The sequence below is a fragment of the Trichosurus vulpecula genome, chromosome 2, assembly GCF_011100635.1.
Source record: "Trichosurus vulpecula isolate mTriVul1 chromosome 2, mTriVul1.pri, whole genome shotgun sequence".
In the NCBI taxonomy this organism is placed as follows: domain Eukaryota; kingdom Metazoa; phylum Chordata; class Mammalia; order Diprotodontia; family Phalangeridae; genus Trichosurus; species Trichosurus vulpecula.
Genome location: NC_050574.1, coordinates 439,312,234 through 439,384,322, shown reverse-complemented (window position 1 = coordinate 439,384,322; position 72,089 = coordinate 439,312,234). Strand labels below are relative to the sequence as shown.

Genomic DNA, 72,089 nt, shown 5'->3' with positions numbered 1-72,089 from the left:
AAAATGAGGTGGAGAAGGAAACAGCAAATCACTCCAGTATCTTTGCCAAGAAAACCCCAAATAGGGTCACAAAGAGGCAGACATGACTGATAAATGACTGAACAAAAGAACTGCTAGAATAAGACATCACTTACTCAGATTGCACCTCTTCTTTCTTCTTCTGTTGGATATGCTAACAAGGTGTGGGCATGGGGAAGAAAAATAAGGAGGAGAAGTCCTGGGTACATTGGAAAGAGCTCTGACTTTGGACTCAAAAGACCTACATTCAAGGCCCAATTCTGATGCATATCACCTGTGTCACCTTAGGCAAGGGCACCAAACCTCCTGGGTCTAGGTTTCTTTACCAGCCAGATGAAGGGTTTTATCTCTGCAGACTGATGGATGCCTTCAAATCCAGATCTGTGCTCGTGATGGGAGAGACAGGGCAGACGCCATGCACCAAAATGCTTCAGTCAGCTCAGGAGAGATGGGACATACTCAAGAATGAGATTTGGAAGCCACAAAGGAAAACAATTCCATCGAGAAGGAAATACGGGGTTTGTTTGAAGGGACCTGTGTGTATGCACAGGGAACTCATCGATGAATTCAGATTTTTATAAGTAATGTATGAGTTTTTAAAGAAGGCAAGACAACCTTGAAAACAAGATTATAACAGAGGACGAATACAAGAGTGTGTTGCAGTTCTATAAAATAGTGTCAGGAATTCAAAACTTTGGATTGCGATGGGGCTGATGAAGTCATTACAAAGCATTTCTCTGCTGTTGCTATTGTTTTGCTCTTAGCTATACTGGGAGAAAAAGGCGTAGATCAAAGATGGAAATAGGACCTTTTCTTGGAGTGGGTGGGATAATGCTTTTTGTTGTTGTTGCTGTTGTTTGGTCATGCCTAACTCTCCGTGACCCCGTGTGGGGTTTTCTTGGCAAAGATACTGGATTGTTTGCCATTTCCTTCTCCAGCTCAGTTTGCAGATGAGGAAACCGAGGCACGCAGGGTTAAGTGACTTGCCCAGGGTCACAGAGCTAGGAAGTGTCCAAGGCCGGATTTGAACTCAGGAAGATGAGTCTTCTTTACTCCAAGCACGTACTCTATCCACTGTTCCACCTACCTGCCCCCGGAACAACGATACCTGACAACAAAGAGAAGGTAGAGCTATTTATCTTGTTTCTCTCTTCTCTGCCAAGGAGAATGACTCATACTGGACATGGGAACAAAAATGACAAGTAGGGAGTTGATATCCAAGGCATGTAAGAGAGCACTTAACAGCTCCTGATGAATTCGAATCACCTGGCCCAGATGAACTCCATAGATTCTTGCATTTTAGGTCATAAATGTTGGGGGGCTAAAGCGAGAATAACAGAGTGGAGAGGAACTGAGAGAGATTTCAAGCACTGTGGGGATCTTGCAGTGGAAATGACTTCATTGTGTGGAATGCTTTCTCCCTCCCAAGAGTAAAGTTTATCCCTAGGAAGGCTCTGAATCCCAGACCTGCTGTCCTCCCTCAACATGATGGCTAATTTGAGTAAAGAGAGAAGCCTCTGGGAAAAGCCCAAACTCAGAACTGGGATGGGGCATCTTTTTTATCGTGACTGCTAAACATTCAGTGCAAATGCTAGTTAAATCTCTTTTATTTTATGGAATTATTGAAATATAGAATTCATAGACTTCTCAGAGGGTTGCCATAAAATAATCAGATTCTGCAATAGCTCTGAACTGTGAGAGGGACTAAGGTTATCACTTTCCTTCAGGCTGCTGATATGGGAAATACTTAGGCTGTCTATCAGCGTATCAGCCTATCAAAAATTTATATTTGAAGGGTCATATCAAACCCCAGAGATTTTAAAGAAGGCAAGACAAGGCAAATTCTCACATACTTATGGTTCCAGAGGATAGACTTATACTAGGAATTTCATACAATGAGGAACATAACCCAACATCCTCATGGTGGATGACTTGGAGGAGTATGTAGTGGGGTATAGAGAGGGGAGAGGGAAGCATTAAGTCAGGTCATTGGAGGTTTCCAGAGACTTTAAAGGAAAAAACTGGCTGTTGGGAAGAGTCAGTGTTATCCTGTGAATTAGGACAATCTAGTCCAGGGGCGGGGAACCTGAGGCCTTGAGGCCACACATGGCCCTCTAGGTCCTCAAGTGCAGCCCTTTGACTGAATCCAAACTTCACAGATCACATATCCTTAATAAAAGGATTTGTTCTGTAAAACTTGAACTCAGTCAAAAGGCTGCACCCAAGGACCTAGAAGGTCACATGTGGCCTCAAGGCTGCTGGTTCCTCACCCATGGTCCAGACTAAACCGTCTTGGAGTCCACTTTATTGATGTTCATTTTGTCATTGCTCTCAAAAGTAATAGTTCAGAAATATTCACAATCTGATAGTGAACTAGGAGCTACGTTTATGTAGAGGGTGTCCCAAAAGTCTTAGTGCAGTTAGCACTAGCGAGCTATTAGCTTCAAACTGCACTAAGACTTTTGGGACACCCTCTCTCAGATTATATGGTCAACATCAAGCTGAATTACTTGGAAGTAAGTTTAAAAAATGAATACCCGGAGGGGTGTTATTTATGCACTTGCTAATGGACTGCCCACTTCAACAGCAGAGACAAACAGTCTAATTCACTAAATACAATATTATTCACTCTGGCCTGACTGATGAGGAAAACCAATAAGTGACTTCAAGGACAGAGAAATAAGTGACTGGACCAGGGCAGATTTTACCTTAAATCTCCCCCACCTCTATGCCCTGACAATCAAGACTGATTTAATGCATTTGTATTTTATGATCCAGTGTTTCTCACATTTGCTAATGCATAACTCACCTTAGTTGTATAGACAGCAGGGTCAAGCAAATGACTGAAAGAGGCCTGAAGTGACTTATGACAGTGTAGACCTGGCTTAATTCAAAAGGGATGCCTTGCTCTCTTGGGGTAATTTATAACCTTGCAAATGCAATTTTCCATCTTTCCCACCCACTCCCTAGGCTTAGTAAATTATATTGCCTACTAATTGGGCATGCCTCTCAGTCAACCCAGTAATGAGTCAGAGGCATTGGCCAGATCTGCCTTGCTGGCTTGCACCTCTCATAAACATTCAGAGTGACAAACTTTTCCTTTGGCTTGAGGTAAGAAAATAATAATAAAAAATAAAATAAAAAATAGCTCTTAATTTTTTTCCGACTTAAGAATTTAGTGAAATATTTTCCACCATCCTTGGCAAGACATAATACTTCATGAGTAAGTTAATTAGAAAAATATGGATACCTTCAGTCTCCCTGAGACCTACCAGCCTGTTCACACTTCAAAATTTGGGTATCCTTTAAACCAGAAGTGCTTAACCTTGTTTTGTGTCACGGACCCCTTTCGAAGGTTGGTGAAGCCTATGAGACCTTTCTCAGATTATTATTTCAAATGCATAGTATTACAAAGGAAATGAAGTATCCTTGGTTCATATATATTTTAGTATACCGAAATTGAGATGCTATGGTTTCTCCTCCCCCTACCTTGCCCTTCCCTATCCTCCCTCACCCCCGCCCTGACTACCACCACCAATCCAAGTTCATAGAACCCTTGAATGCACAGGCTAAGAACGTCTGCTTTTGATATTTTGTAATATTTTTGGTGGGCTCTGTGGGGTGGCTCAAGGAGCTAGTTTTGGTCCCACTGTCCTATTTCTCGTGGTGACTTTCCTGTCCTTCTTGTCAATGATCTTTCTCTGTAGAATGCTATTACCAGAACCCTAAGACAGGGTGATTGAGGCTTTGCTCCCATAAAATAAATTTAGAGGGCACTGACTGAACCTGCATGGAAATAACAGACCTTAATAGCTACTTAGCAGAATAATTAGTTAAATAGTTAAGAGAGTCAGGGGAGGGTTTTTCCTCAATCCCACTATGCTTCCTCACTTCTTGACCCCGATGTGTGGATGCACATTGTACCACTTGCCTCAGATTCTTGGCTGTGCTGCCTTGGGAATAAAAATTCCTAATTTCGATTCTGGACCATCTCAGATTTGCATTTTTGTTTGTTTTTAACCCATTATCAAGGCTTTTAGATGTACCAACTTCCAATAATTCTCTAGCAGATGCTATCAAGGAGATAGTTGGCTTAAATCACTCACCAATTGACTAAATGCATTCCCCAGTCATCTTCTATTTCATGTCAGTATTAAGAATGTGTGGAGGGGGCTCAGTGAATAGAGCACTGATCTTTGAATCAGGAAGACTCATCTTTATGAGTTCAAATCTAGCCTGAAACACTTACTAGCTGTGTTATCCTGGGCAAATCACTTATCTCTATTTGGCTCAGTTTCCTCATCTGTAAAATGAGCTGGAGAAGGAAAATGGCAAACCACTCCAGTATCTTTGCCAAGAAAACCCAAAGTGGGGTCACAGAGTCAGACAGGACTGACAAATGACTTTACAACCACAACAACAACAAATTAAGAATGTATGGAATAAAGTCCAAACTCACCCTAGTGCAAAGCCCATCCAAAATTAGATCCAAACATACTTTCCCAACTTTATCATTGACTGCTCACTCACTCTTTTTCTAAGAACTCACCTTTCCCTTAATATGCCCTGTACATTTCTGATGCTGGGACATTGCCTCTTCTCCCTCATCTCCTCCGCTATGAAATGTTCTATGTACTCCCTCTCCATCCTTGTTCACCCTCCAAGGTCTAACTTGTCCCAGCTTCTCCTTGGGACCTTCTCTTCAACCCACAGTGATCCTCCAAATTCTTATATTGCTAATTGTCTACATCTTGGTCACTTATCATACACTAATGGTATGATTGCTTAACATTTCATGTTTATTATTCTTTCTTGCCTTCCAAATTATATTACAAAGTCATCAGGGACAGGGTTTCTGTTTGTTTATTTGTTTTAACCAATCTGTGGGAATAAAATCCTCCTCTCAGTGAGGAAACTTCCTCTACTTTTTTTTGTTAGCACCTGCTCTAAATTTTAGCATCTTAGAAAGTTGGGGCACAGAACAGTTAACGGTCCTGCCCAGGGTCACACAGTCATTATGTGTCAGAAGACAGAACATGATTCAGAGTCTGGCTCCTGATCCTTAAACTGTTTGTACCATTTTTAGACTTCATTTTAATACTGCATTATATTCCACATCAAACCTAATACAATGCTTTGCATATGAGCTAATCAGCATAACTTTAAAATGGCAACTGATGCAGAATCCTCAGGTTTGAGGAGACTCCCAAGTTCCATTTGTGATGTGGTATGTGTGTAGGAGTGGTATGGGGTTCAATCTGCCTCTAATCATCCTCAGGCTTCTGTTTCATCACAGCCAACCTCCCTTTCCTCCACCTTCCACCCCAACTCAGTGAGCATGGACTGAGTTCTATTTACTCAGACTTTTTTGTCCTGTTCAGAGGTGAAGAGAAAGGTCTGGCTGAGCCAGTAGGTACCTCAAGCCAAGTTGAAGATCAAGTGCCTTAGGTCATGGGTGGGGAAAGGGTCAGGTGAGAGTTCAAGACCCCTACTCTACAGAGTAGAAATCAATCCACCCATTCACAAACACTTACCAAGTGCCTACACTATGTTAGGCATGGTATTAGGCATTAGCAAGAAAAAAACAAATAAAACTGTCCCTACCTCCAGGAGTTTATATTCTATAAGAGAAAACACAATGTAAATATGTGGAAACATATAACATATATACAAAATAAATACAAGAAAATTTGGTGGAAATTGTAAGGGATGTACCGTAAGAAAGAGCATCCATCACCGTACCACCTCACAGGTACAGCATCACTTCCTTTGACCCTCGAACTTAAACTTCATCTTCTACATCACTGTTGTCAAACTCAAGTAGAAACAGGGGAGTGATCAATAGTGACCCCCATCACCACACATTGACTTAGAAAAACATATATTAACACTATTGATGTTTTATCATGTCTTTATTTTGTTAAATATTTCCTGTCACATTTTGACCTGGTTCTGCCCGTACTTGGTAATGCTGTGGTCTACATGTGGCCCGTGGGCCAGGTGTTCAATATCTCTGTTCTATATACATCTTCAAACCTCTCAAATGACAGCTCCACCCTCCCAGATTATCATCTGAATTTTAAGTATGGTTCAGGTTGTTGGGTGACTGTGAGTAGCTGCTGGCCTGGTTGTCATGATGATGCTTCTCTAACTATAGGTCCAACATTTGAACCAATCGCTGGAGTCTCTGGAGAAGGATATTGTTTTCATGCTACAAAAGGGGACCAGAGGTAGGATTCCTCTTCTCCTTTTGCTCTAAACCAATTAGAGGGGCCCTTTAGATGCTAGGGGCAGCTAGGTACTACAGTGGATAGAGTGCCAGACCTGGAGTTAAGAAGACGTCTTCCTGAGTTCAAATCTGGCCTCAGATACTTACTAGCTGTGTGACCCTGGGCCAGTCACTTAACCATATTTGTCTCAATTTTCCTCTAAAAAATGAGCTGGAGAAAGAAATGGCAAACCATTCTAGTATCTTTGCCAAGAAAACCCCAAATGGAGTAATGAAGAGTTGGACACAACTGAAACAACTGAACAACAAGAACTCAGTTGCTTAGCTTTGCCAGACCCCTTTCTATTCTTAATCTGACCCTTGTTTATAATAATTACTTTAAGCATCCATAGGTTCTCCTTTTGCCAAACCTTTTCATTCAATTCAATTAAAATCATTAAGCATTTATTAAACACTAACAATGTGTCAGGCATGCTGCTAGCTGCTGTGGATTCAAAGCCAAAAAAACCAGTCCATCGATGCCTTCAAGAAGCTTAAATTCAACTGGAGGAGAGCAACTTGAACACACATGAGTGTACATATGTATGTATATATACATATATGTATATGTGTTTGCACACACATATATAATGCCTTAGAACTGGCCTCCAAACTTTTGATCAAATACTGCTATCAGCAAAACATTTTTGAGCATTTACCATCAATATATGTATATATATAATATGTATACATGTATTATATATATACTATATATATATATATAAGTAATATAACTATATACACTATTGGTGAGTTTACCATCATCCTAATAATTACATATAATATAAAATATTAAAAGTAAAAATCAAAAAATATAAGACAAAGTAAATAGTCATTGGATCTATGATTTCCTTGGCATAGAAAATTCCGTGGTAAGGAAACTCCTTCTACCAATGTAGAGAATGGTTTCTTTTCTTCAATTTATAGTCTTGGAGAATTGCCTAGAATACTGAACAGTTAAATAATTTGTCCACAGTCACATAAGATGTATGAGATATAGGACTTGAACACAGAGCTTCTTGGTTCCCAGGTTGGTTCTATAGCAATTACATTATATTGCCTCTATCCTGAGAATAAAATTTTATTTATTAATGGTACCAAGAAAACCTCTTTTGCTCTCACCAAAAATTATTATGAATAATAATATTTTGCTGAGAGCAATGTAATTGAATAAATTTCTCTGTTTTTTTAAAACTTGGCTTAACATTTTTTGAAAGAGTGATTCAAAAATCTGGTTCAAAGTTCACTTTGTTTCAGTCCTTCATTTTAATGGTTGTCTTAGCTGAAAAAGATACTTCATAAACAGATGCTGGTCCAAAAGGCAGAAATGTGTTGTTTGCTGCACTTACTAAATCATGATACTTATTTTTCATTCCTGTCCATTAATTACACAAAAGTTTTTATTGATATTGAGCTAGCAGATTTTAATCTTTCCTGGTGTCAATCAGTAGTCTTACAAAGCAGTCAAAAGATGTGCATTTCTACATTTTTAACAAATGGGTTCAAAATACAGTGAATCTTTTTGTTTGAAAGACTCTTAAACAGATTAGAAAATTCTGTTCCCAAGATATTTTTTTAAGTGTGAAGGTATGAGAGTTTTTAATAGGTGACTCTCATGTTTTTAGTAACCCAGAGAAGAAAGAGTAAGTATCTAGGAGAGAGATTTGTAACCTTTATTGTGTCATGAGCAGTCTGGTTAAGCCTATGGACTCCTCCTCAGAAAAGTGCTTTGAAAGTTATAAAATAAAATATATCAGTTTACAAAGGAAACCAATTATATTGAAATGCAGCTGTCTATCTCTGTGTGTTTATGTATATATGTATATGTGTATATGTGTGTATGGGGTGTGTTTGTGTGTGTGCGTGTATATAAACAAGATCACAGACTCCCAGTTAAGATGCTCTAATCTAGAAGGAGAATATGGTCAACAGTGTCTGGTGCTATATAGGTCGGTTTATAGAAATCAGCACATTGCCCTATGAAAAATGAAAGGTTGAAAAGCTCAGCTCTTATGATCTTCATTGCCATAAGTGCATTCCAGAAACGTCTATTGTGAGTTGGTCCTCTGGACTAGTTACTGGATGCCTTTTGATTCATTCAAATTCTCATGTAAGTCTCTACCTCCTCTTGTCAGAAGGAAATAACATGTGGGATTTAGGTGGACTACCTTAAGGTCTAGTTCGAGTCTCAACTATTCCATAAAATCTCCCCAATTACTTCAGCCAACATTTATATTTCCTTGCCATGGTACTTCATTTGAAGTTACAGAATTTAGTGCTAATATACATTTTAGGAGATTTTCTCTAATTGCTTCACATGTGTGAGTGTTCTCTGTTTATTAAGCAAACACTTGCTTTATGTAGAACACTGCAGTAGGTGCTGGGAGATGTGTAAATTTAGATTATGTATAAGAAAATTCTATTAGACTGTAAGTTTCTGGAGATCAGGGGCAATTTATATACATACATATGTATAGATATACATGCATATGTACGCATATACCCACATATATGTATGTAATACGTATATATGTGTGTGTGTGTGTGTGTGTGTGTGTTTATTACCTCTGACCTCCTGAAACCTACAGTCTAATATAATTTTCAGTCTCATATCTGGACCCTAAATTTCTTGAAGGCAGAAATTTTATTCTGTGTAACATGCATGAGACATACTTGTATTTGCCTTCTCTGATGAGTTATACATAATATGTGCAGATATTCTTTGCCTGGTCCCAGTCCAGCATATGGAATTGAGGGAGCCATGCGTGATTCTAGAGCTTGTACTGTGAGATGATGAAGTGACGTCTAGTTTGCCACTGAGCTATAAGAACTAATGACTCAGGGGTTTGCAATGGGAAATGAAGAGTTCAGAACAGTTAGATGAAATTTCATGGTCATGCAAAAGGTATGACCCATCTCTCCTCCTCTTTTCCTCTCTCTCCCTTTCTCCCTCTCTCTCTCTCCCTCTCCCTCCCTCTCCTCTCCTCTCCTCCTCTCTCTCTCTCTCTCTCTCTCTCTCTCTCTCTCTCCTCTTTCTCTCCCTCCTCCTTCTTTCCCCCATCTTCCTCTCTTTCCCCTCCATTTCCCTCTCCCTTCACTCCCCCCCTCTGTCTCTCTCCCTCCTGTCCCCTTTCTCTCTTCCTCTCTTCTTCTTTTTCTTCCTCTCCCTTCTCCCTTCTCTTTTCTTCTTCCTTTTAGCTTTGAACAGTGTGGGTTTCTTAGATGAATCTATAGATCCACCTGGGGGGAAAGGTCACTTTAATAGTAAGACATATGTAGTGAACACATGTGACAAAGAGTTATCTTCTTTCACAGAGTCCTCATGAAGCTCTCTCTAATTTTAGGTCACTGATGGGTTTCAGGGATTGGTGATTTTTTTCAAATCCACAGCCTGCATTTCTCTCTATCACAAGGGATCATGAACCCTGAAGCTACCAGAGTCTCTGGATGACTCTTCACATCTCTGTGCAAAAGCTTCCTCAATCATGAGTACCTACCACTCCAACAGACACAATTACCCCCTCTGGTTGCTGATGGGACCACTGGTTGCTCTTATAGATCTCCTAAACTCACATGGTTACCTGGAAACTTCCCTTTCAGAATATTCATTCACCTTCAATCAAGAAAGAATAAAGAGAAACAACAGAAACCAAGGAGCCATGTACTTGTAGACACAGTAGCTCGGGGGGAGACAGCCCACCTAATCCCCCAACCCAACAGCCTGTAGCAGCTCTTGCCTCAATCAGAAAGGATGAGAGTAGATTGAAAAATAGGCAATTCTTCCCTTTTGTATGAAAACTCAGTTGTGAGTCAGCACCTTCTGACTTCTTCTAGGTCCTCATCACATAGTACCAACTTCTCAGACAGTCATGGATTCACCGAAGTTTCTCTTTTTTTGATTGGCAAATTTTTGTGCGTGTCTTAAGGACTCCACCTTCTTTGACCAGTCACCTCATTGAAAAATAAATACTTATTGTTTGATTGTTGCCCTTAATTAGATTTAAGTGCAGAAGATTAAGGCACTTGTGAATAGTAAAAGCACATCTGAGCTGAGGTCTTTGGCCATGCCAAGGTCTTGCCTGATTCAGTTGGGTTGTTCATATTGGTCTGTTCACTCCTTTGAGAGTTATTGTCATGCCTCCTTCAAAGTCAGGAAACCACCACATATTTCTCCTTTAAAAAGTCATGCTATCTAGCTATATGTGAGAGGAGGAGCAATGTCTTTGGGTAAATTCACATTGGTCTTATCATTGCATGTTGAAGAAAATTTTATCTATGCCCCACAGGTGAAAAAACCTTTAATCTCAAGTGAAGTTGCTAAAGTAAATGTGGACTACAGCATTCTCAGAGGAAATGCAATCTTCAAAATAAGTTTTCAATTCCATTTTATTTTCATAGAAAACCATGAAGGAGCTTAATTTTGAAGCTTCTGTAAAAAAGATTTTGGGTATTGGAAATAGTAGCCTGGCAACCTTTTACAAAATTTTCAGCATTTGGATGCAGTTGGGGGCTCTTTTGGAACTCTCACAAGAGCATGGATCCCATTCATAGGATCAGGAATTAAGTTTGAGAAGTAAACTGTTGAATCCAGCTTCTTTCATCAGGAATAATTCAATATTATTTTTTAAAAGAGGAACAAGTCACTGGCATCCGTTCCTATTTCCCTCCATCCTCCTCTTCCTGACTCAGCTTTATCCTACTGAGGAGAAATTTGAACTTGATTAACTGGCAATGCCAAGTCTATGCTGTCTTTTCAAGCAGTAAATTGTACAACTGTAAAACTAAAAGAGGTCTGACTTCATCTCCAGCTTGCTTGAGCCAGGAGGCAGAGAAGAAAGAAAGTACAGCACACTCACTAGGTCATAATACCTCATAAATCAAATAGTTTGTTCCCCTAATCAAATGACCATGCCAGGTTTTCCTTTCCAGCTAAGTTTATGAGTGTGTTCTCTACATGAGATACATGCCATGATGGATTAATTGGCATGAAAAACAAAGAGGCCCAGAGCACTTAGGAAGCAAAATATAGGGAGACTTTTGACCCCATCAAGGTCTGCACTATGACAGGCTAGTTATTTTTATTCTCATTTGGGGAGAGCTCAGGTCACTAATAGCTCTTCAGTGTCCTAATGAAAATCAGAAGAGTGGGGCTCCTATGTTTTAAAAACATCCCAACTTCTTCTTCTGGGCATCAAAAGTCAGTATGCTGCTTACTAGTGACCAGAGTTCTCATCTAGATTGCCTATGATAGCTGCCATAGTAGAAACAATAGGGAAGCTTAAGCATTGATAACAAGAAGAAGCAGGAGATGCAGAGGCTTAATTTAGACTTAAACAAGGCTCAGAGATACCACCATCTTGTGGGACTTCCCTGGAATCAACCACGAGGGCCTAGTTTGGATTGGGATTGTCTTAGTCACCCCTTCTCTTCTCATACAATAACACAACAGTGTCCATTAGCCACAATGTGCCCACTGATGAGTCTCAAATAATCTATTACAGAAGGAGTTGATTTTCCACAGGTAACCCTTGCTTATTGGAAGGCTTGTTGTTGTTGTTCAGTCATGTCTGACTCTTTGTGAGTCCATTTGGGGTTTCCTTGGCAAAGATAGTGGTTTGCCATTTCCTTTTCCAGTTCATTTAACAGATGAGGAACTGAAGCAAACAGGGTTGAGCGACTTGACCAGGGTCGCATGGCTTGTAAGTGTCTGAAGCCCAATTTGAACTTAGAAAGATGAGGCTTCCTGACTCCAGGCCCAGCATTCTATCTACTGCACCACCTAGCTGCCCAGAAGCCATGTTAGAGTCCCTTGAAGACCCCTCAAGTCACACTCTAGAGGAATTCTCTTAGAGCAAGGGTTATGGACCACTTGTGTCATGGACCACTTCTTAGAATAATGTTTTTAAATGAAAAAAAAATCCATTGGATTACCAAAGAAACCAGTTATATTGAATACAGTTATCAAATTACTCTTTTTAAAATAAGTTCACAGACCCTGAGTTAAAAACTCCTGTCTTACTTACATCTATGGTCTATAAAGGTCAAACTCAGTTCTCAAGGAGCCAGTCTTGAAATATTCTTTACCTTCAAACACAAAAAGATCGTGATTGAACCCAACCTCTATGAAGCAGCAACATGTGTTTCATGGAGTAGTTCATTTAATTAGATCTGCATATTACTTATCATGACAAAAATACCCATTAAAATCCCCTTGTAAGCAATAAAGATTAGTCCTTTTCAGCTTCTAGGTTTTATTCTAAAATAAGTGATTTTTATCATGTTGAATCTTCATTTACAGAAAATAACTTTTTCAAAAGCTTCTGTTGGCATTTTATAAACTTGTTGGTACCATGGTTATAAAATGTATTGAAGATATATTACTATTCTTGATGATAAAATCTTGCTAGAATATTTAAGTTGCCTTACTTCTGAAGTACTGGGTTTGGTTTTTTTTTTTAATTTTTTGCTTTTTTGTTTTAGTGTTTGAAAGTATTAATTAAACCTATATTTTGTAATTATAAAAAACCTCCTGTCTTAGAGGAATAGAACATTAAGCTACATAACAGCAGAGTTGTTTACATGAGAAAGATGTGCGTGGTCTAGCGGAAAAGAGCAAAGGGTCAGCTTGAACTCAAGGAACTTGAGGACTAGTCCCCATTTAACTACCAATTTGGTGATCTTAGGCAAGTCACTTAACCCCCAGGGGATTCAGATTCTTCAGTTATAAAGCTGACAAAATGATTTTTGTTCTATAATGTTGTTGTTGAAATAGAAGAAAAAAAACCTCCAAACCTAAACCTAAAACCTAAAAAAACCTAAAAAAAACCTCTTCAAATTGTTAGATAAATGTCAGAATAAAAACGGTTGCTTTCTCTACATCATATTGTCGTGAATAAATCACAGCCAGCCCAGAAGTTAGGGAGCTACTGAAAACTATTTTTTTCAAAATATTTGAAGAATTATTTTTAATTTTCATTGCTTTTATGATGATAAAGATTTCACTCTGTGTAAGCGTTGTAATTCCATCTTGAAGTAAACTGGATATAATAATTGGTAAAGAAGAGTCTGATTTACCTTGATATAAGAAGTGTCATAAATTGTTATTAATTGTACACATATACATACACACATACATATATACTTATATACACACATATACACTTGTTGCTGTTGTGTTGTCTCAGTTGTGCTTGTCTCTTCATGACTACATTTGGGGTTTTCTTGGCAAAAATACTGGAGCGGTTCACCATTTCCTTCTCCAGCTCAATTTACAGGAAGGGAACTAAGAAACAGGGTGAAATAACTTGCCCAGGGTAACCAAGCTAGTAAGTATCTGAAGCTGAATTTTATTTGCCTCAGTTTCCTTATCTGTGAAATGAGCTGGAGAGGGCAATGGCAAACCACTGCAGGGTATTTGCTAAGAAAATTCCAAACAGGTCCTTGAAGACCAAGACACAACTGAAATAACTGAGTAACAATAACAAAAATATGTATCTATATATGTATATGGTTGCTTAGTTAGACATTGTTTTATATTCTGAACCACAGGAAGTAAGAACTTGGGCTTAATAGATTCTTGATTTCAAGATGATTATTTCATGATCAGTCAGATAATAATAATATTCAATTTTTCATTTTCAGTAACTCTTTAAGTAGGTCAATATGGAGTTGTTTTAGTTTCAGGCAATAGACATTTCTTATTTTTATTCTTTTTTTCTAGATTCATAATAATTTTTATCTTTGTTTTAACAAGCTGGTGATTATGTAACTATATATAGACAGTTGATACAGTAATAACTTCAACCTAAGTAGCAAAATGTTTCCTATATATTAAAAATATTATTAATTTGGGTTTTTTAATGCTTGTCATGTCCCTAACCTCCTCTTTCCCTTTTTTGAGTAATATTTCATTCTTTCCCAATTACATGTAGAAACAATTTTTAAAAAAATTAATTAGATCTTTTTGTTTTCAGTTTACAACACTCAGTTCTACATGGTCTTGAGTTTCAAATTTTCTTCCCTTCCCACCCTTCACCCCTCCCCCCCCAAGATGGCATGTAGTCTGATATAGATTCTATATACCTTTGCATTGAACTTGTTTACCCAATAGTCAAGTTGTAAAGAAGAATTATGACCAATGGAATGAATCATGAGAGAGAGGAAATAAAACCAAAAAAGAAGAGAAAAAAAGAGAGCAAATAGTTTGCTTCAATCTGCATTCAGACTCCATAGGTCTTTCTCTGGATGTAGATAGCTTTTTCCATCATGATTCCTTTGGAGCTGTCTTTGAGCCTTGTACTGCTGAGAAGAGTCAGTCATCACAGAATCAATATGTCTGTGGCTGCATACAATGTTTTCCTGGTTCTGCTCCTCTCCCTCGGCATCAGATCATGTAGGTCTTTCCAGGTTATTATGAAGTCCGTATCTTCCCCATTCCTTATAGCTCAATAGTATTCCATTACATTCATATACCACAACTTGTTCAGCCATTCCCCAATTGATGGGCATCCCCTTGATTTCCAGTTCTTTGCTACCACAAAAAGAGCTGCTATAAATATTTTTGTACATACAGGTCCCTTTCCCACTTTAGCATACAGCCTTAGAAATGGTATTGCTGGGTCAAAGGGCATGCACATTTTTATAGCCCTTTGGGCATGGTTCCAAATTGCTCTCCAGAATGGCTGGATCTGTTCGCAACTCCACTAGCAATGTAACAAAGTTCCAATTTTCCCACATCCTCTCCAGCATTTATCATTTTCCTGTTTTGTCATGTTAGCCAATCTGACAAGAGAGATGTGGTACCCAAGAGTTGTTTTGATTTGCATTTCTCTAATCAATAGTGATTTAGAGCATTTTTTCATATTCCTCTAGATAGCTTTAATTTCTTCCTCTGAAAACTTCCTGTTCATATCCTTTGATCATTTCTGCATTGGGGAATGCCTTTTATTCCTATAAATTTGGCTCAGTTCCCTGTATATTTTAGAGATGAGGCCTTTATCAGAGACCTTCACTGTAAAGATTTTTTTTCCCAATTTTCTGCTTCCCTCCTAATCTTTGTTGCTTTGGCTTTGTTTATCCATTTTGTGTTTTGTAATGCTCTCTATCTCTTGTTGGGTCATGAATTCTACCCTTTCCCATGAATCTGATAGGTAAACTATTCCATGCTTTCCCAAATTGCTTATAGTATCAGCCTTTATTTCTAAATCATAAACCCATTTTGACTTTATTTTGGTGTACAGTGTAAGATATTCGTCTATGTTCAGTTTCTGCAATAGCATTTCCCAATTTTCCCAGCAGTTTTCGTGGAATAGTGAATTCTTAGCCCAGAAGCTGGATTCTTTGGGTTTATCAGAGTAGATTGCTGTAGTCGTGAATAAATTGCTGTCGTGAATAAATCACAGCCAGCCCAGAAGTTAGGGAGCTACTGAAAACTATTTTTTTCAAAATATTTGAAGAATTATTTTTAATTTTCATTGCTTTTATGATGATAAAGATTTCACTCTGTGTAATGTCTTATGTACCTAACCTATTTCCACTAATCCCACCACTCTGTTTCTTATCCAGTACCAGGTAGTTTTGGTGGCCTCTGCTTTATAGTACAGTTTGATATCTGGTATGGCTAGGCCACCTTCCCTAGGGTTTCTTTTCATTAATTACCTTGATATTCTGAATGTTTTACTCTTCCAATTGAATTTTGTTATTACTTTATCCAGTTCTCTAAAATAATTTTTTAGTAGTTCTATTGGTATGGCACTGAATAGGTAAATTAATTTAGGTAAATTGTCATTTTTATTATATTAGTTCAGGCTAACCATGAGCAACTGATGTTATTCGATTTATTTAGATCTGACTTTATTTGTGTGAGAAGTGTTTCATAACTGTGTTGATATAGGCCCTGGGTTTGTCTTGGCAGGTAGACTCCCACATATTTTATACTACCTACAGTAACTTTAAATGGAATTTCTCTATCTACCTCTTGCTGTTGTGCTTTGATAGTATTGTATAGGATTTGTGTGGGTTATTTTATATCTGGCAACTTTACTAAAGTTTTTTTATTATTTGAAGTAGTTTTTTATTTGATTCTCTAGGATTCTCTAGATAAATCATCATATCATCTGCAAAAAGTGATAATTTAGTTTCTTCTTTTCCTATTCTAATTCCTTCAATTTCTTTTTCTTCTCTTATTGCTACAGCTAACATTTCTAGTACCAAATTGAATAATAGGGGTGATAATGGACATCCTTGTTTCATCCCTGATCTAGTTGGCAATGCATCTAGCTTATCCCCATTACATATAATGCTTGCTGATGGTTTTAGGTAGATGCTATTTATAATTTTAAGGAAGACTCAATTTGTTCCTATGATTTCTAGTGTTTTTAATAAGAATGGGTATTGGACTTTGTAAAAAGGTTTTTCTGCATCTATTGAGATAATCATATGGTTTCTGCTAGTTTTGTTATTGATATGATCAATTATGCTGATAGTTTTTGTAATATTGAACCAGCTTTGCATTCTTTGAATAAATTCTTCCTGGTGGTAGTGTATTGTTCTCCTGATAAGCTGCTGCAATCTTTTTGCTAATATTTTATTTAAAATTTTTGCATCAATATTCATTAGGGAAATTTGTCTATAATTTTCTCTCTGTGTTTTGACTGTTCCTGGTTTAAGTAGTAGTACCATATTTGTGTCATAAAAAGAATTTGGTAAGACTCCTTCTTCACCTATTTTCCCAGATAGTCTATAAAGTATTGGAATTAATTTTTCTTTAAATGTTTGATAGAATTCACGTGTAAAACCATCTGGCCCTGGAGATTTTTTCCTAGGGAGTTCATTGATGGCTTACTCAATTTTTTTCTGAGATGGGGTTATTTAGGTAATTTATTTCCTCTTCTGTTAACCTGGGCAATTTGTATTTTTGTAGTATTCATCCATTTCCCTAAGGTCATCAAATTTATGGGAATACAATTGGGCGAAACAATTCTTAATTATTGTTTTAATTTCCTCTTCATTGGAAGTGAATTCACCCTTTTCATTTTTGATATTGGTAATTTGTTTTTCTTCTTTCTTTTTTTAATCAAATTGACCAAGGGTTTATCAATTTTATTGGTTTTTTCATAAAACCAGCTCTGAGTTTTATTTATTAGTTCAACAGTTTCCTTGATTTCAATTTTATTAATCTCTCTTTTGATTTTCAGTATTTTTAATTTGGTATCTAATTGGGGATTCCTACTTTGTTCTTTATCTAGCTTTTTCAGTTGAATACCCATTTCATTGATTTCTTTTTTTTATCTATTTCATTCATGTATGCATTAAGAGATATAAAACTTTTACTTGTAAACAGCATATTGTAGGATTATGGTTTTCTAATCCATTCTGCTATCTGCCTCCGTTTTATAGGAGAGTTCATCCCACTCACATTCACAGTTATGATTACAAGCTGTGTATTTTTCTCCATCCTGTTTCCACCCCCCTCCCACCTTTTATGCTTTTATTTCTCCCTTCTCCCTTCCAATTCTCAAAAGAATTTTGCTTTTGACCACCACCTTCCTCAACTTGCTCTCCCTCTTGATTCCCCTTCCTTATCTTACCCTTTCCCCTTTGCTACTTCTTCCCTCCCTTCTGGCCCCCCCTTTCTTTCCATTTTCCCTTCCTACTGCCTGTAGGACAAGTTTGATTTCTATACTTATCAGAGTATGTTATTCTCTTCTTGAAACAAATCCAACGAGAGTAAAGCTCATATACTACTCTTCTCCCTCCCTTCTTTCCCTCTACTATAATATGTTTTTGTGCCTCTTCATGTGATGTAATTTACCCTTTTGTACCTCCTTAACTCTTCTCCCAGAAGCCTCCCTTTACATCTCTTAATTATGTTTCTTTATCATTATATCAATTATTTTATACTGACACCCACAGTCTATGTGTATTCCTTTCAATTGTCATAACTGTACTATTCTCAAGATTTGACATGTGTGTGTGTGTGTGTGTGTGTGTGTATATATATATATATATATATATATGTGTGTGTGTGTATGTATAAGATATATAAAACAATATAATCCTATATAAAGATGTAAACAATTTGCCCTTATTGATGAACAAGGTTTGTGGGGGGTTTCCCCCCATCTACCTTTTTATGTCTCACTTGAGTTTTGTATTTGAAGATCAAATTTTCCATTGAGCTCTTGCCTTTTCATCAGGAAGGTCTGGAATTCTCTTATTTCATTGAATGTTAATCTTCTTGCCTGAAAAATTATACTCAATTTTTCTGGGTATTTGATCCTCGGTTGTAGTCCAAGATCCTTTACACTTCAGAAAATCATATTCCAATTCCTCCTGTCATTTAATGTAGAAGCTGAAAGATCCTGCATGATCCTGACTGTAGTTCCATGACATTTGAATTGTTTCTTTTTGGCTGCTTGCAGTATTTTCTCCTTGACTTGATAATTCTGAAATTTGGCTGTAATATTTCTTGGAGTGTTTAATTTGGGATCTCTTTCAGGGGGGTGACCGGTGGATTCTTTCGATGGCTACTTTCCCCTCTAGTTCTAGGACCTCAGGAGAGTTATCTTTGATAATTTCTTGGAAGATATTGTCTAGGCTCTTTTTCATCGTGGCTTTCTAGTAGACCAATAATTCTTAAATTGTCTCTCCTCGATCTATTTTCCAGGTCAGTTGTTTTTCCAATCAGATATTTCATGTTTTCTTCTATTTTTTTTCATTCTTTACCTTTTGTTTGACTACTTCTTGATGCCTCATAGAGTCATTAGCTTCCATTTACTCAAATATAATTTTTAATGAATTACTGTCTTTATTTTGCTTTTGAGTCTACTTTTCCACTTGGTTGATTTTACTTTTTAGGGTGTCATTTTCTCTACTTAGATTTTGAATCTCCTGAGCCATTTCGCCAATTTTACTTTTTAAACTTTGATCTCATCAGGGATTTTTTTTTTCCATTTTTCCTTTTAGCTCCCTAATTTGTTTTTTTAAATCCTCCTTTGGCTCTTTCAAGAATGCGTTTTGGGCTTCAGATCAGTTTGCATTCCCTTCTGAGGTATGAGATGTGGGGTGTCAATGCTGTCCTCTTCCAAATAGGTATTTTGATCTTTCCTGTCTCCATAAAAAGAATCAATGGCCCTTGGTTTTTTTGTGTGCTTCTTCATGTTGGTTAGCTTTTTCCTGGCTTTACAGTGGATTTCTGCTTTTAGGGCTCAGGGAGCTCTGTCCCAGGTTTCTTGTTCTGGGAATTGTGAGCCTAATTACTGGTTTTGTGTGTTACGGCCTCAAGTTTCCTGAGGTGTGGGGGTGGGGTGGCTTGGCTGCCAGAAGTCTCCTCCCCTGGGGCTGCTCTCCAGCATCTGTGGTCTCAGCCATTGTCTGTGCTGGTGTCTGCCACTTCCCCTGGCTGTGCAAAGGCACATCCTGGTTCCTGGTGTTAGCCCTTGCTGGCTCCACCCTTCTGGGACTCAGGAGTTCCTGCTGCTTGGCTACTGAAGCCCCACATCTAGCTCCTCAATTCCAGGGTTTTTCACAAGGTATTCTCTGGGTCAGGGAGGGAGGAATGAGAGCCATTTACCTGGCCGTTACGTCTCCTGGAAGTTCAAGAAGGCAATTTTCGAAACTTTGGGCGGCAGGTCTTAGGAATAGATGTCTCATGGCCATAGATGTTGCACTGCTACCTCCCATCACTTTGACAGACTCCTGTCCTGTGCTGGGAAGCCTGCAGTTCTCCACTGGTTTCATGTACCCAGCTTTCTCCCGGCTTGGATTGCTGGCTAGTTTCCACAGCTGCTTCCTCTTTTGTGTGGTCTGGTGCAGCTCTGCAGGCCAGGTACTCTCCCAGCTTACAGATCCACCCTGTTGACCTTGCAGACTCTCCTGGTTTGGAAATTTGCCTTACTCAGTCTGCTAGTGACTTTTAACTCTCTCGTCTGCTCAGATTCATTTTTTTAGAGGTATCCGACAGAACTTGTGAGAGAGCTCTGGCAAAATGCCATCTTGACTCTGCCCCCGTAAAAACAATTTTCAACATTCCTTTTTTAAAATTTTGAGTTCCAGATTCTCTCCCTCCCTCCTCCTCCCTTCCCTGAGACAATAAGAAATTTGATATAGTTTATTACATGTGCAATCATGCTAAACATATTTACATATTACTAACTCTTTTTCTTGAAAATAAAGTATGTATAAGTATAGACATGAAGTTTCTAGGTTGTTGGAGGTGCAGCTCTAAGGCCAGCATCCTGGTTCAATATTAAGACAAAATGAGGCAACCTTTCCCTAACAACAAAAATATGCTACAAGGAAACACTGGCACTTAGCTTTTCTAAATCTGGCTTTGTCTCCATCTGGAAATGCTTCTGTAAGTCACCAGGGTTTCATGACTTGCGAGGTATCTATCAGACCACGAAGTTTGATAGGCCCAGACTACATGTGGCTATATCATCAGCCACCCAGTTCATGGGGATTACACCTGAGAAGCTGGGACTAAAAAAAAAGTACATCAGGAAAATGGTGATCTTATCATATATCTTTAGCCTATCTTATTCTTTCTTCTTAATTGTGTTTTCCTACATATTTCTCAGCATCCTCATCCTCCCAGCAACCTTTGCATTGATGCTACCAAGTATCAAATGATATCTTGACTTGATAAGCAATATGTTCTCGTGTTCCTTATAGAATTTCTCTTCATCCTTCTCTTTATTCTCTACCATAGACAATGAAGCATTAACTGCAATTACATTGATGATGGTGTTTTTTGTAAAGGCATTAGTGCTGCGACATGAGTACAAAATCATTAGTACTGCAACATGAGATGAACAAACATCCCACGAAATGACGTCTTCTTTAGTCTTTGGGCTCATGATAAAAGCATCTCCACCAACTTTATCTGACTCAGCAAGGAGAGTTTGTGAACCATCCTTCCATTTAGCTACAACTTGCTTCTTCTGGAAAGCAATGAAAGTGTAAAAATAACTTTTCCAGTAATATGTCTAATGGTTGATACTTGAACAAGAATCTTACACATAAAGGACCAACAGTTAAGTTAAAGTTTATAGATAGTCTAAAAACTGTGATTCCCCCTTTTCTGACACCCTACTACTGTCACTCAGAAGGGGAAGGTGGCTACATAGGACTGCAGGCCATTTTGTATTTTTCCTTGTTTCGTGTCTAGCATGGTGGCTAACCAGTCCATGCTAGACTGAAGATACAGCAGATGGCAATCTTTTCATTCCTCTCCCTTGATTGCCATTGAGTTTTGCCCTGAGTTCAGGGCTCAAGGGGTTGCCCATCTTCACATATAGGAAAATAGGCTCCCCAGGATTTTAGGTTGACTCCATCCCCCTCCACCTCAGATTCCTTAGCCACAATTCCCTTTTTGGCTATGGTTAAAAGTGTTCTCTTTGTGAGGTGAAGGGGGTGGGGAAGAGAAGTACAAACAGGTAACCAGAGTATAAACATTAATCATGTATGGAACAAGTAGTTTTATTCCCACATAGAAAAGAAAATCTAAGCAATAAAGAATTGTAGAATTATTATGACCAATTGAGAAGCTAATTTATAAGACCTGTTGGGTCATTTGCAAATAGTTTCTTTAATAGGGTTTCTCATTAGCCATTTAAAAATTTCTCTTCTACTGAGTTTAGCACAAGTAGGCTTTTTCCCTCGTGGTCTCTCTCTGCAGGAGATTCACTCTCAACTCTCAGCTCTAGTAACTGCTACTCTCCTACTTGGTTGCCTCGGGAAAGGAAAATGCCAGTTGTTTTTCAACATTGTAGAAGGCCCTGTATCAAGGGAAAGAAGACACAAATGAGAAGCAGACCTTTCTCTGACATAGGCATACTTAAGAGGCCATGTGCTCCTGGCTTGTGGGAAGCTCATTTCCCCATTCAACACTCTGGAGATCAGACGGTTTTCCTTACATTTCAAAACTAGCAGGAAGAGCAGCTTGAGGGTGCAGGGATTGCTCATTTAGTGTACCCACGAATTTCCAGCTCAGCCGCCAATTAAAAGACTTTAACTCATCATATTATATGGACCCCTCAGTCATCACCACAGACAGGAAGTAGCACAAGAATTTTTGCTACTAGTCTGAAATTGGAGGGTGGGGAGTGAAGCAGAGAAGACCTCTGAAGCATGTGTTTCCAGAAACAGGTCTACTCCAAGCTAACATGTACTTGATTGGAATATCAATCGAGCATGTTTCAAGGTGGGGCTGGATGAGAGGAAGAGGATGGTACACATGGTTGGCTGGTGGCAAAGATATTAATTCACCATCAGTCTACTTGGTGATGTGTCCTTGCATACTTAGCTAAGCTAATAGCAGAATCAGTCTGTTGCTAGACCATAAGTAAAGCCTTTCCATCATGATAGAACCTGTTATCTTTATACCAAACATGCACTTTATATATATTATTTCATTTGACCCTTAATTCAATTTAACCAATTTTTATTAGGCATCTACCACATGGAAGGTGCCAGGAATACAAAAATAGATACAAAATAGGATTTGTTCTCTAGGAGTTTAAAATCTAATGGAGAGAACACATGCACATACAATTAAGATACAACAGAGAAGTGTTATGAGAAATTTTCTAATCACTCAGGTCTGTAATCTAGGAGTCATAACAGAATCTTTGCCTCACTCTCCCAATCTCACATATCCACTTAGTTGCTATATCTAATCAATTCTACCCCTGCAACATCTCTCATATCTGTCCCCTTTTCTCCATTCATATGCTTCCCCACCCCCACCCCCATTTGGGTCCTGATTACCCATTACTTGGATTATTCCAAGAACTTCCTCAATGGTCTCCCTGTTTCAAGTTTCTCATTCTTCTGCTACATTTCATTCTTCACACAGACATCAAAGTAATATTCCTAAAGAGAAGTCTACCTTCCACTTCTCAAAAAATTCCAGTGGGTCTCTATTACCTCTAGAGTAAAATATACATACAGGAAGGGTGGAAAATATAAAATAGTCCCATTTGTCCGTAAAATAAAGAGAAGTAGAATTTTCTTTCTCTGCCTGCATGTTTCTGTGTGTGTCTGTCTGTCTCTTGGTGTACCTTATTCTCTGGCACTCACAACTCTTCACAGTGTATCTCCAACCTATATTTTCAGACTTATAACACTTTACTCCCCTTCATGCCTTCCTGCTGATCCTCAGAAACAACATTCTGTATCTCATCCCCTTACCTTTGTACCAGCAGGATACTTAAGGTTGGAATATACTCTATCCTCATTTCTGCCTGTAAGGATCTCTAACTTCTTCCAAGAGATCAGCTAAAGCACCACCTCCTATGTCAAGCCTTTCCTATCTCCCTAGTGCCCACCCTAAATAATCTTGTATTTGCTTTGTATATATTTTTATATCTACTTGTAGGTATACATCTTTTGGAACCTCTCAATAGAATATAAGTTCCTGGACAGCAGGAATTTTTGTCTTTGCATCCCCCAACATCTATCTATACTTGATAAATGCTGATTGATTAATTGATCAATGGAGGAAATAGTATTTGACATTGGCCTGAGTAAGTGGGTAAAGTTTATTCAAGGATGGAATAAACACAGACACAGAGATATGGGAGGATAAACAAGAGTGGGGGACCAAAAGTAGTTCAATTTGATTATAAAATGAAGATGAGTAGAATCCTCCCCCCCCCCCAATTCTCTCCCTCTCTCTGTCTCTATAAGACTCCATATTGAAATGCTTCTGGTTCTCAGGGTATGCTATGATAAAGGATATAGTGACTCGTGCTCTTCAGAAATCCATCAAGTCCTCTCTCTCTCTCTCTTTCTCTCTCTGTCTCTTTCCCTCTCTCTCTCTCTCTCTCTCTCTCTCTCTCTCTCTCTCTCTCTCTCTCTCTCTCTCTCTTTCTCTCTCTCCTTTAGTGATATAGGCAAAATTAGAGGTAGGACATATTAGATGCACATCTCACAGCAGTGCATGCATATCCATAAAAAAGAAGCAAATATGCAAAACAACAAAACAAAAACAAAGCAATGATAACATCAACAGGCTGTAGAATAATAAAATATTTAGAAACATTAAAATTTTTACTGATTGGTAGTAAATCTATGCATATTTACTAAACTAGTACAACTACAAATACATGTATTATACTAACACAGAAGTAAAATAAACATAAATAAAAATACCAAAAGATAAGCATACTCAAAACATGCAATAATTAACATGTATATTAATGAGCATATGTAACTACATTTGTTAAATATTAGCATTGCTATCTGGGATCATGTGTAACCACTTCTCTCATTTCTCTATAATGTCATAAGTTTATCTGTGTCAGGAGCAACTCTAAAGACAGGCTTCTGTTAGTTGAGGTACAATGTTGGGACAAAATGAGAGTCATGGAACAGTTAATGAAATGAAGTTTGATTTTCCCTAACATAGAAAGAATATGCAACAATAAAAAAATTGGCACTTGGCTTGTCCGTATACTTCCATCCCTACTAGACTCAATATTGAAATGTTTCTGGTGGGATAGGATGGGATAGGTTAGGGTAGGATGTGATGAAAGATATGGTAGCTCTCAAGCTCTTCAGAAATCCACCAGATCCAAATCTCCCCGTGGTTGGGATATTTTTATACCTTTAGATAACCAAGACACTGTCTTGCATCATCTGGGGTTAATCAGGTCCTGGGAACAGCTTTGTCTCCTTTTAGGGAAAATTCATCCCTAAAGATATGAAAAGGAGGGAGGGTCTGGGCATCTCCATGTTGTTGGTGGAAGAAAATAAGCTATGTCAAGGAAAAACTGGTCCTACCATAGGTCAGTCGCTAGTTGAGTAGGCCCAGTTGTCCTACACCCTCAGGACCTGTCTCTATCCCTAGAACCTGAATTAATTTAGGGTTAATTGTAGCCCTCCAAACAACTACAGTCCTACAGTCATAAACCTGAATTTGTAGAAGGCCCAGGCTTGTTAGCAGTGTGTATACTCTGCGTATATATTCAGTGTACTGCATATATACTCTATGGATTGTCTTCATATCTGAAAAATTTCTATTGCTGAAGTTTCAGGCAGAATAGATGTTGTTGGGTTTAATGCTCTCCTCCTATCTCAGTTGGTTGTTGGATCACATTCCACAGAAGCCTCTTCATTTGTAATGTCTGTTTCTAAGCTATTGTCCAATTAGGTTAGTCTTTGAACACCCGGCACAATCTTTGGCTTAGAGTACGTGGAGGTAAGTATCCATTAGTTTCTACATGCTCACCAAAGAATCCAACCAACTCATTCATTGGGTTGCAGTGTATTGTCTTTAAAGGGCTCCTACCGGTCTCTCTGGGTCAAGATGCTCCATTATCATACAACTAAATATGGGGCAGCATTCCAACCATCTAACCTGAAGGTTCCATGAATAGCAAGATTTCTCAGCAAATATTTTTCAACTTGTTGGGGGTTTTAACAATGAATTTGGACATCATACTAACATTCATTTCTGCAACTAAATGGTAAGCTTCTTTTAGCTTCTCTCCCAGTTGAGAGCTGTAGTAGTTGTGAGTACCTATAGTGAGTACCTCAGGAACTCCAAAGTCTAGGCTGATAGGTGGGTCTGCTTCTTGACCAGACATACTTAGCACAGTGACTGGCACATAGTAAATGCCTGTTGACTTGAATTGACGTTAGCAGGTAGAGTATAAAGCCCGTGCTATCCTTATATATGGGGCCTAGGAAAGTCACATATTATCTCCATTGAGATTTTTGTTTTGGTCTCAGTGCCCCTAAAGTGGTCATTAGGGTGTAGCTGAAAAGTTCAGGTGTGAGTCTCCTTAATCTTGGTAAGATATAGTTCTAGACTTCTTGATTCTAGATAAAGCTAACATCAACTACAGCAATATGCTTTCAATGACTCTGCCTTGGTCAGTGTAGATCTGGCAATAAACCCATACTGTATTTAGCAATGATGGACACTTTCTGGTTCCTTTTTTTCTTGATATGCCAGTGAATACTTTATATCTAATGGCTTATTGCCATCAAAATGTCACTTATATTCTGACTGTCTCCTTGCAGGGATAGAAAGTCATTGGAGTCAAGTTACAAAGGCTTGCTAATACTTATATTTTCCAAATATACAGGTCCAGTTGCTAACACTTTGCAGGCAATTAGCACAAGTTTTATACTTCATAGCGACATCTACAGCCATCTTAAGTCAGTAAAATCTCTTCCTTACTAGTTCTAGGGTCCTCTCTTTGCCTATATATCTAAAGTCAACATATAAAGGCCACAGAGCAGTATGTACTTGGTAGTATAAATTTCTTCCTGGTACCAAGATCAGTGATGGCTTGGCATCCATTGTACTCCATTGTACAGTTCCATTTTCTGCCAATTGCAATGATAGAGTAACTTCAAGGGACTGCAAGTTGGGTCCTTTAGTGTTTTTGTCATGCTACTCAGGTTGCATTATTTCTTGAAAACCTTCACCCTGTATCAGTTCTTCTCACTATTATTTATCCAGACAATTGAAGAAAAGAAAATTAGTGCAGTGAAATAAGGTTGACATATGCATCTGGCATGTTACCTGGGAGAGCTGCCAATTGTACTACCAAATAATTGTCTTGTCCTGTGCTTGTAGCCCAGATCCCTGGCTATGGAATGCAACCTTCACTTTTTCTTTAAGTATAACCCTTGCTTCAGTTTTATGTGGCCTTTGGGATGGGGTATCTGCATTCACATTAGTCTTCCCTGCTCAGTAATGAATTTTGAATTTGTAGTTGGCTTGTGCTACTATGCATTTCAGGTAAGCAGTGTCTGACTTGAGCCTGAGTCAAAATATGTCAGTGAATCATTGTCAATCTGCACTCAAAACTTTGCTACATATCCATAGTGTTTGAAATTCTCAGTGATAGCCAAAAACTTCAGTTTATGTAGAGGGTAATGAGTCTTACTGTCACTTAGACTTCTTCCCAAAAATACAACTGATGTATGATGATCATCACTTCTTGATTTTAAGATTGCTCCCAAGCCTTCAAGGCTGGCATCTATTTGTAGAACAAAAAGCTTATTTGCATCTGCATAAGCCAATACTTTTCATGTGCAAGGCATTTAACCAATTCCTTAAATGAACATTTGGCTATCTATCTATCTATCTATCTATCTATCTATCCATATCTATATCTATACCTATATATACACATTGACCTCTAAATAGTTTATTTGGCTGTAAGACAACTTTGCCTTCATATTCTAGGTCTCTTCAATCATAAAAGCATACGTGAGGTAATTTAGTGCTTTATTAATAGAATAGTTCTTAACAAATTTTCAATATGTAAACACCAAATTCTAGAAAACTGCTTAAATCTCAAAAGTTCTATGCTTCTGACCATATTCAAGTATATCTATTTTTCCTTATCTGTTTTTATTTTATTGATGCTAATAATTTGTTGAGATACTGAGACCCACATACCTGATAGAAAACCACAAAATTGGCCCTTGTCAGTTGACTTCAGACCATTTTCCTCTAGCCAATCTCACATTTTCGTTGTGTCTCCTCATGTTTTCCCAGATTCTTTCCAAACAAAACCAGCACTTGCCGGTTTTTCATGTCTCTGACTGTTTTCTTCTTCAGTCTTTGAGAAATTGTACGTACTTCCAAGATGACTTGGAGCATTTGCTCAAATTGGCAGAAAAAAAGAACCTAACTGGAAGATCTCCTTACCTCTTCTGTCAAACTTGTAACAAATCCACTCCTGCCCATTGGTCCTTCAGGCATCAGATCTACTTCTTTAGATCCCTTAGAGTTCCCTAAGTTCATAGCCAATGTTAAATGTTTAATGTTTTCCTTAAATATACTCCTGCCTTATTTAAAACTGTCACAATATCTCATTACAAATAAAATTTCTGTCATGATCAGTTGTTTCAGCCTTTTACTCCCTTAAGATATCCTCTATGTTTCTTTTCTGCCTGTCTTTCTGCAGTTTCCTTTCTGGCTGTGGTTTTAGGTAGCACCATCTATGGCCTATTGCTATACCTTTTCTTCCAGTCCTTCTTGTTGGTTGGAAATTTTTCTTTTTGAAAAGTCAAAACATATAAACAAGGGACAAGTGCAATAAAAAAACTGACTGGATTGATAAAGTCAGTCTTCTTGTTTTCCTCTGCCATGAGAATCTGGCACTACATAAATCCAATATTGAAACCATTGGCTGCTTGACAATTTAGTACATCTTGAATTCTTGGCACGGTGCACTGGTCCACTTTAGTTCTTTTGTTTAAATTCTGGTAATCTATCCATATCTTTTCTATTCTTCTTTGGTACCAGCACTATAAGTAATGTATATGGGCTATTCAACTCCATGATGATTCTATTGATGAACGTGATATTGAGATAGTTCCTAAGGTTGCTCTATCACAAAGGAATCTCTCTAAATCATTTCCACTCCTTCCATTCTTCTGGTCGTGGTGGTTCATCAAAGTGAAATTTATCAGGATTTCTCTGAGATTAGAGAGCCCGTTTTTTTGTGATATTCATTGTCATCATTTTCAGCTCTTCTCCTCTAGACCTCTGCACAGACTACATGGACCGTCAAAGTTATTTGCAATATCCCATCAGTATTTTGAATAGACTGGAAATGTTTCTAATCAGCACTGATACTCCGTTGATAGGTGGTAGATCTGGACATCCCATAGCTTAAGTGTATACTGTCTTGTTCACACTAATAAGTTTTTTGGGGAATTTTAAGTTCACTTTAATGTATTCCAGATAATAGTAGCTTTTGCTACTCAGTCCTCCAAGTCTACACTCTTTAAAAAGATATAAATGTATTGTCTTTAAATGTCTTTTTAAAAATGACTAGAATTTGATGGTCACTCATACTACACTGTATGAGGCAACATTTCAGTACACATTATCAACCTTTACTATCATCTCTGTGCAGGGTCCTTTCAGTCCAAGTGGAATAGACCCATGGATAGTTGGTCATGAGGTCCTTTTCACTACTTTGTAGGTACAGGGTGACCTCCTTCCCTGACCCTCATCTTCTTTGGCTGTTACCGGTCCTGAAATTTTAATTTCTGCACCACCAAAGCTACTTTCTCTTCATACATTCAACCTATCTATGGCTACCTTTTCCATAGCTAAAGCCAGCTATGTTGTTCTGATGGTCTTCTGATGTTGATATCAAGACGTCCTATTCTCCCTTCTCTTTTTCCATTCATTACTTGTCTGGGTAGAATGGTTTTGTACATGGTACTGTCCTTCCAAAGGTCTCTTATAGGTTTCTGTTTTAGGCTCTAGTTTGATTCCTTTGCTTTATTTCCTTAGTCCACACCCTGTTCCTGAGTCATTTGGATATGAGAATTCCCAGTGTGAATATTTCTGAAAAGATTTCTTCAAAACATGGTGGATTCTTCACAACGTCTCAACTCTCCTGTCATGTTCTTACTAGTTTGTTGTGTATCAAACCCCTGTGCATGAATCAAATATATTTAATCCAAGTTTTTTTTATGGTGACAAACTGACTTCATTCTCTTCTTCAGACCTTATTATACCTATTTCTATCATTCTCTGTAGCCTGAAGTCAACATGAATTACAAGGTTAGTCTGTCTTTCTCTTCTGTGCTGAAATTTAGATTCAATGAATGGTCATATGTTCAGCCTGGGGTTTTACTACCCCAAAAAATTTTTCTCAAGATTTTGTAGATAAGTCAGACTTTGAGTGACCAGGTTAACAGATGTCAGCCCTTTAATTCTCTCCCCTTTGCCCTATCTCCCTGCTAAGGTTTCCTTCCCTTGCTTAGCTTTTCTTCCTTTTTCTCTTCTCCTTCCACTCCTCCTCTTTGTCCTCCTCTTACTCAGATGGAGGGTTATAAGCCAACTCTCAAATACTGTTACCTATGTGGGTTTTTTCAGGAGAATTGGAGTGGACAAAATAATCACATCACATATCTTGAGGAAGTCTGACCTCATTCTACTCCATATGATTCCACATTTCCCCAATTCTTTTATTATATCATTTAATATTTTCATAATACTCTCAGATTCATACCCAGTGGATATAACCATGTCATTCATCTATTCAACAAACACCAATGTCTCCCTATTGCTTTTAAGATCAAATATAAGTTGTTGATTTTTTTAGCTTTTGAAGTTCTTCAAAACCTGGCCACAATCTATTTTTCCAGATACATTGACTATCACTTTATCCTTTGCATGCTGCACTCATGACAAACTGGCCTTCTCCTTATTCTTCACATGAAAAAAAATATATCCCCTATCTCCATACCTTTGAACTGGCCATCCCCCATACCTGGAATGAACTCCTTTATTACCTCTGCTTCAGAGAATCTCTTCCTTCAACACTCAGCACCATCTTCTAAATGAAGCCTTTCCTTATTTCTGCCTCAATTGCTAGTGTTCTCTCTCTTAAGCTACCATGTATTAATTATTTTTATATTTATTCAATATGTATTTATTGATATACTTGTTGTCTTCTCCATTAAAATTCCAAGATTCTTATGATTAGAGTTTATTTCCAATTAAATTTATATTCTCAGAACCTAGCACAATGTCTGGTACACAATAGGTGTTTAACAAATGCATGATTTATTGATATAATGCCCATATATTCATAATATTCATCGAGAATATCAATATTCTACTGACCACAAAGGTGAATTTGTCATATAATTTACACACTGAAACAACAAAGTAAATAATACATAACAAAAACATTTAAGTGATAAGTACATATATAAGATAGAACATTTATTAAATATTTACCATTTGCCAGGCATGGTGCTAAGTTCCAGGGACATAAATACAAGCAAACAAAACTTGTTCTCAAGGACCTTACAATCAAATACATTAAGGGAAACTGGGAAGCAGGAGGGGAGCTTCCTATGAAATAGCATGGAGGTCAGCAGCTTGGAGGCCTGGGCCCTGAGCAAGGTAAGGGTGAAAAATCACTTCTCTATTACAGCCCAAGAACCTAAATGTGGAGCCCAGGTTACAGACAGAAGTGATGGTTTGAGTAGGGATAACAGTAACAGCATTTGGATTCCTAGGATTTTTTTTAAAAAGTCCTTTTCATCTCTGATCTCCCTTCCAAATTGCGCAGTTTTCCCCAACTTGATACACACGTTTCACTCCTTTTCTTGAGAATTTGAGAACTCTAGCCTCTTTTGAGAAACCTTTTTTTGTTTGTTTTAAATTGACCCCTGACCCTTTCTCCATTTTCTGCTTGCCTTGAAGTAATTTTTCCAGATGCTTGTATGGCTGAAACTATGCTTATCAGGAGCTGGTATGGTCCAAGATTGGCACCTAGACTCCTTTGGAAGCTCTGTGCTGATTCCTCCATCTTCCAATATAAACCACTGCCTTCTCTCATGAGTGCAGAAGTCTTTCTAAGACTTCTTTCCAATTCAAAACCCTGATAGCATTTTCCTTGCTCCCAGAATTGGAAGGGTAGTGATAATAGATACCCCCTGTGCTAATACACAATGATAATATTTTCTCCTGCTTATTCCATCACTTTTCTAAACTTCAAGTGGATGTCATAGGTCAGACTCATCCAATGATTGAGTAGTTTCCTAGAGCTCAATTTTTATAATTAAAAAAAAATCACTTCACTTAAATTTAATTCAACCAATATTTATTATTACTGTGGGGTTCAAGTCTGGTATATTTGCATAAGATTCTCTTATTGCTAGATATAATGGTTATCCTGGCTGTGTATGAAGTGTAATTAGTGAGAAATTGGGAAAGGACAGATTTTCTCTTGCAGATTCTGTCTCTAAAAGAAGGCACACATGGTTCCTAGCGCTCTTCAGGGAGTGGTCCTTAGAGGGAGAGGAAGTCTTTGGGAAGAAGATACATAGAAGAGTCAACCCCTCAACATATCCCTGATTTCTAGCTTACTAGACTGGAGATGTTGGGGAATTTTCTAATTGGTGAAACAGGAAACTCTTCCTCTTAGGGATTTTCTACTGGGAAAGTTAATTTACTTTGTGTACTGTCAGGTATATTCTAGGCTGTATAACTGCTATTATTTCTGTTTGCAATCAGTTTGGGTAGATGAGTTTTTTTCACTATCCACTATATGTGATGGTCTTTGTGTAACTAGCATTTGATGGGAAAGGAGTCAAACCTTCAAATATAGGTTGGTGGCACTCCTTTCCCAATAAAGAGTCATGACCAAGAAAGCAATTTGAACATAAAAAATCATTTTCTCTGGACTAGAAATATTTAAGAGGGTAGATAGATACAATTCAAGTCTGGTATCTCTGAGAGTCAAGTGTCTTGCCTTCCATGACATCACTAGGTTCATGCCCCTAAATCTCCTGGTTTTCTCCATGGAAGAATCAAAGTCTCTTTTGGTGAATGTCAAGCAATATTTCAGAGATTTTTATTTATGCCTTCCTGTGAGCCACATTTAGACAAAACCATGTGGATGTATATGTATGATATGCATATATGTGTACCTGTATATAAAACCTACATGGCTAACAAACATGCCTCCATATAAATATACTGAAATTCTCTCTTTCCACAAACCTGTAATCTAGTAGGGACATGAGAAATATGCACACATAATAATAATAATAATAATAACAATAATAATAATACATGTTAGAATATAATTAGTGTCTACTTCATTAGATTATTTCAACACTATGGGCATTCTTTCAACTAGAACAAATTATACCTCATCTGTGCTTTTTTATCCTATGAGATTCTTGTTCATGTCCTTCCATGAATCCTCTTGTGAATTCCTCCAGGAGCTTTTACTGTTCCATCAAAGCCTGTAGGAGATTGTATTTTTTCTTAATTGGGCAAGAGGGAAAGAGGGAAGGCTGAAAATGATTCTGTTGCCTATTTATTTTCCTGTGAGCTACCTAGCTCTTTAGTCTTAATTAAATGCTTTGCCATTTGATTTGTGGTTCCTGCATAGTCTAGGAGAAGAGCATGTACATTGGAGTGGGGATTTCAGCCATATTTGCATAATAATACCATTCAAAGAACCCACACTGAACCTGGAGTTTGATAGGCATACCTGGGTTGAATTTGGTAGGAACTAGGGATGGGGCAGAGGGCGATGAAGATTTTTGAAAAAAGAGGTGACATAACCAGAACAATGCATTAAGGTGAAAAATAAAGTTAAGAAAAGATACTTTAAACAGATTTTTTTTAATTCAAACAATTCTCCAAATACTTCCCCCATCAGCAATCAGGAAGAGTCATGGCACTATGCAAATTTTGGGACATGTATTAACTCTTTCAAACCCTTTCAAACCCTTAGTAAATATTAATTTTACTATGAAATCAATTATATCATTTTATAAAAGCAAATGATGCTGAAGCAAAGGATATTGCAACCACTTATCTTCTCTTTCTCCAATATTCCCTCCTCATTTTGATATGTATGAAATTTGGTTAAAAAAAAGAACTTCAAAGACAGCCTTAAGGAGAAAAACAGGTCACCAGAAAGCAAATGTGAAGACTGAGGGAAGAAAGGAAAGGGGAGAGACGGTTCTTCCTGCCTTGCTGGACCATATATATGTATATGTATATATTTGAGCCTCATATCTTTTTCATTTTAAATTGCAAGCTCATGGTACTGGTTCAGTCTTCCCCATCCATTGCCCTTCTGTGTCACTCTGCTTCAGGACCTTCATCAGACATAGAGCTAGAAGCAATTTCCAAAGATGAGGTCACTTCAAGGTCATAGAGATGACCTTACAAGCTCTCTCCAACTCCAAGCATGGCTCTGCTCTGGCATAACTTAACTATTTGGAGGGTTTGGTTGATTATGCTGTAACCAAAATAGGAAATACTGCTGGCAGATTATATCTTCTATATATAACTTACAAAAGAATAAATACATTATAAGTACATGTTCTTGTGTAATCCCAGTATCCCTATGGAAATTAATCTTTAAATATTTTTAAATCTAGGTGTAGGGAACCCCCAACAACAAAGTCAGATAATTGCAGTTGGGTTTCTCCATTTTAAAATCTATGTCTTTTTTCCTCCTGAAAGATAAAGCCTTAAATGGCTTTCAAGTTTTTCACAGACCCAATGACCCCACTTGAGTGTTTTCCAGAGACATACACAATGTTCATTTGGAAGATTAACAGCTCTGTTTATGTGGCATTTCTGGGAGAGGGGAAATGTGTATTCTCTTTGCCATATCACTGTAAATAACACACAAGCACTATAATGTCACAGAAGACAAACAGGCATGAGCAACGACTACAAAAAAGTCCAACACAGTTGTTACATAATCCAGAAAAGGAGCTTCTTCATGTTGGGATATCAGGATGTAGCCAGGAATGTTGATGGAATTTTGTAATATCCCTTGGGGGGTTTTATATAGCACCTCAATCAACTGGATGAAGAGTCTTTTTATTAGAACCAGCATCTGTGTTAATTGACTCCTGAGATGTTTGGCTGTCCTGACTGATCCATATCACCCGTGTTTACTGTGTGTTTACTTGAGTTTGGGCTGGACTACATCCATAGGCCAGGAAGTGCACAGCACATCCCATTTGTTGGGATTGTTCTGGGGAACACAGCTATGTTCTGCAGTTGGTGGATCAGAGGTTTGAGAGTATCCTAGCATGTATCCTCTTGCTGAACTAAAGTTTTCTTTCTTTTTTTCTTTCCTTTTTCTTTTTGTATTGCCTCAAGAGGATTATTCTTTCCTATTTCCTCCCACTAAAAAATAATCTCCCTTGAGCTGTTTTCCACTGTTCTGATTGTCAGAAGCATAGAGTTAGTTCACAGTCCAGTGCTAACCAGTATTTATTCATTTCAAGAAAGAAAAAGAAAACTCCTTTGCTCTATTTCTAAAAGTCTCATATGCTATATACCTCACAACCAATCAATAAGCACTTATTAAGCACCTATTTTTTTGCCAGGCACCATGCCCATCACTGGGGATACAGAGGTAAAAATATAACCATTATTCTTCTCAAGGTATTTACATTGTGTTGAGGAAAATTATGTGTCATATGTAAGCAGACACAATATATGCAGTTAAAGTCATCAATGGCCTAGGCGTCCCTACAAAGGACTCTGGGCTCCACTTCAACCCAGAGGATCCGACCCTCAAAGCATCTTGTTCTCTGGTTCAATGCTAACACCTGGATTTTTTCAGGAAATTTTCTAAAACAAAGCTTAGATATGGCTCATGACTAACATTTCCCTAAATGTGAGTAACAGGGTTCCCTCCCCAAAAAGATACTCAGTGTATAATATAGGTATTGAGTATGGGACAGTTTCTTAGAATTTATTCAGGTCCAAATGTCCAGGAAATATTGATGGCTATAAAGGAAAAATAAGCTGGATGGGTATCAAGAGACTTAGGGCTCTGATTTTAGTGCCAGCACTAATACTGTCTGAACTTAAGCAAGCTTTAGGACTTCTCCAAGACTTAGTCTCTTCATTTGTAAAGTGAGGTGGTCAGATTCTACCAGCTCTGGAATTCTATGGCCCCTTTAACTTTGACTTCAATCAAGCACAGCTTCAGAATAGGGGCTTTCCTTCCTAAGTCCACCAACAATTCACTGTATAACCCTAGGCCATCCTTTTAAGCTCTCTACCCACTGACTTTCTTTCCTCCACTATATAAAATGCCAACCACTGTAGTTGCTTGGGGAGCCCTCTGTGATCCTTAGAAGAAAGGACCCGTTGTAAGTACAAAATCTTTCAAAGGCTTAAGTATGATTATCACAACTTCTATGAATAACAAAGGTCAATATACCCCCAAGAAAAGAAAACATGGGCTGGGCTGCACCATTACACAGACTTTAATGTCTTTTTCCAAATTCAAGAAACCCTAATCATGCCTGATTACCCAAGCACCTTCTGCCTAGATGTCTTTATTGGGGTAAAAGAAGGGAAAGGCTATGGAAATTAACTGAGCCTATAATTGCTGCCTTTATGAGTGGAAAAGTCCTAGGAACTCAATGAGGATGCCCAGATTTAAAGAAAAACAGTGTTTATAGAGAAGACATAGAGTCCTCTCAAGCTACAATGGGCAGGAGGCATATGTATTTAATCAACTTTGTGGCATCTGGGTATACCATTGAAAATGTTCTCTCAGGTTCTATAGCAACAGATTTATAACCTGTACTTGCTGATTTAAAGGAATTCTCACAGTTACATTCTGTGAACCTTCTAGGGATGAGCAAACCAGATATACCTCTGAATTACCTACAAAATATAAAGAAATTCTTAGCAGTAACACAAAATTTTAACATTATAATAGAAAGGAAAATGGAGGTATGCCATTGAAGAAGCCTAAGGGTTAGTTTTCTGAGCAGCCTAATCTTCAACAGACTGAATTGCTTGCCCTACTGAATGAAGACTGTGAGTCCTTTAACTCCAGTGCCAGTCAAAGGGCAAGATTTTCTAAAAAAACTTTTTGCCTAAATGTCTTTATTGAAAGGGAAAAGGAATAAAAAAGGTGTGGAAATTAATCAAGCCCATAATCATAATGCTGATTGATGTAAATGAACTGGCAGGATGGAAAGGATGATGGACTTAGAGTCAGGTAACATCTGGGTTGGATCTTGCTGTAAGTTAGATACTGACTAACTATATGACCATAGGCACAAGTCACTGAGGCCAAGATTCCCTCTGTAGGAGGTCATCCATAGAGATCCCTGATCAACTTGAACAACTCTCGGTGGTGAGCCATTGGAATATTGATTGTATTGCTCCATACAGCATGGTTTCTTAACCCTTTTGGGTCATGGATACCCTTTGGCAATCTCGTGAAGTCTGTGAACTACTTCTTAGAATAATGATTTTAGGATTACAAAGAAACAAATTATTTAAATACAGTTTTCAAAATATTTTTTTTAAAAATAGCTCATAGGCAGTTTGGAACCATGCCCAAAGGGCTATAGAAATGTGCATACCCTTTGACCCAGCAATACCACTTCTAGGGTTGTATCCCAAAGAAATCACACAAGCGGGAAAAGGGCCCATATGTACAAGGATATTTATAGCAGCCTTTTTGGTGGTAGCCAAGAATTGGAAATCAAAGGGATGCCCATCAATTGGGGAATGGCTGAACAAGCTGTGGTATATGAAGGTGATGGAATACTATTATGCCATAAGAAATGTGGATAATGCAGACTTCGTGACAACCTGGAAAAACCTACATGACACAATGCTGAGTGAGTAGAGCAGAGCCAGGAGAACGTTGTGCACAGCCACAGATATATGGATTCTGTGAGGACCAACCCTGACATAGTTCACTCTTCTCAGCAACCTAAGGTGCAAGGACAACTCCAGGGGACTCACGATGGAGAATGCTATCTTCATCAAGAGAAAGAACTGTGAAGTTTGAATACAGATTGAGGCGCACTACATGCTCGCCTTTTTTGCTTCTCTTTTGTTTTTGTTTTTGGGTTTTTTTTTGGTTCTGTTTCTTCTTTCTCATGATTCATTCCATTGGTCATAATTCTTCCCCACAACTTGACTAGTGTATAAATTAATTCAATGTGAAGTTATTAAAAAAATAGCTCATAGACCCCTGGTTAAGAATATCTGCTATATAGATGGGAATGCTTCTCACGGAGGATGACTCTCAGTCACTGAATCTTCATTGGTTGGCTTAGACTGGCATGGAATGGAGCCACTTCTTTGTTGGGCCTACAAAAAGGAGGCCTTTGAAGATTCCATCCTTTTTGACTTTTTCCATTTCTCTAGCATAGTTCTTCTTGTTACTGTTGTTGTTTGTCCTTCATTCTTAAAGAAGACCATGACATCAAGGAGGTAGGAAGGAGCTGTATTGCCTAACCAGACCTGGCTACTTGGGTCCCCAATGGAGAAGCTACTACTACTCACAGATTATTGTTTGTCCTTTGTTCTTAAAGAGGACTATGACATCTGGAAGGTGGTATCATGACTTGCAAGCGAATTAGATTTAAGTGAGAGAGCATTGTGCAAAGTCACCAGGCTCATTCTCTCTTTTGGAGCCATCTGGATCCAGTGGCAAGATATAGATCAGGACAACTGGAGAAGGCCCTGGATGCAGTAGGAGACTTTGACTTTTTTAAACTAAGGTCTTTCCCAGGTCTTGGTTTGACTGAGGCAATGCCCATTCAGTGATTAAGGCTAAGTAAGAAACAACCTACCTAAAGTAGGCTTTGTTCCCTAGCAATCATCTGTGCCTTGGCACATCCCCTTGAAGACTTCCTGAACATCCCTCAACCCCAATCCTAGAAATGGTAGCTGTTAGGCCACAGTGGCATGTTGAGTGTTCCAAGTCTATGAGAGACTGGGCCTAGTCCTGGAGAGGAAGTGACAGGCACTTTTGTTCTCAATCATGTGGTAGCCATGACAAGGGAAAGAACGTGTTCTGAATGGTTGGAGTTCCTGAATTTTTGATTTCTGGAATTGTCAAGATTTCCTAAACCAATTTTCCTGACTAGAGGATAAGGTAATTTCCTAGGTAGTAGAATCCCCAGATACTGCCTTCTAATGAGAGAAGGGGATTTATTAATCAGCACCAATTAAGCTTTGAGGTTACCTTAATAGTAACCCAAAATTTGAGCTGTATTTTGATATTTTCAGAAGAAACACTGGACGGGGGAAGTAACATAAGCTAAAAAGAAAGTGATTTTTTTGGTAGCACCCCCAAGACAAAATCCAAGGCTTGGGGCATTAGGGCAGAGGTAACACCTAGCTATAAAATAGGAATAAAAATCAATTCTGTTGTGAATATCAAAGGAGATATGTGTGTAAAGTGTTATGTACATGTTTGCACTTTTTTTTAGCAATCTAATGATGGAAAAGGTGCCGCAGAAGAAGCTTCCCTACAGTGAATTTCTAATTATCCTCTTAAAAGAGTAAGATAAAAAATGACCATTTGGATAGGTGGCAAGTAAGCCCTTACCCACTTCTTGGTCAGTCCTTCCAGTTCCCCAAAGTCAAATCAGACAACTTATTGGGCAAAGATCTTCCTGCATTCCTCAAAAGGTTTCTACTAGTAATCACACTCACCTATGTTGCAAAGTTAATGAAATATATTTGAGATTAGGTTTGGAATTTGATCCTTCCAATGTTACTATTTTTTATATTACTAGTCTAGAGTATAGGAGTGTGGGGTACCCTGTGTTGCTTCATGCAATAAAAGTCCAGAAGGGTGTTTTTGATAACTCGGGTAACCTCTATGTCCAATATCAAAATGGTATTTTCTTTGTCCTTGGGGCATTTTAAATAGTCACTGTACAGTAGATACATACAACATATACAAGAAGCCGTAGCGACAAATGAATTGTTTTCCAGAAATTGGGCATAAGTTTTTTTTACCTTATTGATAATCAATTTTATCAAGAATATCATAAATAGTGTTTAAGTTCCTAGACCAGTTCCTAGGAGCCTATTTGTTTATAATGTAGTTAGAATACTATGTGCTGGCATTGAAAAATAGCAGGCCAATGCTGCTGCTCCTATCTGTGTTCTTGCTTGCATTTGTTTTAGTGGCAGATGCGCCATTTTTCAGAATATTATAGGTCCTCCTCATAAAATTCTATAGTCACTCAAAAGAAAGCCAACTAAGTGAACTCTGAAAAAACAAATGGGTAAGGAATGCCTATTTCCAATATATGACATGTAGTTGCCTGAGCAGCCTATGAATTACTCCATCAGTTCATAGATCCTCGCCAGAGCTCCAGATAAGCATTGAATTGGCCATAGAACTGAACAAGAAGACAGTGGGCTCAAATTAACTGAGTTATTGTGCAATACATTCAATGATCCCAAACTGTTCCCTGACACACAGAAATAATTTTTACTACCAGTATTCTTCTTGCAATTTTGTCCATTCAGTCATGTCCAGCTCTTTGTGACCCCACTTGGTTTCCTGGACAAAGATACTGGAATGGTTTGCCATTTCCTTCTCTAGCTCATTTTACAGAAAAGGAAACTGAGTCAAACAGGGTTAAATGACTTGTCCAGGGTCACAAAGCTAGTAAATATCTGAGGCCAGATTTGAACTTAGGAAGGCTCATCTTCCTGACTCCAGTCTTAGCACTTGTGCCACCTAGTTGCCCCTCCCATGATTCTATATGGCTATAAATTCTAGAACATCAAAATTAAATTAAATCATAATTAAAATTTTGAGTGAACCAGAGGGCTATGGAGAGATATATTGTGGGCATAAGCGGTCTGGAACATATTGGTGATTACTTGCATGCAAGAAATTATAGAAAATATATCATCCAGTAAATGTACTACTGGAAAAGGTGTTGAATCTATCATGTAGCTAGAGCAAGGAATAATCGACAATCCAGGTGATTCACTGATACACACAAAATGTGAAAATACCAAGAAAAAGATCCCTGGAAGATCTTCTATAAGAGATTTAAGATAGAGGGGTAAAGTATGGATGGTTTGCAGACTACACTAATGGAAGAACTATCTCCATTAGTGAAGTCATGGAGTCATTAAAGTAGGAGAGTAATTTGGTCAAATTTGGAAGAGAAGTGTAGGGAGGAGGGAAAGAGAGAAGGAGAAAGGGGTGGGGAGAGTAGGAAGGAAGGAGGAAGAGAAGAGGGGGTGAAAGAAGAGAGAGAGAGAGAGAGAGAGAGAGAGAGAGAGAGAGAGAGAGAGAGAGAGAAAGGTTAGATACACATGATGAAGTAGTTAATGACTATAGTAATCTCCTCTCTGATAAACCCAAAGAATCCAGCTTCTGGGATAAGAACTCACTATTTCACAAAAACTTCTGGGAAAACTGTTAAATAGTATGGCAGAAACTGGGCATAGACCAATATCTTACACCCTACGCCAAAATAAAGTCAAAATGGGTTCACGATTTAGATGTAAAGTCTGATACTATAAGCAATTTGGGAGCACGAGGAATAGTTTACCTATCAGATTTATGGGAAAGCAAAGAATACATGACATAACAAGAGATAGAGAGCATTACAAAATGCAAAATTGATAATTTTGATTATGTTAAATTGTAAAGCTTTTGTACAAAGGCAATGAAACCAAGATTAGGAGGGAAGCAGAAAATTGGGAAAGAATTTTTACAATCAGTGTCTCTGATAAAGGCCTCATCTCTAAAATATACAGGGAACTGAGTCAAATTTATAAGAATACAAGTCATTCCCCAATTAAGAATTTGTCAAAGGATATGAACAAACAATTTTCAGAGGAAAAAATTGAAGATATCCATAGTCATATGAAAAAATGCTCTAAATCACTATTGATTAAGGAAATGCAAATCAAAACAACTCTTATGTACCACATCTCTCCTGTTACATTGGCTAACATGACAAAACAGGAAAATTATAAATGCTGGAGAAGATGTGGGAAAATTGGAACACTATTGCATTGTTGGTGGAGTTGTGAATGATCCAACCATTCTGGAGAGCAATTTGGACTATGCCCAAAGGACATATGTGCATACCCTTTGACCCAGCAATACCACTTCTAGAGCTGTATTCTAAAGAGATCATACAAGTGGGAAAAGGACCCATATGTACAAAAATATTTATAGTAGCTCTTTTTGTTGTGGCAAAGAATTGGAGATCAAGGAGATACCCATCAATTAGGGAATGGCTGAACAAGTTGTGATATATGAATGTAATGGAATACTACTGTGCTGTAAGAAATGAGGAGCAGATGGACTTCATCATAACCTGGAAAGACTTACGTGATCTGATGCTGAGTGAGGGGAGCAAAACCAGGAAAACATTATACACAATTATAGACACACAGTATCTCTGATGACTAACTTCGATAGACTTGGCTCTTCTCAGTAATACAAGGTTCTAAGACAGCTCCAAAAGACTCATGATGGAGAAAAGCAATCCACATCCAGAGAAAGAATTACAGAGTCTGAATGCAGATTGAAGCAAACTATTTGCTCCCTTACCCCCCCCCCATTTTTTTCTTTATTGGTTTTGTTTCTTCTTTCTCATGGTTCATTCCACTGGTTATAATTCTTCTTTACAATTTGACTACTGTGAAAATAAATTTAATGTGAAGGTATATGTAGAACCTATATCGGATTACATACTATCTTGGAGGAAAGGGGGGAAGAGAGGGAGGAGGAGGAAATTTGGAGCTCAAAAACTTGTGGAACTGAGAGTTGTAAACTAAAAATAAAAAAATAAATTAAAGGGGGAGGAGAGGAGAGAAGAGAAGGAGAAGGAGGAGAAGTAGGAGGAGGAGGAGGAGGGGGAGAAAAAAGGGAAGGAGGAGGAGGTCTCTTTTATTGGCTAAAGAACTCAATGCTACATAACTTAATGGTCTCTGTAGAGACTCATGCTCTAGAGCAGTGGTATCAAATTCAAATAGAAATGGGCTGCTAATCCTTACATAAGGATCCCTACAGACTACATACTAACTTAGCTTTTTAAAAGTAATGTTATCTATGCCTCACTGTATTTTTATTTACTTTGTTACATATTTCCCAATTACATTTTAATCTGGTTCCACAGCACTCAAGAATGCTGTGGGCTGCGTGTGGCATACAGGCTTCATGTTTGACACCTCTGCCCTAGGGAACCATGAACAATGCATTCTTTTCTAGACCAAGACCCCTGGATTTAGTGGAGGGATTCTTGGCCTAAGCAGGAAACAGTTTAGGAGCCAAGGAAACAAGGGACAAAGTCAGAATGTGGAGGAGCAAAACAAGAGTTTACCCTTCATTAGTTATGTGGACTGTGAAGGTCTGGGGCAGGGTGGTCACCTCTCCATTGATCCCTAGCTCTTTCATTTTGCTAGGGTTAGGGTAGGGTTGGTGGGGGTTGAATCTCAACCATGGAGGATTTCTATAAATATATTGGATTGTAAATTCCAAGTGAATCTGGCTCTCTTTAGGAGACAGTGGCTTAACTCTCTCCGAATCCGAAATGCTTCCTCCTGGTGGGGACCCTCAATCCCAGTGTAAGTCTGGAGGAACTCTATAGGTCCTTGGCGAAGGTGGGCTCATCAGAAAAGGAGAGTTCTCTTTACTATGGACTGAAGTTTGAATCTTTTCTGTGTGTCAAACTAAATGAAATCTGTTCTTTATTTGCTTCTGTTGGGTAGCCTGAGTGTTTGCATGAGCGCTGAGGTCCCTTTTTCTTTGCTGTGAAGACCTGGACACTAAGAAAAATCACTAATTAACACTTAGTTCTTTTTAAATGGTATTTTATTTTTTCAATTATATGTAAAGATAGTTTTCAACATTCATTTTTATTGATTTTGAATTCCAAATATTCCCTTCCTTCCCCCTCCTCAAGACATCAAACAATCATGCTAAACATATTTCCACATTAGTCATGTTGTGGAAGAAGAAACAGAACAAAAGGGAAAAACCACCAAAAAAAAGTGAAAATAGTATGCTTTGATCTCCATTCAGACTCCATAGTTCTTTCTCTGGATGGTATTTTCCATCATGAGTCTTTTGGAATTGTCTTGGATCATTGTATTGCTGAGAAGAGCTAAGTCTATCATGGTTGGTCATGGCATCATGTTGCTGTTACCACATACAATGTCCTCCTGGTTCTGCTTACTTCATTCAGGATCAATTCGATTATACAGTTTAAAAAAAACACTTTATACTCATAACATAATTTAAGCCTTTGACAGCTCTGAGATGGTAGACATTGTCGTCTACATTTCAAAGAGGAGGAAACTGAGACTCACAGAGAGTAACTAGCTCACCTTTGTCAGAATGCTAGTAACTGTCAAAGGCAAGATTTGAACCCAGGTTTTCTAGATCCCAGTGCAGCATTCTATCCATTAAAACATACTTTCTCCAGGGGAAACCTGAGTAGGAGAAATTCTGATTTTTTCTTTTGGTAGGGAGGAACTCTGTGTAGAGGCATGAGCTAAGCAGGAGAAGCTTGCTCCCCACCCCCCAAGACTGAACCTTGGCATAAATTCAGATTTTTGGTATTGGGCTATGAGTCACATAGATACAAAGATGACCTATGATGGAAATAGTTGAGATATAAGTGATAAAAAAATGAAATCTGGTAGGTGCATAGTCCCCCTGAGTGGGGTAAAAGAAGATGATAGCAAAGAAACATTGGATAAAACAGCTACCTTTGCTGGCCATTGACCCAGGATAAACAGCGCCTCAGGGCTGGTAAAGAAAGAGCAAATTACTGGTTATCTGTATGCATGGAACATTCAGAAATTGGGCAGATATAACTCAGAGCATTTTTGAATATTAAGAAAAATGATAAATTATAACTACTTTAAATAATATTGTATAGTAATAGATTTATCATTGAAGCTATAAATAGTAGCAGCAGTTTTTAGCCCTGTAGACCCTCAGCAACTCCTTTAACATCTGAGATACAGTAGTTTTATAGCTGAAGATGCATTTTCTCTTGGTTCACAAGCAAATCCAGCATCAATCTTCTTTGGGTAGGATCCTCCCTCCCATTTCTTATTCTTTTCCTGCCCAGACACAAACAGTGGAATTAAAGGGGGCCAGGTGAGGCATAAGAGGACTGGACTTTCACCTCAAAACTATTTCTATTTGACCTGTAAGTCCATAATGTTGTTTAAGGACAAAATTTCAATTTCATAATTAGAGAGAAAAGATTTTAACATGCAAGGGGCTAACTCTAACTCCAACCTTTTCTGACACAAAACTTAGCCATGTTATGGAGAAGAAACATTGAATATATTTGGCAGAGCCATAACTAAGAATTTTTGCTTCCAGAGTAAGTATGAAAAAGCCTGTCTTCAGTTGAAGGAGAATCTACCAGCCCATGAAAGAGACAAAAAAGAAAGGATGGGGGAGGAGCTCATTCCAGCTCTCCCTCTGGTAGCTTCTTATTTTCTTGCTCTTGCTAATCAGTCAACAAGAATTCAATAAGTGGGTGCTAAATTCTGCTATTTCTATGTTGAAGAAGGACTCAAATTACTGCTGTTCGTATGCTAAACTAGTACCCTGCAACAAAGCCCCAGTCACCCTGTCTTAGTTACAGCTCTTCTAGTTGATGAGGATATTAATAGTTTGGGTTCTCTTGACCTCATAAGGAACAAAACCCCACATAAGGAGTGGGGGTGGAGGGGAGAGATATGCAAATACCTCTATAAATAATAATCAGAATCTAAAGGTGTCTCTTCTGCTTTGAAAATTCTAACCCAGTATTTGGAATACAAATCCAGACTCACTTCCACATGATGCCTCATTTTGTCATCCCCTGAGGTTTTTCCCTTTGCTGTTTTAAAGTCAAACATATACTCAGTTCCCTTCAAGCACTGAGGTTCATTACACTCCTCTGGACTCCTGAAATCTAATTTTTATGTCCATATTTTGATTTCCATTAAATCTAAATCCTCACATATATGTGCTGTGAGTGTCCTAAGTCTCAGAACCAGACCACTAGGACCCATTTCTCAGCATCAATTATCATCAGTGCAGGAAGCATACTGACTCAGTTTTCATGGCAAGAGGCATCGCCATGGAACCCTAGGAAAGAAAGGACAGACATAGGGCCCCTCAGCTGGGAGAATATGATGCTATGCTCACCTACTACTTTTAGTAATTAATAGTTTGTTCTCCACATTGATTAGTGATTTTGTTTCCCAGTTAACTGGAAAGATACATATATATATAGATATAGATATAGATATAGATATAGATATAGATATAGATAGATAGATAGATAGATGGACGGATTATATATATATATGTATATACATATATATATATATATATATATATATATATATATATATATATATCTGTGTGTGTGTGTGTGCCTGTATATGTAATATATATATATACATATATTGAACTTGATGTGAACTAAAGCAATGTTCAGGATCAGAAAAAAAAAATGTTACTAAAAACCAAGAGAATCAACCAAGAATCAAATGGTAATGCAGACTGGGCAACTTCCCATGTTGCCAAGTCTTTTGGTAATGTTTCCAGGGGCAGCAGGACATAGCTGATTTCTTCTTCCTCCTCCTCCTCCTCCTCCTCCTCCATCTTTTTTGCACTGAATGTGGTGACTTTATTGATGATACACAATACAAGGCTCTAGGCTTCCCCCCCCCCCACTACAAGGGTGCTTTGGGACAAGGATGTGAAATTGACATGGGATCCCCAGTATAGGAACATAGACTAGGAATGTGGGCTCCCCAGTGGTGGATCTCTTCTTTTTGGCTGGGGATAAAGGTCCGTGGCCTTCCACTTTACCCCTTGGAGGCCAAGTAGACTATGAGGTCTACTACACGGTTGCTATAACCATACTCATTGTCATATCAGAAAATGAGTTTGACAAATTGGTCATTGTGGGCAATGCCAGCACCAGCATCAAAGGTAGAAGAGTGGGTGTTGCTGTTAAAGTCAAAGGATACAACCTGGTCCTCTGTGTGGCCTAAGATGCCCTTCAAGGGTCCCTCTGCTGCTTGCTACACCAGTTTCTTGATATCATATTTTGCAGGTTTCTCCAGGTGACAGGTCAGATCCACAACAGATATATTGGCATTAGGAAGGCCATGCCTGTGAGCTTCCCATTCAGCTCAGGTATGACCTTGTCTACTGCCTTAGCAGCACCAGTGTAAGCAGGGATGATGTTTTGGGCAGCACCATGCCCATCATGCCACAGCTTACCAGAGGGGCCATCTACTGTCTTCTGGATAGCAGTAATGGCATGGACTATAGTCATGACTCCTTCCACAGTGCCAAAGTTGTCATGAATGACCTTGGCTAAGGGCACCAAGCAGTTGGTAGTGCAGGAGGCATTACTGACAATCTTAAGGGAACTATCGTATTTCTTATGGTTCACTCCCATCACGAACACTGGGGCATCAGCAGAAGGGGTAGAGATGATGACCTGCTTGGCTCCACCCTTCAAAAGAGCCCCAGCCTTTTCCTTAGTGGTAAAGACTCCAGTGGACACTGCAACATACTGAGCTCCAGCATCTCCCCATTTAATACTGGTGGGATCCTGCTCCTGGAGGATGGTAAAGGCTTTTCCTTTGATCATCAGCTTCCCATTCTCAGACTTGACAATGCCCTTGAACTTGCCATGGGTGGAAACATATTGAAACATATAAACCATGTAGTTGATGTCAAAGAAGGGGTCATTGACGGCCATGATGTCTACTCCACCTGAGGTGAATGCAGCCCTGGTCACCAGGCACCCAATGTGGCCAGATCTGTTGACTCTGACTTTTACCATCTTGTTTCAGGGTTGTGACTGAAGCAGCAGATCCTGGAACCCAGCTTGGGAGAAAAGCCAAAAGCTTCTTCCTCCTTCTTGTGATAGTATATAGTATATACTCATCACACTGCAGACTATTAGGGAAATGGCCCACTATCCTCTGGGGGAGGGAAGCAGAGGAGTCTGAGTTAGGATTTGCCTGGCTTCCAGTGGACAGATAGGTCAAGCTTACTCAAAGGATTCTGATTTAAATTTCTTCTACAGTGCAAAATAGCATCCTTGAATTCTCTATTTTATTTTTCCATCAGAAAACACAATATCAACATGTGGTATGGGATTGGGGATAAATTCTCCAGAAAATAACTCAGGCATCCAGATAATTTTGTTAATCTAGATCTGACTGTAAAAATCTTCACATACATTTATCAAGTCACCTCTCAAAGCTAGAAAGAAATAGAATACAAAACCCCAAACACCTCATAAAGAAACAAGGAAAGGTTAAAACTCCTGTATTAATAATTTAATTTGTATCTAAAGATGGAAATTACATTTCAAATTGGAGCAGTGAAGTAAAATTCACATTATTTCTTAAGAATCTGAAGGGAGATGGTGTTTTGGAAGAAGAGACATTTGCAGCCAAATTCTTGTGCAATGGTACACATTGGTAGGACTCCCTGTTCTTATAGACATACTTTTTTTTGGAAACGATGCTATTTAATTAATATCTGTTTTTAAAGTGATACTTCTAGTTTCTTACAGCTATCTAAATATATAACAAGATCCTTTCAAATTTTCTACCCCAGAACTTTCCATGGTATACATGATTAATAACAAAATAACTTTTATATAGTACCTACTATGTGCCAGACACTGTGCTAAGCACTTTACAAATAGTATCTCATTTGATCCTTGTAATAATCTCCTGGGAGGTAGGTGCTATTACTTCATTTTACAACTGAAGGAAACTGAGGCCCAAGATTACACAGCAAATAAGCATCTGAGGCTGGAATAGAACTCATCTTCCCGACTTCAGGTCTACTGTGCTTCCTAGCTACCTCAAATACAACTCTAGTTGAATCCATTTCCAGGCAGTGTGTATTGTAGTGTGTATGATCATAGATACAGAGCTGAAAGTGGAAGACCATTTAGTCTCTCTTCTTTTTACAGATGAGGAAACTGAGTTCCAGGGAAGTTAAGTGAATTGCCCAATGCCACACAGATAATAGGTTGCAGAGGCATAACTCAAAGTCAGATTCTTTGATTCCAAGTAAAGTGTTCTCTCCAGTCAATTAGCCACCTAATTTCTAGTGGATTCATCAGCTTTCTAAGTAAGGGGTCTGATAGAAGTTCCCATGCTGACAAATCACAGATCCTACTCATATTCCTATATACCTCTGTTAACGAAGAGGAGGTGTTCTAATCAATTTATCAACTAACATTTTTAAGGACCTACTATGTGCCAAACATACTCTGCCGGAAATCTGCCTGAGAAAGAAAAATGATAGTATACTGATGGAGGAACTCAAAGACTTTTGAAATATCACTAAATACCACCCAAAGTCATGTAAATAGAAGCAAGGTGGCATAGTGTTGCTGACCTTGGACCCAGGAAGACCTGAGTTCAAATGTTGCCTCAAGCACTTACTAGTTATGTGATCCCGGGGAAGACACTTAACTTTTCTCGCTGGTAAAATGAGGATTTTAACAACACCTGGTTCACAATGTTGTTGTAAGGATCAGTTGAGACAATGTGCAAAATGCCCTACAAACCTTAAAGCTCTATCAATACTGGCCATCATCACCATTATGTAAACATAGAAAACAAAGCATTTGTTGGAAATAGCTGAGCTATAAGTCATGAAAGAAATAAAATCTGGCATGTGTACAGTCTCCCTGAGTGGGATAAAAGATGATAGCAAAGACATATTGGGCAAAACAGCTAGCTTTGCTGGCCATTGACCCAGGATAAATTGTCTGTAGGTCCTACATTCTACATTAGAAGGGTGGGGCAGAGGGAGAAGAGAAAAGGAGATGCATGAAGGGTTGGAAAAGTTGGGAGATGAGCCAGCAAACTGTGCTCATAATGGAGTACGGAGGTTCTGCCAGAGGACCAAAGCTGAACCAGACAGGCTTCCAGTTCTGGAAAATGTTTGTCCTCAGGGTCACTGGCTCCTCCAGGAGCCTCCTATGAGCAAAAGCTACAGGCCAGACTCATCTTCCCCAGGGAAGCAGAGGGCTTGTGGGTGGTGGGGGGAGAGAAGATAATGTGATTTTATGATTCTCCTTGTCCAATAACCTTCTTCTCTTGGTTGCAGGTGCCAAAACTTTCATTCCACATTTTCCCGATGCTCATTCATACTTATGAATCAGTATGATTAGTCAATTACGATCAGTATTATCTGTGGGGTAGTGGGTATGTAGTAGGGAAAAAAACCCTAAGTTTGGGACACTAGACCTGTCTTAGCTCTATCACCTTTGGCAAATCCCAACTTCTCTAAACTTTGGTTTCTTCATCTATAAAATAAAGATAATAATATTCACCCTTCCTTTTTCATGGGATTGTTTTATAATTTATTTAAAATTTTATTGATTTTTTAACATGACTATGACTCTTCAATAATTTTCCCTCTCATATAACCCTCCCTAGTGACAAGGAGAAATAGTTTAGCACAAAATGATACCTTGACCATCACAGACAGTGCATGCATTATTCTAGACATGGCCGAAAGTATGTTTCTTCAGTTCATCAAATTGTGAGAGCCAAGTAGGGTGAATTGTATAAGGCATCTTGTCAGTCAGTCAATAAACATTTATTAAGTGCCTACTAAACCACTGGAGATACAAGTACAGGAAGACAGTCCCTGGTTTCAAGGAGCTTACAATCTACTGGGAGAAGGTGACACATAAAAGGAAGCTATGAGGGAGTTGTGGGGGTGGTGTTAGTGGTGGAAGGGCATGATGGTGTCTGAAGTGGTGCAGCCAAGTGAAAATGAAGAGATGGCTGGCCTAGGATTTCTCCTTAATTGGAGGTTTCGGGAGGAACTTTCCATTTCACTTTCCATTCAAACAGTCACCTACAAAATATAAAAATAAATGTAAACTATTGTTATAACAGCTCATATTAGAGCTTTGCATATTTTAATGGAGGCAGAGGTTTAGGACAGTAAGAATAGATCAGTCGCTGAAATGAGAGCCAAGGTTGCCAACTGAAGAGAATTCAATTGGGGAAGGGGGTGGGATGAGGGGGTTGGGTGCACAGAAGACAGACTCTGATTCTCATTGTGCCTGGAGGTTCCCTGCTTGTTTGCTTTCCATTGAGTAAGACAGAGAGAAGCTGTGCATGGAGATATCGTCATGACTCACTGCTCATTATAAAGGCACATGGGTACCAGAGAATTTCTTCACTGAGGGGGCACCATGTGATAACACTTACTCAAGGAAGCAGTAAGCCAGACATAGTAGAAAGAACGCTGGAGGCAGAACACCTGACAGCTCTGCTCCTTACTATCCATGTGGCCTCTGGCACTGAAGTTCCATTTGCTCATCAATAAATGAAGGACTTGGACTAGATTGCATCTAAGGTCCTTTTTAACCAGGGGTGTGCTGGAGCCAGTTTGTACCCAGCTGGTGTGAGCCCATTGTTAAATTTCCAGGGTGAGTGCTTATGCTTCAGAAGTAGGTGCAAATACTACAAATCAAGGCTTGATTTATTGCTTTGTTGTTCATCTCTAGACTTAAAAATGTGATGGAGAAAATGTGAATAATGCAGATTAATGATAAAAGTATGTTCAGGGTGGGGAGGAAAGAAAAAAAGAAATGTAAATGATAACTATTATATGTTTAAAAGGAATAGCAAGTTGTACATGATAGATTTACAGTTTCATGTACAATTTTTTTATTTTACTTTGTTATGGAAATGCTTGTTTTATTATATACATTAAAAAAACAAAAATAAATAAACTTTAAAAAGAAAAACAAGTATATTCAGTTTATATTTTTTCCCTTTGGAGAGCTAGTTGTTAAACATTTAGTAGCACACCCCGCTTTTAGTTTTATAGTCCTTTTAGTGTTATTGGGAAATGGAGGGTGGGTAGTGGGAAGAAGAAGGAAAGGACGGAAGGAAGGAAGGAAGGAAAGAAAGAAAGAAGGAAGGAAGGAAAGAGAGAAAGAAAGAAAGAAAGGAAGGAAGGAAGGAAGAAAGGAAGGGAGGAAAGAAGAAAGAAAGAAAGAAAGAAAGAAAGAAAGAAAGAAAGAAAGAAAGAAAGAAAGAAAGAGGAAGGAAGGAAGGAAGGAAGGAAGAGAAAGGAAGGAGGGAAGGAAGAGAGAGAAAGAAAGAAAGGAAGGAAGGAAGGAGGGAAGGAAGAGAGAGAAAGAAAGAAAGAAAGGAAGGAAGGAAGGAAGGAAGGAAGAAAGGAAGGAAGAAAGGAAGGAAGAGAGAAAGGTAGGTATGGTAGAGAATGTAATAAGGGGAAAATGGAGTGGTCCTTCAGAGTATTCCCAGGCCTGAAGTAGGGTTGTGAGGATGTGAGTAGAGACAAGGGGACAAATGTGAGATGTGCCACTTTCCCCATAGGGCCTTTCATGATTCCTCAGTGGTTAGTACTTCTCCACTAAATTGCCTTGTCTTTATTTTATATATATATATATATATATATATATATATATATATATATATATATATATATATATATATATATATATATATATATATATTTACAGAAATATGCACACACACATATATGTTTGTAACTTAAGTCATATATATTCATATATACACTTGTACCTATTTCCTCCTTAACTCTTTTGAGGACAGAGACTACTTCATTATTATCTTTATATCTCCAAAGCCTAGCATAGAGCCCGGCACAAACGTCTTTATTTAATAAATATCTGCTGATTGATTGAGGACAGAGAACAAGTTTAAGATAAACAGAGCAGTATTTTCTGAGATTTTGATCAGAGAAGAGAATTCACATGTGAACAAATTGTCTCTCCAACAGAATGCAAAATCTTTGAAGGCAACAACAATTTCCCTTTTATCTTTGTAGTCCTAGCATTTAATATAGTGCCTGGGACATAGGAACTTAATAAGGACTTGTTGATTGAATGCTTAATTGCTAAATTCTTATTGATTGATGGATGGAGGAGGCAAAGTTAGGAGTGATGGTGATATCTAAGATGGACGGAATGACGTTGATGAACAGGAAGGCCAAAGTTTTTGAGAAGACATTAACGAGTATATGAGGACAAAGGTTATGGTTAAAGACTGTATCACTGAACTCCTTGAAAAAGGAGAGAGAGGCGCCTGAGGCTGTGATGTGGAACTGAATGATATAAGCATATGGAGCAAACCTCAAAGGAAAAGGGGCTTCAGAGTGATGGTGGTTGGGGGAGAGGGGAGGGGTGTCTGAAAGAAACAGTGGGGAATTTTGGCTGGGTGTCAGGGTATGTAAATACCTTGTAAACAGGGCCCCAGTGTCTTAACTGAATTCAGACATGGAGCCAACTTTCATGCCAAGATTTTGGGAGCTGAGGCATAGCCCAAAGATACCCTGAATGTGGAGCCCTGGTGTCTAGGCTTCAGTTCAGGAAATGGGGGGGGGTGTAGACTGATGACTGAGGCAATCCTTGATTCAAAACTGATTTGTCTCTTAAAAAAAGGCAACAGCTTCCTCCACTGTCCCACTCATCTGGCACAAGAAGGAGCTTTTACTACAAAAGGCATGATGTTGTCTCCAACCCCCAGGGAATACTGGGGAGCTTGCAATAGAGGCCCTGGCAATAAGGAAGATAATATAACCTTACTTGACAGGAAATGTATGACAAGACCTGACTGGAACTAGTAGATAGGGCTTAAAGATGTACAGATCTTTTCTTCTTAGACCCTTTGGGGCAAGCAGGATAGCAGCTGACCACAATGTTCCTCTGGTAGGCAGGGGAGATCCCAAATGCAACTCTTCCTTCTCCTCCCCCTCTCTCTTGATTTGATCCCATATAACCAGTATGGCCTCATGCCAAGGAAGGGCCAATTGGACCAAGGAGTGGTAATCTAATTCAATTCTAATTGCAGGACTGTTAGTTTATTATATCTTATCATAAATCTTAGGCTTTAGAGCTGGAAGGGATCTTAGAAATGACATAATCCAAATCTTTTGTTTTACATTCCCTCCTGACCTCTTGGAATCCCTGATTTCCATCTAGATGCAGCCTAAGAATCTTTCACATGAATCCTTTCCTCATTTACCAGGTGCTAAACCTCTTTTTCCCAGAACATATAAAGTATATAAGTTCATTTAAGATCAGTGGTATGTTCACATGAGTTTTCTAAGTCTACTAACTTGACTCACAAGAAGAACGGATAGGAGGATGGTAATTGAAAGGGAGAAGGAGGGGAGAGTCCCTAGATGTGCCACAAGGCTAGATGCTTTTTTCTTTGAGATCATATCAGGCTAGACAATATTGTCACTCCCCTACCCTCTTCAAATGTTGCTGAACTAGTTCAAACTAAAAGTAGATTCTCTGTTCATTCTTTTTTTAAAAATTTATTTAACATATTTAGTTTTCAGCATTGATTTTCACAAGAGTTTGAATTACAAATTTTCTCCCCATTTCTACCCTTCCCCCCACTCCAAGCTGGCATATATTCTGGTTGCCTTGTTCCCCACTTAGCCCTCCCTTCTGTCACCCCACTCCCCTCCCATCCCCTTTTCCCTTCCTTTCTTGTAGGGCAAGATAAATTTCTACGCCCCATTACCTGTGTATCTTATTTTCTAGTTGCATGCAAAAACTTTTTTTTTGTTTTTGAACATCTGGTTTTAAAACTTTGAGTTCCAAATTCTCCCCCCTCCTCCCTTCCCACCCACCCTCCCTAAGAAGTCAAGCAATTCAACACAGGCCACATATGTATCATTATGTATAACCCTTCCACAATACTCATGTTGTAAAAGACTAACTATATTTTGCTCCTTCCCAACCCATCCCCCTTTATTGAATTTTCTCCCTTGACCCTGTCCCCTTTCCAAAGTGTTTGTTTTTGATTACCTCCACCCCCATCTGCCCTCCCCTCCATCATCCCCCCCCCGCTTTTTTATCTTCTTCCCTCTTCTTTCCTGTGGGGTAAGATACCCAATTGAGTATGTATGGTATTCCCTCCTCAGGCCAAATCTGATGACAGCAAGATTCACTCATTCCCCCATCACCTGCCCTCTCGCCTCCTCCCACAAAACTGCTTCTTCTTGCCACCTTTATGCGAGATAATCCACCCCATTCTATCTCTCCCTATCTCCCTCTCTCAATATATTCCTCTCTCATCCCTTAATTTGATTATATTTTTAGATATCATCCCTTCATATTCAACTCTCCCTGTGCCCTCTGTCTGTCTATATATGTGTGTGTATATATATATATACACACATACATACATATATACATACACACACATATATATATACACACATATATACATATATATATATATATATATATGCATATTCCCTTCAGTTACCCTAAGACTGAAGTCTCATGAGTCATACACATCATCTTTCCATGCAGGAATGTAAACAAAACAGTTCAACTTTAGTAAGTCCCTTGCAATTTCTTTTTCTTGTTCTTTTTCTTGATTACCTTTTCACACTTCTCTTGATTCTTGTGTTTGAAAGACAAATTTTCTATTCAGCTCTGGTCTTTTCACTGAGAAAGCTTGAAAGTCCTCTATTTTATTGAAAATCCGTATTTTGCCTTGGAACATGATACTCAGTTTTGTTGGGTAGGTGATTCTTGGTTTTAATCCTAGTTCCATTAACCTCTAGAATATCATATTCCCAGCCCTTCGATCTCTTAATGTAGAAGCTGCCAGATCTTGGATTATTCTGATTGTGTTTCCACAATACTCAAATTATTTCTTTCTGGCTGCTTGCAGTATTTTCTCCTTGATCTGGGAGCTTTGGAATTTGGCAACAATATTCCTAGGAGATTTCTTTTTGGGATCTATTTGAGCAGGCCATCGATGGATTCTTTCAACTTCTATTTTGCCCCATGGCTCTAGAATATCAGGGCAGTTCTCCTTGATAATTTCTTGAAAGATGATATCTAGGCTCTTTTTTGATCATGCCTTTCAGGTAGTCCAATAATTTTTAAACTCTCTCTCCTGGATCGATTTTCCAGGTCAGTGGTTTTTCCAATGAGATATTTCACATTGTCTTCCATTTTTTCATTCATCTGGTTCTGTTTTATCATATCTTGATTTCTCATCAAGTCACTAGCTTCCACTTGCTCCAATCTAATTTTTAAGGTAGTATTTTCTTCAGTGGTCCGTTGGACCTCCTTTTCCATTTGGCTAATTCTGCCTTTCAAGGCATTCTTCTCCTCATTGGCTTTTTGGAGTTCTTTTGCCATTTGAGTTAGTCTATTTGTTAAGGTGTTGTTTTCTTCAGTGTATTTTTCAGTATTTTTTGGGTCTCCTTTAGCAAGTCATTGACTTGTTTTTCATGGTTTTCTCACATCCTTCTCATTTCTCTTCCCAATTTTTCCTCTACTTGTCTAACTTGCTTTCCCAAATCCTTTTGGAGCACTTCCATGGCCTGAAACCAGTTCATGTTTTTCTTGGAGGCTTCTGTTGTAGGCTCCTTGACTTTGTTAACTTCTCTAGGCTGTATGTCTTGGTCTTCTGTGTCAGCAAAGAAAGAATCCAAAGTCTGAGACTGAATCTGGGTGCATTTTCGCTGCCTGGCCATATTCCCAACCAACTAACTTGACCCTTGAGTTTTTCAGTGGGGTATGACTGCTTGTAGACTAAAGAGTTCTATGTTCCACATTTGGGGGGGGATGTGCCAGCTCTGCCACACCAGCACTCCTTCTTCCCCAAGAACCCCCAACCCGGATTGGGCTTAAATCTTCAGCGGGCTGTGCACTCCTGCTCTGATCTGCCACTTAATTCCTCCCACCAGGTGGGCCTGGCGCCAGTAACAACTGAAGCTCTAGCTGCCCCACCTCTGTGCCCCAGGCAGGTGGCTGAACTGTGAACTCCTTCCACTCCAGCAGCTTTTCCCACTAACCTTTTCCGCTGTCTTTGGTGTTTGTGTGTTGAGAAGTCTGGTAACTGCCACAGCTCACTGATTCAGGGCGCTAGGCTACGCTGCGCCTGGCTCCTGGTCTGGTTGGTCCGCGCAGCTCATGCTGGGCTCTGCTCTGCTTCACTCTGCTCCCAGCTCCCAGCTCCCAGTTCCATGTGGGATAGACCTCACCCAGAGACTATCCAGGCTGTCCTGGGCTGGAACCCTGCTTCCCTCTGCTGTTTTGTGGGTTCTGCAGTTCTAGAATTGGTTCAGAGCCAATTTTTATAGGTTTTTGGAGGGACTCAGCGGGGAGCTCATGCTAGTCCCTGCTTTCCAGCCGCCATCTTGGCTCTGCCCCCCCTGGAAAACTCTGTTCATGCTTAAGGCAGAGTATATCCCTTAGCTCACACTTACCTTCTTATAGCAAGCACAGCAAAAGGCCATTATAAATAGTAGTGGCAGGTAAACTCATTTATCCAAAGAAAATAGCAAAAAGAAGTCAGAGAGCTTCTACAGATTAGAAAATACATGAAAATTCTGATAGATGAGCTCTGCTAGAAGCAAGAAAGGATGCCACAAAGCTCAAAAGAAGAGAGAGGTACTGATCTCACCCAAAAGGAAATTCTTTCCCACATCTGTAGGGAGGCAAACAAGAAGTCTGGGGTCTATTGAATAGCTAATTTCCTACATGTCTGAAGCTTCCAAAGTCTTTCTTTCTTTCCTCGATGGAGTGTCCTCTTCATGTGTCTCTCCTCCCAGAAGCTCTAGCACCAAGTCTGCCACTTAGACAAGTATTAATCATCTCAGTATCCTTTCTACTAGTCCCCTTCTTCATTTATAGCCACAGGCAAAAAAATGGCCCAGGTTTGGGTGAAAGGTAGGTTACACAAACTATATTAGCATCTATTGAATGCATACATTTTGTCTATGCTTATAGATGTGTATGTTGTCTCTCAATATAAAGGACTTCTACCTTTTATCTTCTGTCTCATGCATTAAGCATAATAGCCACAGAATAAGCACTTTTTTGGGACCATCTTCTGACGTAAAGGAGTCCATTCTGGGAGGACATAGGCTCCCCTATTGACCCTTAGTTTCTAAGACTGGGTTTACATTCCCCACATCCCCCACCATAGCTGTGTCTGTCAATAGATAAAATCCTCATCCAGGTTATCTAGTTTATGTCTAAAGAAAGAATTTTATTTTTGAACTCATAGCTATATTATCCTTAAAATATTACTGTCAATATTTTCCATGCCTAGATTCTATAAACTATAGCCTTTCTTAAAGGGAGAATGTAATAGTGCTTTCAAGACCACGAGGTCTCATTTTATTTTATTTTTTAATAATATTTCTCCCAATTATGTGTTAAAACAATTTTTACCATTTGAGTATTTTTAAATTTTGAATTTCAAATTCTATCCATTCCCTCCCTCCCCTCCCCCACACTGAGACAGTAAGTGATTACATATATAGGTTATACATGTGTAATCATGTAAAACATTTTTGTATTAATCATTTTGTAAAAGAAGACAAAACAGAAAGGAAAGAAGGAAGGAAGGAAGAAAGGAAAAGAAAGGAAAGAAAGAAAGAAAGAAAGAAAGAAAGAAAGAAAGAAAGAAAGAAAGAAAGAAAGAAAGAAAGGAAGGAAGAAAGAAAGAAAGAAGGCATCCAGGGTAGGAAGGAGCTTCTAACTTCTAAGGAGAGTTGGCTTCAAGGTAGACTTCCTTGGCATTCCTGGATTTAGGCAGTACTTTAAGAGCAGCAGTAGGTGAGAAGTGTCCGCCAGGCTGAGGAGGCTGTCCCTAGAGGTTTTCAAGGTGTCCACCTGACCAGGATTCTGCTGCGTTGGGCCATAAGGGGCTTGGGCCACCAGGCATTGTTCTGGGGGAGAAGGATGCCAAATGAGGAAAAAAAGGAAGTATCTATGAAGGATGGGATCAGTGAGGAGGAGTAAGAGACTAAAGAGCCTGAGCCTAAGAAGAGTAATGAGGGTACAAAAGAGAAGGAGGCAGCAGGGGAAGGATTTGCCACATATGAGGACCCCTGCCCCAAGACCAGCAAACCTCACCAAATGGCAAACCTTCTACACTCAAGATATGCTCCTAGAATGCAGACAGTCTCCAGGCCTGGATCAAGAGAAAGGGTCTGGATTCGATAAAGGAAGAAGCTCCTGACATCCCTTGCCTCCAAGAAACCAAATGTTCAGAGAGTTCATCTGAGCTTCAGGACCTGCCTAGACTTACTTACCAGTACTAGTCCTCACCCACTGATAAAGAAGGATACAGTAGTGTAGGTCTCTTTTCCGGACAGTGCCCACTCAACATCACCTTTGGCATTGGTGAAGAAGAGCGTGATCAGGAGGGCTGGGTGATAGTGGCTGAATTTGAAGCATTTGTGCTGGTGACAGCACATCTGCCTAACGCAGGGCGGCGGCTGGTTCAATTAGAATATCAACAAATGGGATGAAGCATTTCACAAGTTTTTGAAGGGTTCCAAAAAGGCCCTTGTGTTCTGTGGGGACCTCAATGTGACCCATGAAGAGACTGTCTTGCACAATCCTAAAGAGAACAAGAAAAATGCTGGGTTTACCCCACAGAAAAGCCAAGCTTTTGGGGAGCTGCTCCAGGCAGTGCCACTGACCAACAGTTTCTGTCATCTCTATGCAGAGGCAGCTTACGCGCTCATATGTTTTGGACCTGCATGATGAATGTCTGAGCCAAAAATGTTGCGTGGCAGCTTGACTATTTCTTGTTGTCCCAGTCCTTGCTCTCTGCCCTATGTGACAGTAAGATCCAGTCCAAAGCCCTAGGTAGTGACCATTGTCCTATCACTCTCTTGCTAGCATTGTAATTCTTCTATGATTTAAACTGGTTCTTCAGCAACCAGAAATTCAGGACTGTTTCTTTAATTTTGAGAATGTTATTGTTAAATACTTTTGAAATATTTATTTGAGAATAAAGAACCATTGAGGTCCCCCACCAAAAAAAAGAAAGAAAAGAGAAAAGTATGCTTCAGTCTGTGTTCAGACAATATCAGTTCTTTGGAGGTGGACATCGTTTTTCATCATGAGTCCTTCAGGATCATCCTGGATCATTGTATTACTGTATTGTATCATTCACAATTCTTCATCGTACAATATTGTTGTTACTGTGTAAAACATTCTCCTGGTTCTGCTCACTTCACTTTGCATCAGTTCATGTAAGTCTTTCCAGGTTTTGCTGAAATCATCCTGCTTGTCTTTTCTTATAGCACAACAATAGTACAGTAGAATCGTATACCACAACTTGTTCAGCTATTCCCCAATTGATGGGCTTCTCCTTGATTTCTAATTCTTAGACACTACAAAAAGAGCTGCTATAAATATTTTTGTACAAGTAGATCGTTTCCCCTTTTCTGTGATTTCTTTGGTATATGGACCAAAAAATGGATTAAAAAGTGTGCCTAGTTTTATAGTCCTTTGGATTTTGTTGGCAATATATAGACATGCAGATAATTTATGGGGTTTTATTTATCTTGTAACTTTGCTAAAGTTGTTAATTGTTTCAACTAGTTTTTTCTCTTTTTAGTTCTCTCTTTTTAGTTTATACCATAATATCATTTACAAAGAGTGATAGTTTTGTTTCCTTGTTGCCTATCCTTATTCCTTCAATTTCTTTTTCTTGTCTTATTGCTAAAGACAGAATTTCTAATACAATAGTGAATAATTGTGGTAATAATGGAAATCCTTGCTTTGTTTCTGATCATATTGGGAAGATTTCTAGTTTATCCCCATTGTAAATTAGGCTTTCTCTTGGTTTTAGATAGATACTATGTATCTTTTTTATCTCTTTTTTAAAATATTAATATGTTTATTTTTAGTTTTCAACGTTCACTTCCATAATATTTTGAGTTCCAAGCTTTCTCCCCTTCCCTCTCCTCCCCCATCCCAAGATGGCACACACACACACACACACACACACACACACACACATATTTATATTAAACATATTTTCACATTAGTCATATTGTAAAGAAGAATCAGAAGCAATGGGAGGAACTACGAGAAAGAAGAAACAAACAAAAAAGCAAATAATGTGCTTCAATCTGCATTCGGATTCCATAATTCTTTTTCTGGATGTAGATAGTATTTTCCATCATGAGCCTTTTGGAGTTGTCTTAGAACCTTGCATTGCTGAGAAGAGCCAAGTCTATCAAAGTTAGTCATCACACAATGTTGCCGTTATCGTGTACAATGTTGTCCTGGTTCTGCTCCCCTTCCTCAGCATCAGTTTATGTAAGTCCAGGTTTTTCTGAAGTCTGCCTGCTCATCATTTCTTATGGAATGAAAGTATTCCATTCTATTTATATACCACAACCTGTTTAGCCATTCCCCAGTTGATGGGCATCCCCTCAATTTCCAATTCTTTGCCACCACGAAAAGAGCTGCTATAAATATTTTTGTACATGTTGGTCCTTTTGCCATTTGTATGATCTCTTTGGGATACAGACCTAGAAGTGGTATTTCTGGGTCAAAGGATATGCACAGTTTTATAGCCCTTTGGGCATTACTACTTATTTTAAGATAGGCTCCATTTATTCTTATTAGTGTTTTTAAGAAGAATGCATGTTATATTTTGTTAAAAACTTTTTCTGCATCTATTGATATAATCACATGTGCTTTTGTTATTGATATGATCAATTATGCTGATAGTTTTCCTAATGTTAAAACATCCCAGAGTTCCTGGCATAAATCCCACTGGTCATAATATATGATCTTTGTGATATGTTGTATAATCTCCTTGTTAGTATCTTATTCCAAATTTTTTGCGTCAATATTCATTGGGAAATCAGTCAATACTTTTCTTTCTCTGTTTTTGCTTTCCATGGTTTTGGATATCAGAACCATATTTGTGTCAAAAAGGAATTGGGTAGAACTCCTTATCTACCTGTTTTTTCAAGTGGCTTATATGGCATTGGAATTAATTGTTCTTTAAATATTTGGTAGAATTAACTTACAAATCTATCTGGTCATGTGAATTTTTTTCTTAGGGACTCCATTTATGGCTCGTTCAATTTCTATGATAGGGTTATTTAAATATTCTACTTCCCCTTCTGTTAATCTGGGCAATTTATATTTTTGTAAATATCCATCCATTTTACTTAGGTTGTCGTTTTTATTGGCATATAAGTGGGCTAAATAGTTCCTGAAAATTGCTTTAATTTCATCTTTATTGGTGGTGCATTCACCCTTTTCATTTTTGATGCTGGTAATTTGGTTTTTTTTTTTAGGCAAAGTAATTTGTAATAAAAATTTTATTTCTTCTTCATTGATTTTGAATAAATCTTTTTTAAATTCCTGGTACTAGTGATTTGGTTTTCCTCCTCTTTCTTTTAAATAAAATTAGTTTATTGCTTATTTTATTATGTGTATTCATATATTTAAAGAATAACTTAGTTTTATTTATTAATTCAATGGATTTTTTCTTTCAATTTTGTTTATTTCTTCTTTATTTTTAGGACTTCTATTTTGGTGTTTAATTAGAGTTCTTATTTTTTAGTAGCATGCTTAATTCATCAATCTGTTGTTTCTCTCTTTTATTTATGAATATGTTCAGAGACATAAAGTTTCACTTTATTTAACACTTATTCATACAGTCTCCAGTCAACCTGCCTGTTAAGTTCTAAATGTGGAGAATACAGAAAATGAATTAACAAGTGCAAATAATCTCTCTTTTTTCCTGCTGATGCAGAAATTGTTTGTGATTTAGGTGCAACCTCACTTCCAATGTCATTTTGATTATGGAAAGGGAAGGGACAATCTCATTTTCAACAGTTTCATAATGAGCAAATCACCTAATTTCTTTGAGCCTCAGTTTCTTGTTCTATAAAATGTAAATAAAAATAGTACTTCCTGGGGTTGTTAAGCAGCTCAAATGAGATAATAAACATAAAGTGCTTTATAGCCCTTAATACTACATATAAAATGCTTCTATAACCCATTAGTACATTTATATTTGTAAATACATATGTGCGTATGTATATGTGAATGTGTGCATGTTTACATTTTGGGGGGCAGCCATGTGGCACAGTGGATAGAGTGCCAGGCCTGAAGTCAGAAATAATCATCTTCTTGAGATCAAATCTGGCCTCAGACACTAGATAGGTGATCCTGGGCAAGTCACTTAACCCTGTTTGCCCCAGTTTCCTCATTTGTAAAATGAGCTAGAGACGGAAATGGCCAACCACTCAAGTATCTTTACCAAGAAAACCCCAAATGGGGTCATAAAGGGACATGACTGAAATGACTCAATATTTAAATTTTATATTACATATACAACCCTATTTGCACTTACATTACATTTACATATGTGTATATGTTTACATATATATATACATACATGCATGTCCCCATATATATGCATACATATCAACTCTGATGATCATCTCTAACTTCAACTTAGACAGCCATATTCAAATTCTTTTTAGCTGGGTAGGCCTTACCAGTCCAGTGGTCTCATTTTAGAGAATCCCCAAGAGCCTCCATACCATCATGAACCATCAACATAGAACTTTAGCCAAGGGAGATAGTGTGTTACAGAGGACAGGTTCTTGGCTCTGGAGACAGACGACTTGAGTTCAAATCTTTTTTGCCACTCATTCTGTCACCTCAGGCAAATTGTTTGCCTTCGCTGGGACACAGTTTCCCCTTTTGATAAAATGAGTGGGGTAGACCAAACGACTGTGAATGTCCTTTCTAGCCCTGGATCAATCAACAAACATTTAAGTCTTTACCTCATGCTACCTACTCTGCTAAGTACTAGGGATACAGAGTCACTCTTCTCCTGGTATTTATATTTTAAGGAAGGGAACAAATAGAACTTCTAGTTACCACCTGTGTAACCTTGGGCAAATCACTTCATCTCTCTGGGAACTCAGTTTCCTCATCTGTAAAATGGGAAAGTTGTCTAGATGACCTCTAAGGCCCCTCCATCTCTGGATCTAGGATCCCTGCTAGGATGAGGAGTTTCGTTCATTTTGTCCTGGTCCTGGTCCACAACCAGAACCAGCATGGAGGGGGAGACAGGGGACATGTGACTCTTCTGTCTACTTTTGAGGGAGGCAGTGTGCTAGAGTGGACAGATTCCTGGAATGGGAGTGAGGTTGGGTTCAAATCCTGCTTCTGATAATTAGGAGCTGTGGGAACCAGGAACTGTCATTGAACTTGTATGAGTTTCAGTTTCCTCATTTATACAATCGAGGAGGGAGAGGAGAAAAGGAAGGAGGTTTGTGGACTCAGTGGCATCTGAGGTCCCTTCCAGCTATAAATCTATGATTCTCTGAGTTAAGAACAAAACGATAGAGCATCACTGCATTTAGTACAATCAGCCCATCGATAGCTTTGCTCCAAGAAGCATTAAATCTCTATAAATTTTAAAGCTATGAGATTTTTTTTAGAATTATGGAACCTAAGATAAGTATGACTCAGTCACTAATAACAAGACAAAAACCAGACAACGAGGAATATTTCTTTAGAGATAAATTTAGAAAAACTGGTTGTGACGATCTACCCTAAAATTGCCAATACCAGCACTATTTGATGTCAAACTCAGGTCCTTGGGGGAAAGCCTATCTTCCTTTATCTTTTTACTTTAAACCTTGATTCCCCTTTGAAGTAAAAGCCTGTTTATTCATTATCTTTATTTTACAACCTTCTAAAATCTGATTTTTATCAACTAAAAATACTGATGCTGTGGCCAGAAAGAAAACATCAATTGAAGCCATGGTATAAGCAACACAGAACTTTATTATCAATGGCGCAAGGTCTTGCTTCATATCTGAGACTTCTTTCCATCTCCTTCAGTGTCACTCTCTTTTTCTAGAGCAGCTTTAAGCCCTCTGCAGTGTTGAGATGTGACCAAGTTGGCTGCTTGCCTGGGGCTTGTTTCTTAGAAGATGAAGGATCCTTACAAACCCTCCCCCTCCACTTAATCACAAGTGGAGCAACAGTGTGCTTGGCCTGACACAGCTGGATGTAGTCATGGCAGGGTTATTTTAGCATAGTGATATCCTAATGTTATTCTTTATACAGGTCGGGTGAGTTACTGTCCATAGAATGAGAGCCCTTCCATGCCAAGTAGGACACATTTTTTTTTAAAAATTGGTACTTTAGAGGCACATAGTAAGTTTATTTTTCCACCCAATTCACTCATTCATTCAATTTTCTTCTTTTATCTCCTTATTCCTTGCTTCTTTTTAAAATTAACTCCCTCTTAAATAAATGAACAGGAAAAGTTAGTGGATAACATCAAGATTGGAAATTCCCTTCGCCCACACAGATAGCAATCCAGTTATGACTTAGTAGATAAATAATAAGGTTGGAAAAGTGGGTTAAGGCCAAATGGATTTAAAAACTAAAAAGAGGAGCTTATATTTGATCCTAGAAGGAATAAGGAGGTATCAAAGTTTATTGAGTAGGGTAGTGACATGGACAGATTTGCGCTTTAGGAAAATCAACTATGCCAAAGATGGATTGGAGAGGGTTACAGATTACATGTATAAATTTTATTATATGCATATACATGTACATAATGTGTTATATAAATAAAATACATCTGCAATTGTATTAAAGATAACATGTAAAAAATACACCTATACATAGTCTCATAGCCAGCATTCAAACTGGGATGACATTTCCTTTATAATCCATATTTTCAAGGGCTAGCATTAACACTTGACTTTGGAACAAATATCCCACTGGGGCTAACTATTTTAAGAAAGAGATTAACTTCTTTTACGGCTGGGCATTTGGGTAGGCATTTTGAACCCCTGAAAAAATAAGCCTTGGAGCAAGAGAAGAAAATCTCTATTTGTAAGTTTGCAAGGCAGTATTTACCTTTCCAGCAGCTACATTTTCTGAGTCTACCATAGCAGGAAATTCTCATGGATTTCCATTGCGTTCCTTAGGGGTAAGTTATTGATAATATGTAAAAATTCTATTTTACTAGAGTTTTAAAATGAGGCAAATTAGGCAAAGAGTTTAAACGGTTGTTTTATCTCCTACCATAAGCATGAAAAGTACAAATGGTTCTAGGCTCTTACCAGAATCTTCCACTCTAATGCAACCATTAGACATTTAAAGTTAGAGCTCTACCCAGATGGCTTAATGTGACTTGGGTTATACAGTGAGTGTCTTACTCTCACTCAAATCTAGGAGCTCCCTTTCTTTCAATAGCTATGTGCTAGTGCCTTCCAGCTGCCTACCCCAATATTGTATGGCCTTGGGTTGAATTTTAGCCAACTGTATCCTTAAGCCCCTATGCTTGATCACCCCAATGGACATCTTTATTCCATTTCACCAGAAATCAGCTACCCAGTCTCTTCACTATCCTAACCAGTTGAGCTTGACATTATGTAGCCAGAGATCCCCTTTGGGAGGTACAAGGCTATGTTCTGGGATCATTCCCACAGTTCAATCCTGAGATTCCAGGTGCAGCCAGCACAGAAAAAATTGTTCCAGAAACTGAGTAGGAGATCAGTGCCTACCAATCATATGCAGTCTATTAAATTTTGTGTTCCACAACCGGTATTCCATGATGTTATTTTATTGATGACATTGAAACATCTGACATAATTAGTTCACTTGAGTCTCGTTAATTTCTATAAAGACATGATTCTATAACAGTGGACGCTAACTGCCAACTTTTCATTATACATGTACACTTTTATAAAATTTGATTTCTTTTCTACTAAATTGCAAGTTCTTAGAGCTGGAAGAAACCTGAGAAACTTACTCCAACCCTCTCATTTCATTTGCTTTTGAAAACAAATTTTATTAAGGCCTTTTGTTTTTTTTAAATCCCTGTTGTTTCCAGAAATATCCTTCCCCTCCCTTCTTCCTTGCAACACCAAACCTTTCCTGGTATAAGGAGAGTCAATCAAAGCCTCTCCTGGTCAGTTTGATGAGTCTTCCCAGACCACTTGATGGGATAGAAGCAACTAGGTGGTATAATACATAGAGTGTTGCATTTAGAGTCAGGAGAAACCAAAATTCAAATTCTGTCTCAGATGCTAGCTTTGTGGCCCTAGGCAATGCTGTAATTTCTTAGTTTTCCCACTTATAAAACTGGAAATAAAAGCACCCCTCTCATACTGTTGGGAAGATCAAAGTAAATAATAAATATAAAATTAATGTTAAATGTCAAAATGTCAAATTTAATGTTAAATGTTAAATTACTGTATCTTATAAATGTTAACTATTGCAGAACATGAATCTTTATCTGAAAAGTACCTTCCATTGAAGCAGACATTTGTCCTGGCATCTTGCAGAAAGAATATAGGAAAATTTTCTGATTAGTTGCAGTGACTGAAGGTGCCTTCTAGACTATAGGTGACCGAAAATCAGGAGGGACAGATTTTTGTTTGAAGAACTACCACTCCCTTATGGTCTGTCAGAATTGAAATACCAGGTTCTCCCTTTTTTGTACGTCTCTCACCCTTAAAAATCCAAGCCAAACGTGTAGCCTATAGCAGAAGCAGCTGGCAATGCATATGCTAGTACACAGCCTAAGGGAGGAGTTTAAGGCCATTGTTGCTGAACCTATTCCTACCGTGTAGAGGAGTGGGGATTGAGGCCTCATGATCCTGGCTTCTAGCCCTTTAAACAGAGAAGGAAGGATTTCCTGGGCAGCACCAGCTTTCGAAGTTGCCACATGGGTGACCTCAAATTAAAGAGCTCCAAGTTTGAGGGTTCAAGTATGAGTCCTTATAAAGAGAAAGATGCTCCTATGCTGTGTATTCCTTAGACAAAATAGGGGTAGTTCACATAGTTCCTATGAAGCATCTTACTGAAAGAACTGAGTTACTTGGACAGTACAGGTACCACAGAAAGAGGTTGCTTGGTCAGCAAACCCCGGAGTAGGCTGTCATTTTTACTGAGGGAAGGTAGTCTAAGGTAGTACTACAAATCCTGAGGAGAATGTGTAAGAACTTGGTGGGAAAGAGAGACTATTGGAATGGAAATAGTTACCCTGTTAGCAACCCTAAATTCAATTCCTTTCCGGGGCAACTGTTAAATTATTTGAATACTTTACGTATTTATATTTGTGCATGGGCTTTTTTTTGAGTCTTTTGTATAATGTGTATCCCCAGTATCCATATTGTATAATAAGTAATGCCAATGTGATAGTGGGTAAGAAACCTAAGGTAAAATAACATAAGATACATAAGAAACATAAATAAGATTTATTTGGCAATGATCAACAGAGAGAAATTAACTATCTTGGGGTCAAGTTTCCAGGATTCGATCTTGTCATCGTAAGCCCAGAGCCCTTTTCAGGCTTTGGTTTGAGAGAGTTGCATCTGTAAGGCCAGAAATGCGCATAGGTATGCAAAAAAGAAAAATACATTGCCCTCTGGGTTAAATTTTGTCCTGTGCCTTTTTCTCACACACTCAGCTATGTCGGAAAACAGAAAAGGCTTAGAGTTCAAACCTGAAATGTCAGAGATATTTGGTTTTAATTGAGCAAATAGTCCTTACATGGCTTGTGGCTGAGTGTTCAGAGGTATTGGGAGGTACACTCACCTTGGGCTAACATGAGGTTACTTCCATAGATCCTAAATCCAGTGTAATCCAAAAGAAAAGATGGACTTGGTATTGAAGACACTAATAACTCATATATGCATTCCTGTTCTTTGTTCTAAAGGGGGTCAACATTTGAAACTAAAAATCTCCTCATGGGGCCTCATAGCCAAGACTCTGAGGGAACTAAGGCTATATAATGAAAAACTCTGAGATCTTTTCCACAGGGAAGGTTTCTTGCTTGTCTAAGAAAAGACTTTTTGTCTTACTAAAAGTATTGTAGCAAGAAAAAGTCTTAAGCTAAAAGAGCATGTTAATAACTGTTCTTCCCTTAAAGGGAAGTGATGGATTTCAGCTGAATCAGAAGCTGGAGGTGGAAAGAATCTTCACATAAATATCCAACAGAGACTATACAGTCAGTTGAATACCATCTAGTATAAATCATGTATCTGGCTGAGCACTGTCAAGCAGATCAGTGTCCAGTGGAGAAACACACAGCAGTGACTCCAAGACCAGAAGGGAGCAGGCCTAGTGGGACAGGACAATGCCATCAGAAGAAGACATTTGAGGAGTTAGTGTTATGTCTACCTTTTTTGTATCCATAGAATGTTATATATATTTATGGACAAGGAGCCACAGGTTTATTGAGTAAAATATTTTGTTGCTACTTTTTGTTCTACCCCTTTTCATTGTATTTTTTCAATAAGTATAATTATTATTTGAAAATTTATATCTTCTGATTGACTATTAAAGGTAAACACACCGGTGGGGGCTCGTGGTTTTAGGGAATAGTGACTCACAGAATACTTCGAACTTGAGGAAGCAGTTTCTAGGGGACCTGATTTGTGAGATGGGGGGAAGGGGAGTCCCAAGGTACTACAATGGTATCAAATAAAACTAATTAAACAAAAGTACCCACTTTACTAACACTGTGTTTGATAATGTGTATAATATTCTGCCCTATTATACCCTTGTCTCTCTACCTAGAGGAGGAAGGTCTGATTCAATAACTATTCTCTGAGCCCGTTACTGATTTTTCAGTTACCTGGAGTTTGGCTTCTTTTAGTAATCGTTTCTTTTATTTTGCTACAGTAATTATGTATATTGTTCTTTTATTCTTATTTCACTCGGCATCAGTTCACATAAATATTACATTTCTCTGAATTCTTTATGTTCATCTTTTCTTATTACACAATAAAATTCTATTACATTCAAATGCCACATTTAATTCACACTTTCCCCAATCAGTGGGTTGCTACTTTATTTCTAGTTTTTTGCTCTGACAAAATGTACAGTTATGAATACTTTGGTTTTATATGGAAGCTTTATTTCTGTCTTTTACCTCCTTGGGGAAAATAGTTTAGTGAGATCAGTTGGTTAAAGGGTATGAGTTTAATTACTTTTCTTGAATAATTATAAGTTGACCACCAAAACCAACCCTTTTCATTTTGTAGAAAAAGTAACAGAGGCCCAAAGACGAGAAGTTATCTATCTAGTATCATACAGTAAACAGTAGAGCTGGGATGCAAACCAGCACTTCAAATCTAATGAGCTTTCACTATGCAATTGTTGTAACTTTTAAGTTATAAAAATAGTTTCCCAATAAGCACATCCATTGTCCAAAAGCCTGCTAAAGACAATATGTGGTATGTGGGGATTTAAGTGAGCAAAAGAGTAGACCTTAGAATCACAATTGCAACTACTTGGAGAACAGTCAGGATGACATGTCATTTCTTCATTATGTCTGTTATGACAGACATAGAGATAATTATGAAATGGCAGTGGTCAATCACGAAATACAAAATCACTCATTGGATTTCACTTTGTACTCTGCTTTAAGATAACCTGTTTGTCACCTAGACTTTCCTCACTTCATCTGTCAATCCTACTCCACCATATTGTCTAATTACAACTTTGGAAATGACCCAGGGATATATGTTTGGTCCCTCTTCAGCTTCTGTGGATGCAATTCCTAGGAACATCCCAAATGTCAGTCAATGAATAAGCCCCAAACCAAGAGAAATCTAAATTTCTGAGTCTATTTTCTTTTCTTTTATTGGCCTCAAAATGAATCATTACAATTATATGTAGTCCTGTGGCACTGACTATCTTATCGCCTCTTTGGGATTTCATTTTCTTAATTACAAAATGAAAGTCTTGGATTAAACAATCTTTTAGGTCCCTTCCAACATTTTAAGCTTTGCCACTAGATAATGCAGTGAAACCTCAACTTTTGTGGGGGGTAACATTCCTAGAAAATGGCACAAAAGTCAAAAACACGAATGTTGATACATTGAAACTATGGGAAATGGGGGTTAGTTTCTTATGACCACCAAGAACTGAAATCTTTTACTAGAAATTGCTGAAAATACACTTTTCTGCATGTAATTCTTCATAACTAAACATTACCTCTGAGCATATGTACTTTTCCTAACAGAATGACCATGAAATAACCCATAAAATGCAATATGCAAAATAAAATTGGCAACATGAAAAACATTTTTCCTCATTAGCAATTCCCTAGAATTCTATGACCTTTTGTGCTAACCTCTCAATTGAAGAAAACAAACAACATGTTGATTTCATAACAAATTGAATCTACTGTACCATAAATACTATACAGGAAATAAAATTCTTAAAACTAAAACATTTTTTAACCCAAATCTTACCTTCAACTGTGTCAGATGGCTGTGTGAGGGCTAGGGTTAGTTTGGTTTAGGGTTAGTGTGCTATTGTAAACCTCTCTACCTTGGCTGCCTTCTGAAAACCAATGGAGAGGTTGCTGGGACTTTAGTCACTACTATCAGAAGACGCCCAGACCGATGAAGTCTCAACATTACCTTCCAGCACAAAGGACTTACTCTACGCATTGAGGGCATAACTCCAACACAAAACTTGAGTTTTAAAGGCAAACAGGGAAAATATACAATAATTGTGTAAGGAACTCTTTACAGTAGTACAATAAAAAAGACCAGTGAAACAACTAGTAGGATACTGCCACCCCACAAACTTACATTCATGGCACCTCTTATTTTTTTCTGTACTGTGTGCACAGCTGCAAATGTACATGGTTGCCAACACAAAAGTGAAAAAGAGGTTACTAATAAAATCATGCCAATGTTTGAAGTGACTGAAGTTAACTTGTCAATGTTGAGGATTGTCTAGATCTATAAAGCGTCAATTAACCAATCAATCAGGAAGCATTTATTCAGTGTCTGCCATGTTGCTGGCACTGAATTAAGTGCTAGGCTATCGAATACTATGCAAATGTTAGTTACTATTTTGTTATCATCATCATCATCTTTAAATAATTAATACTAATATAGTATTAAAAATAAAGTAGAAGCAATACAGTGTGATGAAATGTGTTCTGCTTAAAGAAGGAAGACCTATTTCCAATCTTTGAGTGTCATTTGCCTAAAAGAAATGTTTTAAAATTTTCCTTTTTTGGCTCTTTATATTTTGGGGTTAATATCAATCAAATGAATAATTCTGCATCTCCTTTTTATCCATGAAGCAACTATGATTTTGTCAGCATAGGGAGCTCCTAGTATGGAAATTCCTTTCACTATCTCAGATGACAGCCCTTCTATGACTTTGCAGATAAAGCAAAGTAGTTCACACCTATCAGATTGTCAAAGATGATAAACGAGGAAAATGATAGATGTTGGAAAGGCTGCAGAAAAACAGGCGAGGCTATGAATTGTTCAAATTATTCCAAAAGGTAATTTGGAACAATGATCCCAAAGTTACTTAACTGTGAATACTTGTTGCGCAATTTTCCTGCTCACATTTTTGTTGTCGTTGGGTGACTTTCAGTCATGTCTGATTCTTCGTGATCCCATTTGGAGTTTTCTTGCCAAAGATACTGGAGTGATTTGCCATTTCCTTTTCTAGCTCATTTTACAGATGAGGAAACTGAGGCAAACGGTGTTAAGTGACTTACTCAGGGTCACACAGCTAGTGTCTAAGGCCATATTTGAAGTCAGGAAGATTCATCTTCCTGACTTCAGGTCTAGCACTCTATCCACTGCACCACCAGTTGCCATACTCATTGTTCTTTTCATTACGGCATATTACCTTA

General features: G+C 38.3%; 2 pseudogenes; one reads left to right on the top strand and one right to left on the bottom strand.

Annotated features, from left to right (window-relative positions):
* Positions 1–46,637: 46,637 nt before the first annotated feature.
* LOC118837830 lies at positions 46,638–47,410 on the bottom strand (annotated as a pseudogene).
* Positions 47,411–58,342: 10,932 nt separating this feature from the next.
* Positions 58,343–59,298, top strand: LOC118840066 (annotated as a pseudogene).
* The last annotated feature ends 12,791 nt before the right edge of the window (positions 59,299–72,089 follow it).